General features: G+C 43.2%; 1 protein-coding gene and 2 pseudogenes across 1 annotated transcript; 1 reads left to right on the top strand and 2 right to left on the bottom strand.

The window, feature by feature from the left end:
* The first annotated feature begins 12,810 nt into the window (after window positions 1-12,810).
* Window positions 12,811-70,367, top strand: LOC107510538 (ubiquitin-like protein 7). Its single transcript, XM_016144170.2, has 8 exons — window positions 12,811-13,571; window positions 14,483-14,524; window positions 14,819-14,911; window positions 15,111-15,195; window positions 22,244-22,293; window positions 22,556-22,723; window positions 23,259-23,381; window positions 67,270-70,367. Exons 1-8 carry the CDS (start codon window positions 13,362-13,364, stop codon window positions 67,315-67,317), a joined length of 819 nt encoding a protein of 272 aa, XP_015999656.2. The 5' UTR covers window positions 12,811-13,361; the 3' UTR covers window positions 67,318-70,367.
* Window positions 26,139-27,189, bottom strand: LOC107510541 (annotated as a pseudogene).
* LOC118615067 lies at window positions 57,896-58,279 on the bottom strand (annotated as a pseudogene).
* Window positions 70,368-72,089: the final 1,722 nt, after the last annotated feature.

The following is a 72,089-nucleotide window of genomic DNA, read 5'->3' as shown; positions in this document are numbered from 1 at the left end:
AGATTATACATGTATGTGAAATAATGTGGTATTTGTCTTTATCTGATTTACTTCATTCAGCACAATACTTTCTACATCCCTCAAGACAATATCGTCCCCTTCCTTTTAGACTGTGTGTGTCTTTTAATCTGGAGTGAGTCTCTTGTAGGCAGCATATGTATGGGCCTTATTTTCTCATCCATTCAGCTACTCTTTCTTTTGGTTGGAACACTTAATTCTTTTCCATTAGAGGTACTTATTGATAGATATGTAGTTATTACCATCCTTTATTCATGTTTTGATACACGTTTCTTCTTAAGGAAGTCCCTCCAACATTTCCTATAATACTGGCTTAGTGCTGATGAATTCTTTTAGCATTTTTTTCTTTTTTGGTCTGGGAAGCTCTTTATCTGTCTTTTGATCAAATGATAGCTTCGCTAGATTAATTATTCTTGGCTGTGGATCCTGAGTTTTCATCATGTCGAATATTTTGTGCCAACCTCTCTGCCCTACAAAGTTTCTTTTGAATCAGCTGCCAGTCTTATGGGAGCTCTTTTATAGGTAACTAACTGCTTTTCTCTTGTTGCTTTTAAGATGTTCTCTTTGTATTTAAACTTTGGCATTTTAATTGTAATGTGTCTTGGTGTGGGCGTCTTTAGATTCCTTTTTCGTAGGACTCTCTGAGCTTCCTGGAGTTGTATGTCTATTTCCTTCACCAGGTTTGGAAAGTTTTCCGTTGTTATTTCTTCAAATAGGTTTTCAACTTCTCATTCTCCCTCTTCTCCTTCAGGTATGCCTATGACACAGATGTTTTTACATTTAATTTTGTCCCATAGGCTCCTTAAATTATTATTATAGTCTTGGCTTCTTTTTTCTTGCCATTCTGATTGGGTGTCCTTTGCTTTCCCATCTTCTACATCAGTGGTCAATTCCTCTTCTTCACCCACTCTATTGATTCCTTCTAATATACTCTTCATCTCAGATAATGTATTCTTTATTTCTGACTGGTTCCCTTTTATAATTTCCATTTCTATTTTCATGTTTTTTATGTCTTTGTTAAAGTTCTCACTGAATTCATCTACACTTCTCCTAAGTTCACTGAGGATCTCTATAACCAGTGTTTTGAACTCTGTATCTGTTAGATTGCTTGCTTGACTCCATTATTCCTGGATCTCTTTTCTGTTCTCTCATATAGTTTCTGTTTCTTTGTCTTCCCATTTTGGTTGCCTTTTGGTGGCTATTTCTATGTACAAAGCAAAGCTTCTAAGTCTCTTTTTCTTTTTAATGTGGCCTTGTGCAGTAGGTGTCTAGCAACACAATCTGGAGAGGGGTTCAGCTGCAGGCCAAATATAGCCCCAGCCTGTGTTCTTCTGGGGCCACCTGTTAAGATTCAGCAAGCAATCCACAGATGCTGTGCTTATAGTTTCCTCAAGAAGCCCTGCCAGAAACCAAGGTCAGTTGCCACCAGTGTGGATTTTGCAGCAACTCAGTATGTGGCCACACAACTGGATGTGGCTTGGGTAGGGCTGCAAGTTGGGGGAGGTGGAGTTTCAAGGAATCCTCTGGGTGGAGCAACCTCTATCATCCAGTCTGATGATGTCTCAGCTGTGGCAGCACTGTGTCCACACACTGGGATGGGGGAGGGCTCAACAGAGGAACAGTGAATACCTTTGGCACATCTGCCTGGGCAAAACCCTTACCTCCAGCCCTCGCTCCAACAAGCCATTGTCCCTCTGTAAGTCCCTGGTGTCCCCTGAACAGCTGACCAGGTGCTGGTGCTCAGAACAAGCAAGTCCATCACGATGAGAGTCCAGTCACAGACTCAGCCCCTTTAGGAGGCATCTGCAGCTGCCAGCTGCTGCTGCCACAGCTTCTGTCCCATTCAGCCATTGGGGACCGGGCAGCCTCACATCCTTGCCCTCTTTCACATTCCACCTTTGCAGGTTTGTTAATTAATTCTCTTCCTGTTGCAGAAATGTTGCAAAATCAGACCAGCGAGAAACCAAGCACCACTTGGAGAGTTGGAGAACTCAGGTTTATTATGCCGGCAGTCCCAGAAGAGCTAGCACTCTGAAGATCTGGGCCCTGAGCTTAGGGGCAATTTTGCTTTATATCCATGCTGTTACAGTTGGCATGGACTGATTGGTTGATTTGTCCTCAGACAGTTATAAACCAAGGAATTGCTACGGGTTACAGGCTCATGCAGGAGTTGCTATAGGCTACGGGCAGTTGTAGAATATGAGATTTTCAAACAGGAACTTAGGCAATACATCTGTTATTTAGACAGAACAATCTGTCTAAATCTGTCTAACAAACTGTGAGTCTTCAGTTGATTTCAAGATCACTTTGCCCTTCGGCCTATGCCAGAAGTGTGTCTACAGGAGCAGAACAAAGAGTTGATTACAAGGTTAGCCATTTGAGTGGAAAATGCCTCTTCATCTCTAGTTGTAGTGTTTCTGTCGTCTAGATCACAGGCAACTTTGCTTGCTGTTTGCTCCATGTTTCTGTCACAGGTTTGATTTGGTCACAAGAGGGATGAACAAAACCTCTATTATCCACACCATTTTTTCCCCTCTCACGTTATAAATTCTAGAATAGTTCCGTTTTCTTGCTTTGGTTTGCTTAACAATACTCTTGTCATCCACATGTTAGATGTTTGTTGTCTCTTGTTAATATTGGTCACTTTTCTCAAAACTTCTCTCTTCATTTCTTTTTTATCTTTAAGATGTCCCTCTTTTTCACCTTATATTTCTCTTATACCATTGTATTTATTCCTTCTTGTGTTCATTTTGGTTTAGACTTTATTTTCTGTTTATTTTTTTCTTTTATTTGTAATTTTCTTTCCTGAGTCCTGTTACCTATTTCTGAGTTTTACTACTTCTAATTGATGTTGTGCTTTCAAGTCTTACACCATTTTCTTTTAGTTCATTTTAAAATAGATGATTATATTTTTATCTCTTTCTCGCTCATGTCTTATTCTTATGCTTTCATTGTCTAAAGGAATGTAATCCTGATCCTTATTCTCTTTTTTCTTATAATAACATTATATGAGATTGAATACATTTCCTTTCTGTTGTTCATTTTTGTGTGAAATTACTTTTTCTGAGTTTTTAAAAGAAGATGTGGAGGATTCTGGGAAGATAGCAAAATAGGAAGCATCGGGAATCTGTCTCCCAACCTAGGCAATTGTACTGGCAGAATTTGCCTGATGTAACTAACCATTTTGAACTCTGAAGTGAAGGCTTGCCAATCCAAGGAGAAGAGCTGGGTGGTAAATTTCAGTTAATATCAGTGAATTCCAGGTCTCAGCACAGTAGCAGCTACCCATCTCTCACCCATGGCTCCTTGCCAGGAAGCTGTGCATGTATTTCAGGAGCAGCTTGAAAATGGCTTGCTGGAGTCAAAGTGGGCAAAAATGACACTATGCTCCAAATATTGGAGATCTGTGTTCTTATCACTGACTGCTTCTTCTGATTACATGAATTCAGACAAAGGAGAGGACAGCCATTGTATTGCACCACACCCATTGTTGCAAGTCCCTCAATTTCTGGCTGAAGTGACTTTCAGGGGAAAGTAATTAAAAAGCCAGCATCCTTTTCTTCCCTCCTCCATTTTGCTCTTTTCCCTCTTTCAGAAGCCAGACATTAAAGACTACAACATCCAAAAGCAACTGCATATAGAGAGATAAATAGAAAGTGACCATGCATGCCCAGGGAAAGGCACAGGCTCAGAAAAGGCATGAGAAGACAGTAAGCTTATACCTAAGGTTAAGCTTTGGCAAAGAGACAGCCTACAAGTATTAAAAAAATAGCAATAACAAAAAACAACAAATACTAGAGAAGAGGGAGAATCTGACTTGAAAGAGATATCACATTATTAGGTTCAAATGACCAATTTTCAACAACAAAATAATGAAATATACTAAAACAGGAAAGTATGGCCCATTCAAAGAAAAAAAAATCAACAGAAACTGCCTCTGAAAACGATATGATGGTAAATCTAGAAAAGACTTTTAAAACAATCATCTTAAAGATATTCAATGAACTAGAGGAATATGTAGAGAAAATCAATAAAATGATATATGATGAAAATAAAGGCGTCGATAAAGAGAAAACCTAAAAAGAAACCAAAGAGAAATTCTGAAGCTCAAAAATACAGTAACTGAAATAAAAATATCATTAGAGGAATTTAAAGGCAGATTTGAGGGTGCAAAAGAGAGAATCAACAGACTTGAAGATAGGACAGTAGAAATTATGAAATCCAAGGAACAAAAAGAAAAAAAAGATTAAAGAAAAGCAAACAGAGCCTAAAGGATCAATGGGACACCATCAAGAGGAACAACATACACACTGTGGAAGACCCAGAGAAGAGAGGAAGGAGTGGAGAGAATACTCAAAGAAGCAATAGCTGAAAACTTCCCAGATATGATGAGATAAATGAGTATAAACATCCAAGGAGCTCAACTAACTCCAAGTAAGATTACCTCAAAGAGACCCACTGATGAGGAAATTTCAGGAATTTCCATTAAAAGCTAATTAGCCTTTTGCTTTTGTAAATATGCTTGCTTTCTGCAGATAAGCTTGTTGCATACGAGGGGTTCTGCAAGAGTTCCCCTTTGCTCGATTATAAATATAAATGTTTGTACTCTAGAAGCTCTCACTTCCTGTAACAATTTATGTTTACTGGTTACCCATAGCAACTCCTGCCCTTCTCTATGTTACTACTTAAAATCTGCATAGCAACTCCTGTTGTATGTAAGGGTTTGTGTTCAAACTGATCAATCAGCTTGTGTAAAGTTTTTCCTATATAAAGGAATGTTTCCACAGAGTGCCTGCCCAGATCTTCAGAGCACTAGTTCCTCTGGGACTGCACATAATAAAACTGAGTTCTCTTTCACTCTGAGTTACCACTTGGCTTTTTGCTGGTCTGATTTTTGGAGCTTATTGGGATTTTTCCACAACACCACAAGGTGCATTATAAGCAAACTTTCAAAACCAAAAGATAAAGAAGGAATCTTAAAAACAGTAAGAGAGAAGCTACTTATCACATAATACAGATACTTGATAAGATTATCAGTAAATTTCTCATCAGAAACTTTGGAAGCCAGAAGGCAATGGGGGAGAGAGAAGGAGAAGCCTGAGTCTGTCCTTGGGGAACACACAGGTGCCTGCTGCCTGTGATGAGGGAAGGCACCTGGGGAGGTCAGAAAGGACCAGTAGGTACAGCCAAAGACCGTGGTGGAGTAAGAGCAAGAAAGGTCAGTTTGGGGTTGGATAACTAGGGAAGACTTCCTGGGGCTGGGGGAAGAGCCAAGATAGGGCCGGGGTCTAGAACATGGGTCGGGGTAGAGTTCGGCACTGAGTGCTGTGCATGTTGTTTGTCTGACACCGGGGTTTGCCTTACCCTAGTCCTGTCCCTTCCTACTGCCTCATCTGCCCCCACTTGTCTATCCCTGGCCTTGGCTTGGCCTGGGGACCATGAAGCGAGAGGGCGCCTGGCCTCACCTTCAGGAGTCCACACCAGACAGTGTAATCTGAGAGAAGATGTGTGCCAGATGGTGTATAGCACAAGGGCAGAGGGAGGACAGAGCAGTGAGGGTTGGAGCAGTCTGGAACACTTCCTGGAGCCAGGAGGATTGAGACTACATCTTCAAGGACAGGTAAGACCACGTGCACAGAAAGAAGGCAAAAGGACAATCAGGAGAAGGAAGAGCGAGAGCAAAGCTGTAGAGATGGGAAAGAGCCATGGCAGAGATGGGCAGAGGTGGGGCCTTAACTGCCAGCTGGAGGAGATGGGTCTTGCTGGGACAGGCGGTTGGGAGCTATGGTGGGCTCTTGAGCTGAGGAGCCAGAGGTGGAGGCGAGTGTTTATTTTTTTTAATTTTTCAATTACACTTGACAGTCAATGTTACATTCATTTCAGGTTTCAAGCAGAGCGGTTAGGCATTTATGTAATGTATGAAGTGATCCCCTTGATAAGTCTAGTACTCACCTGGCACTATCCATGGTTATTACAATATTATTGACTGTATTTCCCATGTTCTACTCCATATCTCCGTGACTGTTTTGTAACTGCCAATTTGTATTTCTTAATCCTTTCACCTTTTTCGTCTAGCCCCCAACCTCCCTCCGACCTGGCAACCATCAGTTTGTTCTCTATCTATACGTTTCTTTCTGTTTTGTTCATTTTGTTTTTTAGAGTCCATATATAATTAAGTGACAGCATATGGTAATTGTCTTGTTCTGTCAGCCTTATTTCACTTAGCCTAATATCCTCTAGGTCCATCCATGTTGTCACAAATGGTAAGAGTTCAATTTTTTTATGGCCGAGTAATATTCCATTGTACATATATATACTACCTCTCCTTTATCCGGTCGTCCACCAGTGGACACTTAGGTTGCTTCCGTCTCTTGACTATTGTAAATAATGCTGCAGTGAATACAGGGGTGCATATATCTTTTCGAATTAGTGCTTTTGATTCCTCGGGATAAATACCCAGAATTGGGACTGCTGGGTCATATGGCAGTTCTATTTTTAGTTTTTTGAGGAACCTCCATACCGTTTTCCAGAGTGACTGTACCAATTTGCAACCCCACCAACAATGTACAAGGGTTCCTTTTCTCCACAGGAGGCCAGTGTTTTTGGCCAGCGCTGGCTGGGTGGGAACCTTGCTGGGCAGATGGTAAAGAAGAGTTTACGAGCATAGCTTGTCCTTTGCTGTGGTCTGCCTTCTGTGCAGAGGTCCCAAGACTTCTCTTCCCCTTTAGTCATGCTGGTCGGCACTCAGTGCTATACTGCACTCCACATCCGGCCTGCACACCCACACTTACTTACACACCCTCTGCTTGGGACATCACAGATAGAGATCAAGCCTTCATTGGCCAAGTGACCTCTGACCAGCCTCTACCCTCGCTGGGCTTCAGTCTGTTCATTTGTATGGGAGGGGCTGGCCTGGAAGCTTCCAAGTGTCCACAGTGTTATAAGTACAGATCTCAGACTCAATCTGCCTGAGTATCAAGAAAGAGTCAATTTCTGATGATATCTAGTCTACCGCTTAATAGCTGTGCGATCCTGGGCAAATTACTCAGCTTCTCTGTGTCTCGCTGCCCTCATCTATAAAATGGGGATAATAAGAGAACTCACCTCATGAGAGCTCAGTGATGATTAAATGAGTTAATGTGTCAAAAAATCAGAATAATGCCCAGCACATAGTAAGCGCTATGGAATGATTAGTTGATAAGTAGAGGTATTGTTGTCATTGTCATCCTCCTCCTCGTTTGGTTTGGCAGCGTGGTTTTCTGATGATATGCAGCCTCAGCAGCCGGGCTTCCACCAGCTCTCTCTAGCTGGCTACACTCACTGGTTGCCCTTGCGCTGCTCTCCCCTCCCTCCCTGCTGGCTCAGGCTAAGGCTGAGCTGGGCGACCTTCTGTTTCTCAGCAGTCTTCCGTCCTGCCTTACTTGGGGTGGCCTAGCCATCTTCTGCCCTCTCCCCCACCTGGCTCTGGGCTCAAGGGCAGGCCCTGCACCTCCGCCTATCCTCTCCTTTGAAGGAGACACCAGCTCACTCTGGGACTTTGAGAACCTGCTGGGCTGAAGAATGGATAGAAGGTGGACTGGACATAGTGTGCATCCTGGGCTTCCTGCCTTCCCTGGGCTTGGAGGCTTTCTGCTCAGCTGGGTCTCAGTGCCAGCCTTCCCTCCCTGAGCCCCCGAATTGGGCTCAGCCCGGCCCCCCCACAGCTTGCTGTCCAACTGCCCCTTCCCCTCATTTGCTGTCCCCACCAGACAAGTATTCTGGTCCTTCAAGCATAGTGGCTCAGGGCAGAGAGCACACAGCCTTTGCTGTCTTGGAAGGGCCTTAGTTTTTCTGTCTATAAAATGGAGATGCAGACTCTTGTCACACCTTCTTTGCATGGTGGTTGGGGATTTGGTGGACTAGTCATTTGAGACAGATGAGGATTTGACGTGTGCTGCCTCCACCTCCAGAAAGCCGTCTCTGGCTTGGCCAGCAATCACAAACCTACGCTTCCCCAAATCGACCCAGGTTGTTTCGTAATTTGTTCCAAGAATGATGGTAGGTCATAAAACCTAGACCTTAACAAGTACCAGTTCTTCTGATCCACAGTGGAGGAAACTGAATTCAGGAAGGCTCTGCCCCTGATCATGGTCACAGCCCACCAGCCTTCCAGCTGCCAAAGGGAGCACAAGGCTTCTTGGAGCCAGGGCTGAGCCCACATGTGAGATATGCTCCCCACGTACCTGCTGCTGACCTTGAGGAGCTCCTCAGCCCAGCACACGGCTTCCTGACTGATAAAGAGGTGCTGACCTCTCACTCCCTGTGATCTAAGTACCATATCAAGGGCCTGCTACCTGTCCCGCACACGTCTCCACCCCTGCCGGGCAGCTGTCTAGAACCTTGTCCTGCTGAGTGTCACCGGTACCCCAACAGCAACCACAGCTTCTCCTTAGCATAGGCTAGTGCCACCCGGAAACTGGGCTTCTAGGTGCGAGGAGTGGCTTCTCATAACCTTGTCCCTGGCCATATCGGGAGAAACAAGATTAATGAAACATTTGTTCCTTTGCCTCCTCCACCCCAGTGGGAAGTTTTCCCTCCGTTGCTCTGATGCAGTGCTGAGTTCTGCCATTAGTTGCTCTTTTGAGTTTAAGGATTTGGTTGCTAAAGGCCCTTGGAGATCAGAGTCCCCCGCTGGCAAGGTAGGTAGGTAGGTGATTCCCATCAAGTTATCAGCTTAGTGATTTATCACCTAGTGGGGAGGGGGAGGGTGGAGAGCTAGAGATGACGTTGGGAAGTGGGGAAAATGTGATGTACAACTTTTGCAAATCCAGAGGCTCTCAAGGAAGGCTAGGATGTGGTCCTAAAGGGCTGGATCTGGCTGCTGGGTACCAGAGACCCTGAGCTGTGGCCTGGCCCTGCCCCTGCCTCCTTTGCTATGTGCCTTTGGCCAGTGGCACAGCCTCTCTGGCCTCCATGACCCCTCAGCATAGCGACTGTTCAGATCCCTTCCCTTCTACCTTGACCTATATGGTGTGAGTTCCAAGGAGTAGAGAGGCTGCAGGATAATTCCTGGGCCCCACGTCGGCCTTCCCTCTTGTCTCTGGCTGCTGCGTGGTAGGCAAGGGTGTGAGGTGGGCCCAGTGATGAAGGGTGGGGTGCAGTTGTGGGAGGAGGCGCCTGCCAGATGTAGGTTGGCTCCTGCCTCATGCCTGGGCCTCCCTAACTGCCTGACCCAGGAATTCCCTCAGGTGTTTACATTCCTGCCATTCTCAGAGCCTGGCTCAATGCCCACTTTCACAGGACTCCTTGAGGTTAGCATTCAAGACCTGTTGGGTCAGTGGGTCAAGTTGGAAGGCTGTCCTTGCCCAGACCAGACCATGGGGCCTACCCCTTTTTGCTCCCTTCAAGGACAACAACACCCACCACCATTCCAGCCCCCACTCAACCCTCCCCTTGGGGCGCCCTCTTTCACAAGCAATGAGGATATGGGGACAGCGATGACTAGATGCTAGGGACAGCACCCAGAGAGTATGAGAAAAGGAATGATGTTCTACTAGGCAGGCCTGCTTGAGGAGAACTCACCCTGTAGAAGTCCAGATGCTCCAATCTGTTGAAACCTGGGACAGTGGTGGGAGGGTGGGGGGCACAAGAGCAATCAGCTCTGATTTTTTCTAACAGGATCAGAGAGAGCCCCATGGATAGCCCGACTTGGGGGTTATGACTAGGGGAGATTGCACACCCTGCCGTCTCACACCCTGCCGTCTTCTTGACCCTTATCCTGGCAGGGCCTGGGCCAGGGCCTTGCTGGTCCTGACACTGTTAGGAGAGTGGGGACTCAGGGTCAAGAAGTCTGGCTGGGTATGGGGCAGCCTGAGTGTGCCGTTCCTTGGTCTAGAAGGAGCAAGGATTGGCTCAGAATTACATGGGGGTGGGGGGAAGGATCTCGTGCCAGGCTGCCTCTGGGGCCATGCCTGCCTGTGTGCCCTTAGCCCCCTCCCCTGCCTGAACCCTTGGTTATTCTGGGAGCTTTTAGCTACCACTTAGTCAGCCACTAATGCGTCAGGCTGGGGAGTGAGGGGGGAGACACGGTGCCAGACCGTGCTCCTTTTAGACATCCAGGATGGGAAACAGGGAGCTGGGCAGGCAGGGGAGTGGGGAGGTAGGGGTGCTGGAGGAAGGGAGGCTTTCCAGGTCCTGGCCCTGCTCCTAGGGAGGAGGGGCAGCGCTGGAGGCTGATGGGTAGTTGTCGAGGTATCCTTGGGCTGCACCAGCACCCTTCCTGCCTCATACACGGGCCTCAGCCCACCTTCGGGATCTTCTCTGGTCGGGTCTCAGTCAGCTTCCCCACCTTTACTTGGGCTGTTTCTCCTGCCTGAAATTTTCTTTCTGCCTGTTCCTGACCTATCTAGCTTTGCTCTGTCTCCTCCATCTCTTTGGACTCATAAGGAAGCAAACCGACACATTTAGGGATGTGGCACTTGCTCCCTTGGCAGGGCCTAGCTCTCTCCATGTTGGTGCCATGGATTCTGGCCCTGAAAGCGTGGTGGTGCTGCCTTCACTTCCAGGCAGCCCTCCTGCCCCTGAGCCCCCAGCCCCCGCTCCTGCTGACCTGAACAAAGCCTCCTTTCATGTATTCATCGAGCTGCTGCCGCTCAGACACTTCCCGCGGCACAATCAGGCTCTTTGAGGGCCTCCGGCCGATGCCCGATGCGGGAGCAGGGCTGGGGCTGGGGTAGAGAATGGGCAGAGGCCAGGTCCTGGGGCCGGGCTGGTGCCATCGCCCCCATGTACAATACCAGGCTCAGAGCCGTGCGGGGTGGGAGCCCGGGGGTCAAGGGAGGCAATGCTCCTGGGCTCCTGTTTGTTCTTCTGGGGCCAGCAGTCCCTGCCTCCCCCACAGCCAGATGCTGCAGCCGGGGTTTGAGGGGAATAGGGCTCAGGCTTACAGTTCTACGCAGGACTGTCTTGGCCTGGTGCTGCAGCCCCCCGCCGTGCTATACCCAGCGTGGCAGCCCTCACCTTCCCTCTGTGTCCTCAGAAGTTATGTGCGAGCAGCCCACGGGCTACACCAAGGCAGTTTTATTTGAGCATTGTGGAGGCTTGCTTCGGCATGGCTGTCTCTTCCCTCCAACTGGATCCTAGGCTAGGGCTGGTCTCCCCCTCAGACCTTGCTCTTCAGGGCCTCTCTCATCAGGCTTGACACCCCAGAGCAGGGTTCTGTCTTCCCCATTAGGCCAGACTCCCCAGAACAGGACTGCAACCCCCAGGCAAGGGCTCCATTTAGGGCCTCCTCCACAGCTCCTTTTCCGGGACTAGCGCTACACCGCTGGCTGTGGCCTCATTGCCTGTGCTGGCTGAGCTGACTGATGGAGGGTTGGGGCTCCTCCCCTTTGGTCTCTGGTGGTGGTGGAGCGGCTGGGGGCTGGGGAAAGGGGGCGGTGGGGATGGGCGGGGCGCGGGGGGGTGGGGCGGTCTTTGAGGTCTCCTGTCCTAGCCCAACATTTCTAGATGCAGACACACAGCTTTTCCTGGCCCTTGGCTGGCTAGGGAAGTGGGCGGGGAGCTCAGGTTGCTGACAGTCTGGAACGTGGGCTGGGCTCTGGGCTGTGGGATGGTGGCTGTGCTCAGGCTTGGGGTTAAAGGGGAGCTGTGGGAGCTGAGTGGAGAAAGCCTTGTGTGTTTAGGCCGCTGAACCCAGCACTCTAATTTTACCCCAGCTGGAAAGGATAGGGAGCCAGGGGTCCTGAGACCTGCCAGCCCTGCCCAAACCTTGGCCCAGCACCCCGACCACCACCTAGCACAGAGCTGGGTGCTGGGCCCCTGCCCTGTACAGCCGGTACTGATGGGGAGTGAGGTTCGGGGTACAGAGAGGCTGCTTGGGCTGTTTGTGGTGTGGCCGAGGAGAGCCAGGTAAACTGAGGGCAGTGAGCTCAGCACTTCTCTGTAGTCCACAGTGCTGGCATCTCCCTGAATGCTCCTGAGAACCCATACTCAGTCTGCATGAGCCAGTCTGTCCTCCATCCTAGTGTGACCTTGGCTGGTGTGTTTCCCAGGGGCCCTCAGTTTCTGCCTTTGCAGCGAACCAGGCCACAGCTGAGGTGCAGTGCAATACCCCATTTCTGGGGTGACTTGGCCATACAGGGATGTATATTACAGACAAGGAATAAGGATGTGGATTGCATGGCATGTCACATTCCTTGCCCCGTTGAATGCAGAATCAGCAGAATCAGGAATGGTTCAAATGGCAGCAAGAGGGCTGTGGAGCAGACTCAGGAAATGGCAGTTCTTTTCTGTCTGGGCTTCAGTGTGTCCTGCTTGGGTGTCACTGCTAAGCTATCTGCCCCTGGGTTTGCTACAGCTGAGTAAATAGTGGTCAGGCCGAGTTCCTGGGTGAGGCTCCAGGATGGTCGAGGCTCCAGGATGGTCAGAAGTGTGGGAAGATACGAGCTGTGGGTGATTGCTGGGGGCAAAGCCACAGGCTGTCCCGTCCCTATAATTTAGTACTGCAGCCAGGACAACCTCAGCAGTGTCACCAGAGATGAGACATCTTCTCCCTGGAGGCGGTAGCTGCGGACAGTTTCCTTTTTGGGCAAAATTGTGCTGGTCAGCCCTTCTGGTAAGGACCAGCATGTGCTCTGTGAAGGGCCCTCTGTCCCAGAGTTGCTGCGGAGGGAGGGTAGAACTTTACACCTGGGGCAAGCTGGCTCCTCCATGAAACCAGGCCACAGTGGTCCAGGCCACAGCCCAGCTGCAGGCAGGAGCTTAGGCTCAGGTTCAGGGTTTACTCCTGACCATTTGGCCCCGTGCTGCCCCCTCTCTGTACCTTTGCTTTCCCATCTGTGAAATCAGAGGGAATGGACATTTAGATTCCTTTTCAGCTCTGATCTAAGTTGACCTTCTGAGGGGCTCGGGTGGCGTCCACAGGAGGGGGTGGAGAGGGCTTCCTGAAGGAGGGAATAGTGTTCTGAGCAAAGCGACTCCTGGGAACCTGGACGCTAAGTGGGGTGCTTCGAGGCCCTGCTACCTGCAGGGGGTAGAGGTAGCTGCTTGCTCTGTCCTGGGCAACAAAGAGCCTCACAGAGCAAAGCCCAAAGGCCCTGGTCCCACCCAGCCCCTTAGGAACAGACAAGTGTGTGTGTGTTGAGGGGAGCTCTTCTCCCCAGAGGTCCCTAAATCCTGCTCCCTCCCTGAGTTCACGCATATTGTAGGGTAGGCGCCATGGCTTTCGGGTGAGGACAGCTGTTTGCTAGACCCCGCCAGGGGACCCCTTTCTTCTCCCACCTGTAACTCTGAGTCCTGGCACTGCCCTAGCCCAGACCCAAGCTCTAGTTACCAGGCGGGTGCACGTGTGCCTGAGGCGGGGGATGTGGTCTTCCTGCCCAGGGCCCAGCCTCAAGTTTCTGCCAATTGCCTCCTCCTTAGGCCGCACAGGGAAGGACCAGGTGGAATTTGGCTCAGCAGAGCCGCACACAGTGCTTTTTCACGAGCCAGGCAGCGATTCTGTGTGGGTGGGTGGACGCGGCAAGGTCTATCTCTTCAACTTCCCCGAGGGCAAGAACGCCTCTGTGCACACGGTGAGCCTGGGCCCCCCCCCTCCCGCTTGCCCCCATTTCTCTCCTTTCTTATTGAGAGCAATTTCAAGGCAGTATGAAACTTCCAGTAAAGCTGGGAGTTTTGCAGAGTTGGTAAGCTGTGCAGTCTGCTGGTTCGGGAGGAGGTGCACCTGGCTTGGGGGAGAGAAACTGAAGGTTCTTTGACCATGGGAAAGAGTATGTTAAGATAGCTAGAAGGTTTCCTGAGTAAATGGCAGCGATTGTTTGTATACTTAGAGGTTTTTGCTTCTTACGCACTCTGTAGGGTATAAATATGCTGTGCTAAATAAACTTGGGGGGCCACTAGTCTTGACTGGGAGTGCTACCGCATCTATCTCTTCTCTCTGTTTTTTTCTTAATCCTCACTCCCCTTCTCAGGTGCTGTTTGACTTTATTTAGCTGGCTGGCTCAGGCATTATCTCCCCCCTAGCCTTGGTGAGAGAACCTCAGGGAATCCAGGGGAGGGAGCTGGCATTTCTTCCTAAACTGGTCCATCCCCCATTATATCTTATAAATGGACCCTGGGGGAGGCTCCCTAAAGGTAGTCCAGATGGACATGGGTGTTGGGCAGTGTGGAGCAAAGCCTGGAACTTACTCGCCTGGCCGGGTGGGTAGCACTGATGGGGGAGGTCTGTGCAGGAAGCTGGGCTCTAGAACCCTGTGGCCCAGGTCTTCTGAGATCTCTGGGCTGGCCCCTGAGCTCTGGGCTTGGCTCCTGTTATCAGGCCGAGCAGCCTGTATCATCTCAGGTGAATCACTCACCACCTCAGAGCCCTAGTCACTTACCTATACTATAAAATGAGCTTGTTCTGAGGGTACATGGAAAGCAATTAGGGGACATCTGGCTCCTAGCAGAGTGAACTAATACTTTCCCGTCCCACCTTCCTCCATAGGTGAACATTGGTTCCACAAAGGGGTCCTGTACAGACAAGCGGGTGAGTGGGAAGAGGGAGTAGAGAGGGGAGGTTGGGCTCCATTGAAAAGGGATGGGAGTCTGAGAGTCCGAGGAAGGAGGCATGGCCCCACCTTAGGGTACCCAGTTCGAAGGGAGATACAGTCTCTCTGAGGCCCCTGTGCCCTTCCTCTGTTCTTGGGGGGTTATTCTGGGCCCTCCTTGGAGGCTGCCTCTTGTGTTTAGCCTTCTGAACCTTTCCCCAAGACTGACAGTTCTAGTGCTAGGCCTGCCAGGGCCTCCACCCAACCTCCGTTCTTCCTCTTCTCCTGGGCAGGACTGCGAGAACTACATCACGCTCCTGGAGAGACAAGGCGAGGGGCTGCTCGTGTGTGGCACCAACGCCCGGCGCCCCAGCTGCTGGAGCCTGGTGAGAAGGCCCCTCCCCATATGCTTGGTCAGCTCACTCTTGTCTGGGCTTCTGCTCCCCAAAGAAGGAGGTGGGGTAGACTGACCTCACCTGGTATAGAACGCCCGGGAGAATGGGGACCCTGGCTGGGAAGCTTGCCCCTATGGCAGGCAGCGATGATAAGATTACATGGCTGTCTGACCCCCTTGACCTCCCCCAGGTAAATGGCACTGTGGAGTCGCTTGGTGAGAGGAGAGGCTATGCTCCCTTCAGCCCGGATGAGAACTCCCTTGTTCTGTTTGATGGTAGGGCTGTGGCTGCCCTGGGCAGCGGGCGGGTGGTCAGCTCCGTGTCTGGTGGCCCAGGCCTGGGGAAGGGACTTCAGGTGTTGTCTGCCCTTACCCATGCCCCTTTCACCACACCCAGGGGACGAGGTATACTCCACAATCCGGAAACAAGAGTATAATGGAAATTATACTGAGGGAATTTGTTACCACTAGACCTGCCCTTCAAGAAATGCTAAAGGGCAGAATGAAGGGATACTAGACAGTAACATGAAGCCCTGTGAAGATATAAAATCTCAGTAAAGGTTAATATATGAGCAATTATAAAAGCCAGCATTATTGTAACATTAGTTTGTAATTCTACATGTTGTTTTCTATGTAATTTAAGAGACTAACACATTTAAAAAGAATTATTTTTGTTTTGAGGGACACAATGTATAAAGATGTAAATTTGTGATGTCAACAAAGGGGTGGGGAAGGCGCTATAAAGGAGCAAAGTTTTTGTATGTTATTAAAGTTAAGCTGCTATAAATTTAAGTTAGAGCATTATAATTTAAAATGTTAAACGTAATCCCTGTATTGACCACAAATAGCTATAGAATATTTTAAAAGAAAACGAGAAAAAATTTAAACATTTCACTACAAAAAAAACACCAACTAAACACAAAATAAAATAATAAAGCAGTAACTGAGGGACAAAAAAAGTTATAAAGCGTATAAAAAACAAATAGCAAAATGACAAGTCTCTCATCAGTAATTACGTGTAAATGGGTTAAACTCTCCAATCAAAGGACAGAGATTGGTAGAATGATTAAAAACATGATTCAATCATATGCCTTCTACAAGAGACCTGCTTTAGGTCCAAAGACACTAATAGGTTGCAAAGGAAAGAATGGGAAAACATTCCATGAAAATAGTAACCAAAAGGGAACAGAGGTGGCTATACTAATACCAGACAAAAGATTTTAAATCAAAAGGTTACAAGAGACAAAGAAGAACACCATGAATTAATAAAAAGGTCAAAACAACAAGAAGACATAATTACTGTTGTAAACATTTACATACCTCATAACAGACCATCAAAATACATGAAGCAAAAACTGACAAAATCAAAGGGAGAAATACCTCTACAATAATTTGAGATTTCAAGTCTACGGCCATACTGCCCCGAACAAGCCCAATCCCATGTAATCTCAGAAGCTAAGCAGGGTTAGGCCTGGTTAGTATTTGGATGGCAGACCACCTACGAAGACCAGATGCTGTAGGTGAAAAAAATTAAAAAAAATAAGGGATTATAAACTGACAAGGTCCTTGCAATCTGTAAGGTCAACCAAGAGTTGCCTTGTCTAAAAAAATGTAAAAGGTAATAATAATAATAATAATAATAAATTTGAGATTTTAGTACTTGACCTTCAATAATGGGTAGATATCCAGACAAAAGACAAGTGAGGAAATAGGGTACTTAACATAATAAACCAACAAATTTGGTTAATAAATACAAAAACAACACAATAAACCGAGTTATAAATCTAAAAGATATACAGAACACTCCACCCAATAAAAAGAGCATATAGATTTTGTGTAAATGAGGATGAGATATTTTCCAGGACAGACCATCTGATAGGCCACAAATTAAGTCTCGGTTGATATTTAAAAATGGATAACATGTAAAGTATCATCTCTGACCACAACAGGATGAAGTTAGAAATCAATACTAAAGAAAACTGGAAAATGCACAAAATTGTGGAAACTAAACTACACTTTTAAACAACAAGCAGATCAAAGAAAAACTCACAAGGGAAATTATAAAATACAGACAAAGGAAGCAAAAACAGAACATACTAAAACTTTTGGGACATAGCAAAAGTGATGCAAAGGGGGAAATTTATAGCTATAAATGCTTACATTAAAAAACAAATCTCCTTGGGCAGGAGCAACAAAAGCAAAAAAATAAGAATACAAACCAAAAAGTTTTATCACAGCAAAAGAAACCAACAAAATGAAAAGACAACCCAACTGAATGGGAGAAGATATCTGCAAGTGCTATATTGAATAAAGGGTTAATATCCAAAATATATAAAGAATTCATACAACAGAACATCAAAAAAAAAACAACCTAATTAAAACATGGGCAGAGGACCTAAACAGACATTTCACCAAAGAAGACATACGGATGGCCAATACAAACATGAAAAGATGCACAACATCACTAAACAGGGAAATACAAATCAAAACCACAATGAGGTATCACCTCACATCTGTCAGATGGCTATTATCAAATGACAACAAATAACAAGTGTTAACAGGTTATGGAGAAAAGGCAACCTTCATGCATTGTTGGTGGGATTGTAAATTGGTGCAATTGATATGGAATACAGTATAGAGGTTCCTCAAAAAATTAAAAATAGAACTACTATACAACCCAGAAATTCTACTTCTATTATCTGAAAAAAATGAAAACACTAATTCAAAGAAATATATGCACTCCTCCATTTATTGCAGCCAAGATATGGAATAGCCAAAATATGGAAGCAACCTAAGTGTCCACTGATAGTGGAATGAATAAAGAAGAATTGGTATATGCATATACAATGGAATATTACTTAGCCATAAGAAAGAAGGAAATTTTGCCATTTGCAACAGCATGGACGGATCTAGAGGGTACTATGCTGAGTGAAATAAGTCAGACAGAGAAAGACAAATACTGTATGATTTTACTTGTATTTGGAATCTAAAAAACAAAACAAACAACCAAAGCAGAAACAGACTCACAGACATAGTGAACAAATTGATGATTGCCAGAGGGGATGGGTGAAGAAAGGTAAAGGAGATTAAAAGGTATAACTTCTGGGTATAAAATAATTAAGTCACGAAGAGGTAATGTACAGCATAGGGAATATAGTCGATAATATAATAACTTTGTACAGTGATATATGGTTATTAGACTTATGGTGCTCATTTCGTAAGGTACATAATGTCAAATCACTATGTCTTACACCTGAAACTAATATAATATTGTATGTAAATTATACTTTAATTTTAAGAAAATCTTGGCTTTTTTTCCTTGTCTTGGTTTTTTTCTCTTTGCTTTCTCTAGTCTCTGCCTTTCCCCTTCTTTAATAAACTTTCCTTTTCACTCTACAAAAAAAGATTTCAAGTCAACAACCTAAGTAAATTTAACTAAGGAACTTAAGGAACTAGAATAAGAGGAACAAATTAAACCCAAGGTAGAAGAAGGGAGGAAATAATATAGATTACAGTAGAGATAAATAAAATAGAGAAGATAAAAACAGTAGAGAAAAGCAATAAACCCAAAAGTTGGTTCTTTGAAAAGATCAACAAAATTGACAAACTTTAGCTAGATGGACAAAAAAAAAAAGAGAGAAAACTCAACTTACTAAAATCGGAAATGAAAATGGGAACATTACTACCTTTTCTACAGATCTCAAAAAGATTCTGAGAGTACAATCAACAATTGTACTCCAACAAATTGGATAACCTAAACGAAATTGGCAAATTCCGAGAAACACAAAACCACCAAGACTAAAGCTCAGAGAAATAGATTTGAATAGACAGCTAACAAGTAAGGAGATTGCATTAGTAACCAAAAATCTACCAACAAAGAAATGCCCTGGACCTGATGGCTTTACTGGCGAATTCTACCAAATATGTACCAAAGAACTAATACCAGCCTTTTTCAAATTTTCCAAAAAATTAAAGAGGTGGAATACTTTCTAACTCATTTTACAAAGGCAGGATTACCATGATACTACAGCCAAAGACACTAAGGGAAAACTACAGACCAACATATTCCTTATGAACAATGATGCAAAAATTCTTAACAAAATACTAGCAAACAGAATTCAGCAATTTATTAAAAGGATTATACACAAGACCAAGTGGGATTTTATTTATGGAATGCATGTATGGTAAAACATGAAAATCAATCATTTAATACACTGTATTAACAAAATGAGGGGAATGAAAACACAAGGATCTCAGTGTAAAAAAGGCATTGATATAATTCGCACTACTTTCAAGTTAAAAAAATACTCAACAAACTAGAAGGAAATACCTCGACACAGTAAGAGGAGTCTTTGAAACTATATCCCCCTCCACTTAAAAATGAGTTTGGATTTTCTGAGCACACAGCAGCTAGCTCGGGGTAGGCAACTGGGGAAGGGGGAGAAGAGAGGAGGGTAGAGAGGGAGCCAGGCCAAGATCAAAAATGACCAGTGTTCTCACAACAGAACAACGATGGAGTGCTGAGTGCTCACCACAGTTCATCGACCTTCTGCGCCCTAGCCAACTTCCCTCGCGCACACACACCCCACGTCCACCGTAGGGAGACGCATCTTGGTCCTGCTTATAGGCTCTGAGCGGTGTCCATGCAGGCCAGCCTATCCTCTGAGAAGCACAGCCTTCAGGGGCCATACCACTGAACTGGCCATGAGCGAGGTTGCCTGGTGGTAGACTTGTCTGTACCCTCGGAGAGGTCCTCTCCGACTTCTAGGTCAACACTTTCACGGGCTGGGGGAGTGGATCCTAGGTGCTGAGAGGGGACCGGGACTGCTGCGGATCACAGAAGATCAGAAGTCTGCCTCGTTCCCGTCCGCCCGGGTTCTCCCGTGGAATTGCCGGGGAAGGGTTGGCGAACATTCCCCTGGCGGTGGACACTGCACCCACGTTGGGCAGCGCAGAAGCCAGAAAGGCTGCGCCGGGGCGGGGGAGGGGCGGGGTGGGGTCAGGCATTTGACTCCGCCCCTTCGTGCTGGGATCAGCCTGCTGTCGGGCGCTGCTGGCTCAGTCTGGGCTGCTCGCGGCTGTCGCTCCCCGGCTGAGGGATGTCACCGCCTCCACCCGAATGCGCCGCCCTCGGCGTCCGGGGCGCTCGCATTCCCGGCCGGGTGGTTGGGTCCGGGCTCCCGCTGCGGCTGTTACTGCTGCTGCTTTGGGCGGCCGCAGCTACCAAGGCCACCCGAGGAGCGGACCCCGCATCTCGGCTGTCTGGAAAGGTAGGTGGAGCCGCGCGTCCGGAGGGGCGCGGGAACCCACGCTGCGCGGGGCGGGTGCGGAGTGTGAGGCACAGGAGCGAATGCGTAAGCGTAGCTCTGCGGGTCCCGCGCGATCCTCACAGGGAGCGTGCGGGTCTGGATGAGTGTGAGTGCAGGCTGGCTCATCCAGACCGGAGCTGCTGAAATGCTGCGAGGAGCGAAGGGAGGTGCGGGAGCCCTGGCTAAGTAGCTCCAAGTCTGCCCGCAGCCGGGAGCCATAGCGCAGGGGCGCAGGGGAAGGGAGCCGGCCCCTCTCTCCGCCCAGGGCGCTCTTCGTCCACTAGCACCGGGGCCTCTGTGCAGGACCCTTACTCCCGCCGGGACCCCTTCCCACGTTCTCCTGCCTGAGCTGCGGGCTCTGCTGTCACACGGGGCGCAGGCTGGGCCGGAGAGGGAGGCGCGGACCCCTTGCCGCCGCCGCCGCCGCCGCCGCACTCTGGCTGCGGGAACAAAGACCCCGCTGCCTAACCCCCGCCCCCGCCTCGGCCCCGAGCGTGGGCCGGGTAAAGGGTTGGGTACCCTATGGAGAGCTGGGACTTAGTGCGGTGCGGAGGCTTGGGGCACCTGGGCGCTGCCTCTGCAGTGCCGGCACCAGCCGCTCCCCCCTTGTCCGCACGTGGCAGTTTTCACCAGGAATAGGTGCCAGCTTGGGGGACAGTGCCCGTTCGGTGGGGCGTGGCCATTAGGACCCCGCCCCCACCCCAGGCGGTAGATCTGGGACGGGGGTGCAGCTTTTAGGCCGCAGTGGTGTGTGAACCTGAAGGACCCGAGTTTTCCCCAGGGGCACCTCAGTTTCGACTCCTGTACAATGGATCAGAAAGCCGGCGAGGTGGGGTTTGAGGCTTTTTCCCTGGGGGACTGAGTTCCTCTATCCTGCATTGCACGCAAATGCTTACCGCCCCCAGGACGACTGGGTTCTCTCCCCAAATCTGCCAGGTTTGCAGCCCCCTGTGGTGGTGGTCGGACAGACTGTGGTGGTTGGGGGGACTTGTCAGGTCGGGCCCTGCCAGGTGCCCTTTGAAGCCTGAGGTGGTTTGCAGGGATTGCCAGAGCCTGAGCATTATCTGGGGCAGGTATTCTTAGCAGAGAGAGGGGGAGAAAACCCACACAAAACCAGTGGCCTGAACTGCAGCTGCAGCAGAGGGAATGTGACTCCTCCAAGGTCACTGGGCAACGTGTGAGCCTACGGTCGAGTGCTGCTGGCTCAGTCTGGGCTGCTCGCGGCTGCCGCTCCCCGGCTACGATGTCACTCCCTCCACCCGAATGCGCCTCTCTCCGCGTCCGGGGCACTGGCCTTTCTGGCAGGCTGGTTTGGTCTGGGCTTCCGCTGCGGCTGCTTTGAGCGGCCGCAGCTACCCAAGGCCACCCGAGCAGCGGACCCCGCATCTCTGCTGTCTGGAAGGGTAGGTGGCGCTGCGCTGCTCTCGGGGTACCCGGCTGTCTTCGCGGGGATGCGGGTCTCATTGGGTGTGAGTGTAACAGCTTTGAGTAGAGCCCTAAAAGCCTTTGTCCGGAAGCCTGGCAAAGACTCCCAGAGCCTCTGCTGCTGCTTCAAGACTGAATCTCTGGATTATATGTGTCCATTTCTGTGATTCCTCAGGGGGCTTCATGGTACTGGCTGGGCCTTAGCGTCTCTCTGGGGAAGACCTCTTCAAGGTGTTTTTCTCCTAGATAGGAGGCGCCACGTCATTTTTATTTCTCTCAGCCTCCTCCTAAAGATCTCGCTCTGCCCCAGTTGGTGTAGTCATAGGGAAGGGGTGACAGAAATGTACCTCCCTTCAAGCCCCCATAAGACCCTGCAGTGGCCCAGGAAATGCTTTACTCAGCAGCTATGTATAGCGCTGGCAGAGGGTGTTCCTCGGGAACTCTCGGTTTGAGTCAGGGAATGCATCTGTCCTGTAATTTTCCAAGGGGAGAGATGAAAATATGAATTTGGAAAGTATCTGAGCTGAGATTCTGGAGCTATGCCTGTGCCTTCCTGTTCTTCCTCCTGAAATCTGTTCTCCCTCCTCCAGGTGGCTTCCTGTTTGAAGGGCTCTCTGATGATGAGGATGACTTTCACCCAGTAAGTGGCCTGGCTGCCTACTGGCCTCTGCACCATTTGGGGAACGTGGTGCCAGGGAGGTGCCCCTCCCTGGGACCTGGCGTGTCCAAGCTGGGAGGTGGTCACAGGCCCTTTGGTGGCCAAGTCTGCGTCATAAGTATTGCTTTCTGAACCTGGCAGCTTGGGGAGTCTCCCCAAGAACTGTACCTGGAGCAGCAGGGGTGGTGTTCTCTGGAACCATCACAGGGCCACTCCCCTGATTCCAGGTGCCTCCCTTCTCCAGAGCGCCAGGTCCACACCCTCTAGCAGCACACCCAGCTCCCGTCCAGCCTCCCTGGGGTACAGTGGAGCTGCCGGACCTCGGCCCATCACCCAGAGCGAGCTGGCCACTGCCCTGGCCTTGGCCAGCACTCCGGAGAGCAGCTCTCACACACCGACTCCTGGCACCCAGGTATGGACAGAGGGCGGAAGAGGCTCCCCAGCGGTAGAATGGGTTTGCCCCTGCTGACCCTGCTGCTGAGTCTTGTTTGAGCTGAACTCTGCCTGGTTCCTGGCGAGTTCCTTTCTGCGCCTGCGGCTGGGCTGGGGCGACTTCCCCCTCACTTGCCTTTAGGGCTCAGAAGTCTGGAGTGCCGCACAGTCCTGATCGATTCCTCCTCCTGGTAGTTCAGGAGAACCTTCCCTCACATAAAGTGCGCTTCCTCATCCCTGACAGGGCCCGGGCCTCACAGGCTTAAGAACTCCCAGTGATGGTCGCTGCAACTCCCAAGGCCGTCACTTCCAGTGCTGGGGTCCTAGGCTAGGTCGGGGTCTGATTCCATTTCCCTGGAGCGGAAGAGAATGGAGCCGTTGTCTCATGCAGGCCCCTGTTGGGACACAGTCGTTGGGCGCCCCAGGGACACAGTGGGGGTGATGTGACGGCAGCGGGTGTGTGCTGGGAGGTTGAGATGACTCTGAGAGCAGCCCTGACCACTGTTTGTCTCTAGGGCCATTCCTCGGGGACCTCCCCAATGTCCTCCGGTGTCCAGTCAGGGACGCCCATCACCAATGATCTCTTCAGCCAAGCCCTACAGCATGCCCTGCAGGCCTCTGGGCAACCCAGCCTTCAGGTCAGTCTTCCCTACTCCTGGTGTTTATGCGGCTTTCCCAGTTAGGTTAGCTTGGATAGCGAGCTCTTTTCCTGCTCTCTGGAGGGCCTTTCCACTGGGAATGCTGGGTCATGGCAGTAGAACAGGAGGACGCTCCCAGCAAGGGCAGTTGTCCCTTCCACTTCTGTATCCAGTGACCATGGCCTGACCCCACTGACCTCCCGGCTTGGATACCTGTGGCAGTTTTGGTCAATTCATGCATTCCATGTCCATTGCCTGAGCACTGACCATCTATATACTAGGCCTGGGTCCAGGTCCTGGGGTAGAGACAAGCCATCCTCATCTCTGCCACAGGGGGGCTCAGGCAGTTACTGCACTGGAGGAGCAACAGGGTGAGAAGCCCTGCCCAGGCTTGACATGAGGGCCTAGGTCGGGCAAAACTTTTCTGAGGAAGGATTGTTTAAGCTGATTGTCAAAAGAATTAGTTAGAGGTTATTCAGGCAGGGAAGGGGGCGTTTGGGGTGGAGGGATGGTATCCAGGCAGAGGCAACTACCCGCTTGAGCGAGTGTGTGGAGGTACATGTGACATACTCAGAACTACAAGGCCCGAAGGCGGCGTCCTCGTGGATAAGATCCCGAGATGGAGCCAAGACTACAAGAGAGGCTGAGGGTTTAGAGAACAAATTTTGAAAGTTCATTTAATAATAAAAAAAAAAAAAATGGAAAATTTTAGTGTAAGGTCAAAAGAAAAGGCACAAATTACTCGATGTCTAAAGTTCAAAAGACTACTTTCTCCTGCTATACGTATAGACACACACACACGTACACACATGTACACACGTGTACGAACAGGCCTTAAGCAGAGGCCTGAGTGTGGGGGCCTGGAGTACCTGGGTAAAGAGATTAGACTTGATCCAGCAGTCATAGGGAGCCATGGAAGGTTTTAAGCAGGGAGCGACACCATCTGGTCACCTTAGCAGCTAAGTGGAAGACCCAAGGGATCAGGTTTTATTGCAGGACTCTGTGTGCAGCTGTCTGCTTCACTGTTTCCTTTGCTCCACAGTAAACCTGGGGATGAGCGTCATGTCTGGAACCTGCTCAGGGTCAATAAGCCAGGAAGTGGTAGAGACAGGGCTGAAGCCTGTGTGATTTTGTCTATGCCGTGTGGCCCAGGTGGGCAGTGTGGAACGGGAGCAGGATCTGTGGACAGCTTTTTTTTTTTTCCGTTCCTTTATCTTCCCCAGCTAGAAACCTATTCACCCTCCTCTCCAGCTCTGGAGCTTTCACTGGCCTCGTCTGGCCTGTAAACTGAGCCTGAGTTGGTTTGTGTGGGTTTTTAAAGCCTTTCACATTCTCACTCTTACCTGCCTGCCTCCCTGAATTTGTGTTTCTTCTCCACTGCCTTCTCTTTTCAACATAATGAGGCGCTACCCTAGAAGGAAGCACTGCAGGTCAGTTTTCTACTGACCAGTCTGTCACATCCCTTCAGACTCAGAGCTGTCCTTTTTCACTTAGCCACTATTGGAATGGGCAGAACACCTCCCCTTTCGCACTGCTGTTTTCGAAATGGTCAAGCTTTTCAGTGACTCCCTGATGAGTATTTACAGGAATTTCTATTCTCATATCTGTTAAATGCCTCATTACTTACCTCTGCTTCTTTCTACATGATGCTGATACCATGAAAACTTTGTTCTGTGAGTAGTTGGTCCTCACCGCCTTGTATTCTGGAGTTCATGGGAAGTTCACCAACTATAATATTCTGCTCATGTTGCTGAAAACAAAACAAAACCAAAAAAAAAAAAAACCCAAAAATTAGAAAGAAAAATGCCAAGGAGTAAATGGGTTAAATAACAGAAATTTATTTCTCACAATCCTAGAGACTGGAAAGTCTAAGATCAAGATCCAACAGAGTTTAGTTTCTGTTGAGGACTCAATTCCCGATTTGCAGATGGCTGCCTTCTCACTGGATTCCCACCTAGCCTTTCCTTGGTACGTGTTTTTGAAGAAAGCAAGAGAGATCTCTTTCTCTTTTTTCTATAAGCACCCTTGTCCTATTGTATAGGGGACCCACCCTCGTGCCTTCATTTAACCTAAATTTTATCCTAAAAGCTATATCTCCAAACACTAATTTTGAAGTTTAGTACTCAACTTATGAATTTGGGAGGCATAATTCAGTTCATAACACCCAGTTTCATTGTAAACGTTATCCCTGGGTTTTTGGTTTTGTTCCCCATTTCGTTGTTGTTTTCTTCAAGGTGTGCACTTTATTAAACTGGTCTCAACTCAGTGTACAGGTAAGCCCAGGCTCAATGTATGTAAGCCTCCATACATCTCAAGTTGGAGGGGAAAAAGTGTGCCATGCTGGTTGACCATTCAAAATAAAAAAAGATAAGTATTAAGATAAAGATTTTTTTAAATGTGGATTACATATTTTATACAAAAGCAACACTATCGCCATCCCCTGTGTGAACCTGAGTGAGGACTAGCCTTTCTTAGGAAAAAGTAGGGTGGCTTTTAGGCAGGCAAAGGACTTCATGTAACAATACATGTCATGATATTTGGAATGACTATTTTACAAAAAGAATAATGTACAATTAAAGTCTTCAGCCACATTGTAGAATTTTGGGGATGCTCACTCAACCTACTGTTGTCACTTTCACTGTTTCCATTTTTAAATCTTGAGTCAAGCACCATATAAAGCCATGCCAAGCTCATCTTGTTTTATTTGCAAGTTAGATTCTATCAAGAAAGGGTGTAACCAACTGAGTAACAATCCACCTAGAAACATTTTCAGTAGACAGTGGAGTGGCCGGACTCACATTCCTGCTTGCTGATCACATCTGCTGGAAGGTAGACTCAAGACCAGAATGGAGCTGCCAACTCACAGAGAGTACTTGCACTCAGAGAGCACAATGTTCTCCATTGTGCTGGAAGCCAAGGCAGTCATCTCCTGCACCCTGTCGGCAATGCCTGGATACATGTTGGTCCCACTAGACAGCCCCATGTTGGCATAGAGGTCCTTGTGGATGTCAACATCACACTTTATGATGGACTTGAAGGTAATTTTATGGATGCTATAGGATTCCATGCCCAAATAGGAAGGCTAGAAGAGGTCCTTGGGGTTGCAGAACCACTCATTACCAATGGTGATTACCTGATTGTCAGGCAGCTCATAGCTCTTCTCCAGGGAGGAGCTGGAGGCCACTGCTTAAAGTTCAGGGTGACCTAGCACAGCTTCTCCTTGATGTCACATACAATTTCCCACTCAGCTGTGGTGGTGAAGCTGTAAGTAACCATGTTCCTTAAGGATCTTCATGAGGTAGTTCCATCAGGTTCTGGCCAGCCAGGTCCAGATGCAGGATGACGTGGCACAGTGTGAGTGATCCCATTACCGAAGTCTATCACGATGCCAGTGGTATGGCCAAGGTGTATAGGGACAACATGGCCTGGATGGCCGCAAACATGGCTGGGGCGTTGAAGGTCTCAAACATGATCTGCATCATCTTCTCACGGTAGGCCTTGGGGTTTAGGAAGACCTTGGTCAGCAACACGGAGCACTCCTCAGGGGCTACAAGCAGTTCATTGTCGAAAGTGTGGCACCAGATCTTCTTCATGTCATGCCAGTTGGTGACGATGCCATGCTCAATGGGGTACTTCAGGATCAGGATGCCCCTCTCGGTCTGGGCCTCATTGCCCACATAGGAATCCTTCTGGCCCATGCCCATCATCACACCCTAGTGCCAGGGAAGACGGCCTGGGTGGCATACTTGCCCATGAAGCCAGCCTTGCATATGCCAGAGCCACCTACCATGAGCACAGTGATATCGTCATCTATGGTGGTATAGAGTGGCAGTGACAGTGGAGCAATAAAAACGAGAGGCCTGTGCTGGCTGGTGGACACAGTCTCAACAGTCTGCTCTATCTGTTTTTAAGTGGGAATCCAGAGAGATTAAAAAATACTTCGTCTCTCATTATGCTGAGTGAAGTAAGCCAGTCATACCAAAAATATATATTATAGGATTTCATTGGCACAGAATACTTAGATAAAATCATAGAGACAGAAAGTGTAATGGCAGTTGCCAAAGGTTGAGGGGATGGTAGAATGGAGAGTTATTGTTTAATGAGCAAAGAGTTTTGCAACATGAAAAGAACCTGGAGATGGATGGTAGCGATGATTGCACAATTATGTGAACGTACTTAATACCATTGAACTGTACGGTTAAAAATGCTTACGATTTTTATATTATTTATGTGACATAAATTTTATATTATGTGTAAGTTATCACAAAAAGAAAAATTTGGGAAAGGTAATTATACTATAAGTCTTAACTATTTTGTTCTGATGTGGCTATGATTCATCTCATTTTCAAATTGAGTGTTGAAGCACTTTCCACTTCAGAATTCTATACCTGAGTAAAATTTGCTTTCTACATAAAAGAAACACATCACTTCACAATAGCACAAAGGTGAAAGCAACCAAAGTGTCTATCGACAGATGACTGAATAAACAAAATGTGATATATAGATACAATGGAATATTATTCAACCTTAAAAAGGAAAGAAATTCTGACATAGGCTATAACATGGATGAAACTTGAGGACATTATGCTAAATGAACTAAACCAGTCACAAAAAGATAAGTACCATGTAATTCCACCTATATGAGATAGCTGGAGTAGTCAGATTCATAGAGACAGAAGGTGGAATGGTGGCTGTCGGGGACTGGAGGAACAGGGAAGTGGGGAGCTACTGATTAGTGGGGACAGAATTTCAGTTTGGGATGATGATAATAAACATCTAAAGAAGGATGGTGGTGATGGTTGCATGATAATATTAATGTATTTAATGCCGCTAAACTGTATACTTAAAAATGATTAAAATGGTAAATGTCAAGTTATGTATATTTTACCACAATGAAAGGAAAAACATAGACGACTCCCCCTCCCTCCACCGCCAAAAAGAGGACATATCAAAATCTGAATGATCCCACGGATTCAACACTGTGCTGGAACTCCTCCAACCCTTCACTTGACTGAGGGCTATTCCATAAATGGAGATTATAAGTTCACTGAAATGATTATTAAATATATAGATACGTATTGCTGCATATGTGGGTCTCTTCCTCCTCCTGAACCCTGAAATAATAATGGACAGAGGAGATTACTACCCCTATGGCTGGACACTTGCTTCACAAATGTTCAAGTGTCTACTTTACGCAAGGCATTATGCCAGGAGCTGTGGAAAATATGAAAATGAAGCATATACAAGAAGTTCATAGTCTGGAAGAGGGTATATCCATGCATACATTTTTCCATGAATAATATTAATACTAGATAAAATGTGAAATGTACCCTTTTCTGTGCCCTCAAAGCTCTCTGTACTTTCAATTGTATATGTTTCACAGTGTTGTCATTAACTTCATTTTTCTTTCTCTTACACTGTGGTAACTTGTGTTGATGACTCAATTCATCACTCTCCCTGTGTCTATGCCCTTAGCCATGCCACTGTGCAGTGCCGTCTCACCATGAGTGGAGTAACTTGTCCACCTCTTGAGGCTATCTTCCACCATGTGACTTGCTTTGACCAATGGAATGTTAACATATATGATGGAAGTAGAGGCTTGAAATGGACTTGAACATTGGAGCTGTCTTTTTGCACCTCTGCCATCACTGTGAGAACATTCCTGGGCTAGCCTGCTGGAGGACAGCAGACACATGTTGTAGAGCTGGATCCCCTGAAACACCCCAGCAGAGGCCAGCCTCAGTTAGCTGTCAGATGACCTATAGACATGGGAGTGGGCCCAGCCAAGAAAAATGTGCAAATTATAATTGTACAACCTGATGAATTTTCACAAAGTGAACACATCTATATAATTACCACCCAGATCAAAAATTAGAATATTAATAACATCTCTGTAGCACCTTGCATGCTCCGTCACAGTTATTGCCCATCTCCTCCTCCCAAAGTAACCATTATGTTGACTTCTAACACCATGGATTAGTTTTGTCTGCTCTTGAACTTCTTCTAAATGGAATCAAACCATACGCAGTCTTTTGTGTCTGGCTTTTTCCACTCAATATTATATTAATGAGATTCTTCCAAGTTGTAAATAGCAGTAGTTCCTACATTTTCATTTCTGTATAGTCTGGCATGGTATAGATATAACACAATGGATTTATTTGTTCTTTGTTGATGTACATTTGGTTTATATTTCAGTTTGAACTATTAAGAATAATGCTGCAATAAATATTCTTACATTTGATAAACATATGTATACTTTCTGCCTTATACATAGATAGAAGTAGAACTGTCAGAATATAGGCTAAGTATATATTCAGCTTAATACATATTGCCTAACAGACTTCCCAAGTAGTTGTACCAATTAATACAATTTATAGAAGTGTATGAGAGTCTTACTTTATCCACATCGTTGTCAACACTTGGTATTTTCAGTCTCTTTTAGTCATTCTGATAGGTATATAGTAGTATCTCATTTTGGTTTTAATTTACATATTCCTTATGACTAATGAGCATAAGTACATTTTCATTTGGATATCTTCTTTTGTGAAATATCTTCTTATGTAAGAAAAACTCAAATTGTGTTCCGCAGACTCTTCTATTGTAGGATCAGAATGGCAGCTAGGCAGGTCATGAGGCTCACAATAAGAGATCCTGAAGATAAAATAAAAATGTGCATCAGCTCAAACCTGGCCTTATCAACATCAGGAAGGATATAGTGGAGTTCTAGCATAAGACACTGAACTTTATAAAGGTCAAATCAATACCCCAGAAGTAGGTAATGGTTTGGACACATGGCATCAAAGGAAACCCATTGTCTGGTTGCTCATAGACTTGCAAGTTGTCAGATATACTGGAAACACCAGGATTTCAGGATCTGGTTCTCAGTCACATGGGCTCAGAAAAGAGCTTTTGCAGAGAATATGAGTCACAAATGTAAAAATCAGAATGCTGTTATAGCCGTACTATAAACCAAGCAAGTCTCTGATTAAGTCACCCTCCCTATAAGAAAACAACTTAGGAAGTCAAATATAATCAGAAGTCTACATGGTAAGCTAGAATAAGAGCATGAGAATGGGAGAAAGGGGCTTGGAAAAACAAGAGTGTTTCCAAGACCCTCACAGTAAAAATGGATCTTCACTGGAACTGGACAGGATATGACCTTGGGCCAGGCCTCCCTCTGCTCTAGCAGTGCTCAGATGAACACTGCCAGTGTCATTTCAGAGACTATCTTTTTCAGTGTTTCCAGTGCTAACTAATCCCTCTTCTGATCAACTTCTTCAGCTATTCTAGAGGACGTTTATTGGTTGTATTCCTATAATCCATTTCCCCCACCTTACTTTCCAGAGGTCCCTTGGCCCCTTTTCAACAGACTGTACTTTCTATTTGGGGATCTGATTCACGTAGTACCTGGGATGGTTCTATCTTAGATCTAGGTTTGGAGCTCACAACCTGGACCAAGCCAATCAGCACATTTAATGCTCTGAGCCTAGTGTTGGACTGAACATGCTAATTGGAAATGCTGGGATCCTGATACTTTGTATTTCCTATTCAGAGTGAATAAGAAAACATATAGCCCCAGGAACCATCTGAGAACCACGACGAGATCAGCCTCAGATTAGTTTGACGTGGGGGGAAGGCAGAATGGAGAGCTGAAGAAAAACTGGATACTTGAGGATTTCATTGAGCCGTTGGATCAACCTCTGGACTTTTGTTACTTGAGCGGAGAAATTTCTTTTCTTATATTAGACTGCATTGGTCTGATAGACCAATTAACTATCCAATATCTATTCTCCTCTTTTTCATTACTTGCAAAACCCCAATTTTATTCATAGTTTAAAAATATTCATGTCCCCATACTCCCCTGGAGCTAAGGATGGCAACATGACCAATAAAGTCACTGGGTGGTGCTTCTGAAAAAGTGATTGGTTTCATGATTTAAAAAAAGAGAGAGAGAGAGAAGACTCAATTGGCACATGCATTCTGCCTTCCCCCATCTTTTCCTCCCGCCTACAAAGCCTGCACAATATCCAGAAGAGTTAAGCCAAGTCGTGATCGTGAAGACAAACGACACACTAAGGATGGCAGAAGAAGCTAGGAGCCTGATTTCTTGAGCAGCTGCACCAGTCCTAGACTGCCTATCCCAGACTCCTCCTAACATGTGAAAAGTAAATCCCTTATTGGCTTAGCCACTTTGTTGTGTTTCCATTAAATGCAGCCAAATCCAATCTTATGAGATAAAGAATTCAGTACACAGAAGGATACTGCAAGTAGTATTATCTGCAATATGGACTTTTTTAAGTGGTAGAGATGGAGTTTGGGGTCATGAGGGTCTAAACATTACATACTTGAATGCTGAGAACCTCATTATGCTGTGGTGAAACATTTAGTCAATCTGCTCTTCTATGGGAGACACTCCACAGGCCTATCAAGTCTGTAGTGTTAGGAAAAATAGCTCGAATAATTCAGTATGTTGACACATGCTGGTGCTTCTTGCCACTTGCAACAAAATCCTGAAAGAGACCAATGAACTAGAGTTATCCAGGCTGAAGAAAAAAGGGAAGGAGGTACCACTGCACGAAGGAAAACACCTTCTGCCTACAGCTTGAAAATCTACTTTAAATGAGGATCTCATAATTTGGAGATTGGCAGTGCTAGAGAAGATAATTGCTTCCGCTCTCCAAATAGGAGTGGTGGCTGCCAAGCAGAACCTGAGAAGATAAGACTGAAGTCCTGAGCCTTTCCTAAGATCCTTTCTTTAGAAATTACCACTCAACACAGGAAGTGAGGTCTGCGAAGTGTTCTCTCCCCACTAGAACCTTTTGTTCCCAATTGTCTCAAGTCAGAAACATTAAGCTGAAGACTAGAGAAATAAGAGGACAGAGGCCAAAGGTCATAGAGGAGAATTTTCAGGTTCAAAGACTATGGATGAATGGATGGGTGGATGGATGGATAGGTAGATAGATAGATGTAGATGTAGATGTAGATATATAGGTGGAGATAGATAGATAGATAGATAGATAGATAGATAGATAGATAGATAGATAGATAGATAGATAGAGACAGATATGCTTTGGCTGTGGTTACTCAGACACAGGAAAGTTATCTAAAAAAAAAAGGTGGAACCTGGACTGCAGCACCATTGAAAAAGGAGTTCGTCCCAGAGAGTGAGCTGACTGAATAAGGGAATTGCTAACTGTCACGGAGGGATCCTGGCCTCTCCTATCTGGCAGAATCTGGAATTTCTTGTGGATCTGATATTTGCAATAGCTTTGATGTGCTTCCCATTCTTCTCTTTCCTATATGGAAGTTTTGTTTTGCACCTTCAGTGCTATTGTATATGGGATATGTTGGGGAAGGACAACTTGCTTTTTAGTTAGTAGGTTACTGGACTGTGAGGATTCATCTTATAGGGTGAATGGAACTGCATATTGGCTAGAGGTTCTGGCTTTTGAGATGGATGCAGTATCCACATGAGACTTCGGAACTGTCCCCATTAGGGGGAGAATAGATTTCATACATGGCAGATGGATAGCCAAGAGGGTGGATTGTGGTGGTCACTGCCTTCTTTCTACCTAATAACCATTATCCTTTCCTGCTTTACTAGCAGAACCTTGAATTTGTTGGGGAAAAATTTTTCTGGCCAGTGAAACATAAGCAAAACTGTAAAAATATCTGGAAAAGCTTTGCTTTCTGGTTACGGGTGTCACTCCTCTGTCTTTTTTAGTTATTTATTCTTTTCTTACCTGGAACTAGTTGGAAACTTGGATATTCAGGAAAGAATGGAGAGCATTGAAAATGGTAAATATATGAATAATTGTTAAAGGCTAATTTTTCCTCTTGTTTTCCTTAGAATGTACGTGGTTTTTAAAAATTATGTGGGTTTTTCCCTCTTCCATACTCTGGAATATTCTAAGGTTTAAAGGTTTGATAGTTTCTCTTGTGAATCCATCTGGACCTTGTGATGTTCTAGCACCTGGTGAAATCTCATGCCATCCCACTTTTTCCCATTCAGGACGTCAATCATACCTTTGTCCAGTGTCTCTACACTATATATCCTCACCTGTTAGTCACTTAGTAGCCATTTTGGTTATCAATCAATTATCAGAGAAAGACTACATTTACATACCTATTATCACAGTATATTGTTATAATTCTTCTATTTTATTATTAGTTATTGTAATCTCTTACCATATCTAATTTTTAAATTGTACTTTATCGTAAGTATGTATGTATAGGAAAAGCATAGTAAATATAGGATTCAGTATGATCCACAGTTTCAGGAATTCCCTAGGGGTCTTGGAAAGTATTCCCCATGGATAAGGGGGGACTACTGTATTGAGAACAGATTGCTGAGGGCGAGCCTGTTAGGAGATGACTGCAATAATCCATGTGAGAGATGTTGATGGCTGGCCTAAGACAGGGCAGTGGGAGGTGATGAGAAGAGGTGAATTCTGAGTGTATTTTGGAAGTTGAGCTGACAGAATATGCTTACTGACCAATGAGGTGTGAGGAAAAGCAAGAGAACAGGATGACACCCAAAATGTTAGCCTGAGCAAATGGAAGAATAGAGTTGCCCTTAACTTCCCGTTGACCAGAATTTAGTCACATGGTATAGTAGGCCAAATTCTAAGGATGCCCCCAATGTCCCTTGCTCTTGTACAATTCCTTCACCTCTGACATGGGTATGATCTCACTCCTCTGTTCACATTATATGGCAAAAGGAAGGCTATCCAGGTGGGCCAAATTTAATCACAAGCCCTGTAAAAGCACTTTTTTCTTGACTGGTGGGCAGAAAGTGAAGTCACAGAGACTCAAAGCATGAGAAGTACCTGCTGTACTGGTGCTGCTTTAAAGATGGAGGGGCCTGCAGGAGAAGGAGTCCGGAAAGCCTCTAGAAGCAGAGAGCAGTCCCCAGCTCACAGAAAGGAAATGGGACCTCAGATTCATAGTCACGAAGAACTGGATTCTGCCAGCAATTGAGTGAGTTTAGGAGCAGTTTCTTCCCTAGAGCTGCCAGACAAGAGCCCAGCCCAGTGAACACCTTGATTTCAGCCTTGTATGACCTTGAGCAGGATACCAAGCCAAACCCAGGCTTCCGATCTATGGAATTCGGAGATAGTAAATTCTGAGATTGTTTTCAACTCTTAAGTTTGTGGTAGGTGGTTAGACTGCAATTGAAAAGGATACACGTGGCTACACATAACTCTTAGGGAGGTTCGAAAATGGTGTCTTCGGCTGGGCTTTCATGTGCATTGTTAAATATGGGGAAGTCTATCAAGAAAGAAAGGGAAGAATGAGTACTGGGATGGATGATAAGATGCTCTTCCTCACTCTGTAAACCTTCATTATCCAATACTATGGACACTAGCCACATGTGGGTATTGAGCACTTGAAATGTGGCCAGTCCAAATTGAGATGACTTGTAAATGTAAAACACCCACTAAATTTTGAAGACTTAGTATGAAAAAAGGGAATTTAAAGTATCTCACTAAGTATACTTTATATTGATTACATTTTGAAATAATATTTTTGATATATTGGATTAAATAAAATGTTATTAGCCTAAATTTCAACTTGTTACTTTTTACCTTAAAAAAAAATTGGTTATATTTGTAACTTAAAATTTAAAATTACATATGTGGCTCATAGTATAGTTTTATTGGACAGTGCTGCTGTGGACTTGTTTTGGAAAAGCTCCAAAATCAGACCAGAGAGAAAACAAGCAGTAACTCAGAGAGTTGGAGAATTCAGGTTTATTATACCCGATCCCAGAAAGCTAATGCTCTGAAGATCTGGGAGTGAGCTCAGTTGCAACATTCCTTATATACAGGCTTTTTACACAAGCTGATTGGTTGATCTGAATTCAGACCATTACAAACAGGAGTTTTTATGGTTGCACGTATTAACATTGGTAACATTGTGTGGAGAAGGGCAGAGTTGCTATGGGTTATGGGTAGCTGCAAAGTGTTGCAGAGTGTGGGAGCTGCTAAGGGGTACAAAACAGCTACATTTGTTGAGTAAAGACAAGTGAGCCTTTACAGAAAGCATATTTACAGAAGCAGAACAAAAGCTGATTAGCTTTTAATGAAAATTCCTCTTCATTCCCCCTTTTGATGCCCATTTAAATTTTCATAGAGTATCAAACTCATGGTTTCCTTCTTGACTTCCCTGGACTAGGGACTGATAATTTCACTGCATAAGGATCTTTGCTGCAGTCTTTCTCTCCACTACAGCTTCTATGAGGGAGGTAATCGACCAGACAAGAGGCAACAGGCATGGCAGAAGGAGGCAGGCGGTGAGAAGGAGGAGTACTACTCCATCTAAGGTCTTAAAGCCCCTGAGGGTAGAAAACCAACCTCCAAAGAGGATATCAGGGTCCCATCTGTGTGATACTTGCACGGGCACATGTGCCAGTTTTGTCATTTGTTTGACAAGGTCCTCAACTGCCTGTCCCTGGTCATTTATTTGTATACAACAGTTGATGAGATTCAATTTCTCACATACATCTCCTTCTGCTGCTAATAGGTAATCTAGTGCCAACCTGTTCTGGTAGATGGTATTTCTCATCTGAGTCTGTTGATGGGCAAGAAGGGTCAGGGCTCTCCCAGTCTTGTTAGTAATGATCTCTAAAACTGCTTACAGTCGGATAATTCGGTTTAACATGTAAATGGGGGTATGGTATTCCCCAAATCCACCTTTTGCCCAAGTGGTGGGTCCATAGTATGGGATTATTCATTCTGGGGGCCACACTCATCAGCCTTCCAGTCTCCTATTTGAAGTTCTCTTTTTACCTGTTGTAAGGGTAGTAGGACCAGGTGACCAAGCAGTTCCTCTGTTTTAAGAGAAAAGAGGAAAAAGGAGGGTTTTATCATGCCAATTATACAGCTCCCCTCCCAATTTTTGGGGAGGCGGATACAGACCTTGTTTCCACAAATCCAGTAAAGCCCACGTGGGGCTATTCAGTTTGGGGCCCTGCCTGGGTTATGCCAGGCTCTACTCAGCTCTAGGAATCTGTCCAATGGATTTCTCTCTTTCCTGCCCCCCTACCGCATGCTTCATTTTGAGGTGGCATTATAATATCATCGGCCTAAGCAAATCAAGTTTCCAAGTGACTTTATGAGATTTCCTCCACTTCTGGCCAGGCAGTATTGTCCTACAATAGTGTGTTTTAAAATCCATTGACCATCATTTGAAGTATGTGGGGTCGTTATAGCTGGCATTGCGTGGGTGAGAACTAATTCAGTAGCTTCCCATGCCACCTATCCCCCTCTAGAGTTCCCCTACATACATAGCAGGAAGTGACATTTAGGGAGTGAGCCATTCCTTCAGCCATTCTGAAAAATATGTTTTTGATTGATTGTGGTGGTGGGGATTAGGGCTCAGTTACTTCCTTGTAGAAGGACTTATAAACCTGATAGGCTTGAGCTAGATAGTCTAGTACTTGGCCTCTAATATGAATTGGAACATAAGGATTTAGCTCCATTCCATCGATGTCAAGTGTTAATACTTCTCCAGAATTCCAATGGGGATTCAAGGGGTTGGTCGTGATTAATTCTAATGGATTACACATATGTGTGGTGCAGTTTGATAAAGCTATCCCTTTTCTTAAATACATCTCTTTCTCACTTGTGGTGTCTTCTTCCCAAGTAGCCCATTGGACACATGACCAATAGACACAACTAGTACCACATGAGGAACTGTGGGGACATATATACTTTTCTTCTGTCCTGTAGTTTTCTTCCCAGCTGAGAGATCTGCAGGATCTGCCTTCTTCCCATTGGCCCTGACTCATAGCAGCACAAGCATCAAACCTTAAGGTTATCCGACTTGTATTTTCCTTTATTCTAGTCTGGGCCAACATGGGTCCATCTGTCCATCCTCCCGTGTAGTCCCTCAAAGCTACCCGTATTTCAAAAATTGTTTCAGTGGGAGGGTCATTTGGGTTGCAAAATACATAAGGTTGATTACTTCTTGGGTTTCATATTGAATATCGAGTCTGGTTATAGGTACAGGTCCCTTTCTGAGTTCCCTGGCATTCATAGTAGCTATAGAAAATTAAAGTAGTAGAAATTCTTTGATCTCCTTTGGTGACATGAATACATAGCTCACAGTCCTCTGCCCTAATTTCCCTCCCTCTCCAGTGTCCAATTATAAGGAGCCCCTTGATGAAATTCCTCAGGCTTCGGCCGTGCGTGGACCTGCCAGCTTCTGGTTGGTGGGCTGGAGCAGAGCATGTTATCTTTCTCAGGGTCAACTTACAAGGGTTGGTGGGATCCATCTACGCCATCCACAACGGAGTTTCTGCAGGAGCTGGTGGTTGATCTTCGAGCTTCTGCTGTGCGTAGACTGGCCAGCTTCTAGTGTGGCCAGATCAGGGCCGATGATCTCAGGTGGATTTCTGCTGCCTCCGGAACATGATTCAGCGTGGCTGATCAGGAAGAGGTTCCACAGCCCAAGTCTTCTATTCTTCTGGAGACGCTGTCCTCTTCACTCAAGTGTGAAGAAAGCAACTTTAATGGCAGCAGGAGTTGCTAATATAACAATGTAAGAAAGAACCTGTCCAACTTGGCTGGAGCGGCTCCTTCTTCCGATCTTTAACCCATACTTCATCTCTTGGCTGAAAGGGATGGACTCAGTTCCCAAAAGGAATAGGGGCTCTTTCTAAAATTCCCTGGGTGATGTGGCAGAAGATCCTTCCTAAGGTCTGAAGGTGTTGGGACATCTCTAAGTCTATTATTAACCTAGGGTCTCCTTCTAACTTCCTTATCAGTGGAGGAGGTCTAGAGGATAGTAGTCACAGGCCTTGGGGTGCATACAAAACTTAACTAGTGTGGTTATGAGGGTCTGGCTCATGCATTCAACTTTCCCTGATAGTGAGTTATTCTGGTGTTGGTCAGCCATTTATGTTCCTGATCATTCACTACTTGGGGAACCTTTACGTTTATATTTTATCCCAGGGTAAGGTTACCCACTTCTCTGAGCAGGATTTCCATAGAGGCCTAGGCCCAGGGGCATGGCAGTCATCCCAGAGCCACCAAATCTGGCCATTTGGATAAATATGCAATTGGGTGTTTCCTTGGCCCAACTGTTGGTGTGTGTGTAGACCCCCAAAAAGGTTTCAGTCCCATGTCACGTCCAGTAGTCCTAATGCTGGGGTGTTGGTTAGAGTCTCTTTATGTCTCCGAATGCTTTTTCTTGTCTGGAATCCCAAACACACGGTGGCTTGGTAATCTCAGAGAAACTGGGTATCCAGATTCAACAGAATCTGGCTGCCCTTAAGAACTCACTGACTTCTTTCTTGATGTATTTATTGAGTGTTCACTATAAAAGTTATTGATTGCCCCCCTACTCTTATTGTGACCGTAGGCTCCTGGGGGCCTAGGATCAGGGAGCCTGGTCATTCCTAGTCTGATTGTTCCTTGGCCCGGCTGATGAGCTCTTGGATGACTGGCTCATGTTGGTATCTTAAATTCTTTGGTGTTCCCCTATGATAAGAGCACTCGTTCTTCCAGTGGCTAGCCTCTTTGCAGTAGGTACATTGGTTATAGCAAAGTAGGGGTCTCCTTCTGGTTTCTTTCTTCCATGGGTGAACAGCAGTCAGTTGTACTGGACCTGGGTTCCCCAAGTGCAGCTGCCGACAGGGATATCTTCTGTTTCATCTGTCTGTCAGTTACCTTTTGGGCCCCCTGGCTGCAGCTTACAAACACCTCGTTCACGACCTCTAATAGCTGTGAGCTATTCATCCCAGCAAAGCCCTCTAATTTTTGAAGCTTGCCACAAATGTCAGTGAAGGACTAGGTCACAAATGCCGCGTTGACCATGTGCTGGTTCTCTTGCGCTTTGGGGTCTAAAGGAATATACACCCAGAACGCCTCACATAGTCTCTTATAGATAGAACTCTGTGGGCAACTCCTCTGGCCACTGGAGTATCTCTCATTTTTGAAATATTTGTTGAGTTCCTCACCTCAGCCTTTACTTTTAATTTGGACTTTTCATGTTTTCCATGTGGTGAGGATCTCACAAGCTTTTTAACAAATGGGATGGGAATCAGCCCAACGTGGCCTTCCTTGTTCCGGGCACTCCACTGCTGTTCTTTGGGCTTCTCGATTATCACTAGGATCTCACCCTTCTTAAAGGGCAGGTCTTCAGCATTATTTCCAGGAAAGTCAGAGAGAGTCCGTACATATTCCGACGTACTTAGATACCTGGGCACAGGCTCCATCAGGGTGGTGGTGTTTAGGTAGTGAGTCTTGCAGGGACGGCAAGTGGCCAAATTCCAGCTTCCCAATCTTAAAGCAATTGTTGGATAGCGAGTTGATGATGTAATGGGAGACTCGCGAATTATTGGACATGGACAACACATAGTTCCTGGGGCAGTGGAGGAGTCACGGACTAGGGACATACTGTAGAGCTGGCCCTGAAGCCAGGTCTGCATCTCCTTGTGAGACATTGGCCAGGTAGAGACGCAGGTGGAGTGGTTTGAGGAGTCAAATTTGAACCTGACAGAGGGCATGGTGCCGGACCTGGGCTTGGGGATGGGTCAGGGTGGTGAAAACACTGATGGCGGAGGTCTGTCCGGCATTGCAGGCCCAGTAGCTACACGGGGACTGACAGTGCTGCTGAGATGTATGGTGGTGGGAAGAAATAAGTTCTTTCTCAGGTTCCCTTGGTGGATTAATTTTGCTGGCACCTTCTTGTTTTTTTCTTGCCTTACTCTGTCCCTGCCTATTCATGCCAAACCAGACCCAAGGGAGCACTACAGTAGTGGTCTGAAGCCATGTGTCTACGTACAGAAAATAGTCTGCATATCCAGGAGTCCCTGTCACTACCTGATATACTGCCCTCACTGTGGAGAGGTCTAGGGTTCCTTCCGAGGGCCAACTTACCCTGAAGGCAGGCCATTCAAGCTCATGAAGAGTACGAAGCTTTCTTAGGATCAGCTTGACCCCATAATTCTCTGAGAAACCTTTCTTAAAAGTTTCCATAAACAATCTAAGACAATTGGCTTAGCAGAACCTCCCCTGCCCCGATATTTGCAGGGAGCTTGCTTTGAAAATTGGGCACAGAGGCCGGTGTTTGTATATTCTCTAAAGTCCCATAAACCTGGTTAAGGCAGCATAAAACACTGAAATTATTTTCAATGAAGTGCAGAATCCTTGTTTTCTACTCAGAAAACCTTTTCATAACATTAGTATCAGACCAATAGTCTAAGAAACATAAAACACAATTCTAATTTTTTGTATCAGCTTACTTTTGGCACTTAAATTTCCAACTTTATTCCACATAAAATTTCGTCTCAGGATTTCCCTTCACAAACCTTCTCTCACACTTTATTCCCTCAGTTTGCCTCTTTTCACTCATTCGGCAATAACTAACTTTAAGGCAAACAACTTTCCTTCCATTTCCTTCAAAATAAGTCTCCAAACCTTACACTTTCTGTCTCCAAAAACACTTTCCTTTCCACCATATAGATCAGAGATACCTCTTGTGCCTCCCACGACAGATAACAATCATGCCACATGAAGGGGTGGAGGATAGGGTCGAGGAAAATTTGGAGGGGACGCTACTCGCTTCCTCTGTCTCAGCAGCTACCCTTGCGGAGATTTCAGGAGCCTCTTAGCATTGGTAGGTTGGTATAAACCCCCAACCCGGATCACAGGAGTAGACTCCTCTCAGAGATCAGTGAGGCCACCATAAACCGTATGAGGTTCACCACGGAACCGCGGATTGGGGCTCAACTCATGCTTCTTGGAAAGGCCATGTCTCAGTCATTCGGTACTCACTCTCTTTCATACAACCTCCCACCATTCCTTAACCCGTCCACTGGAGAGCAAGTAGTCGCTCTGTCTAACTTGTGGAGGGCGCTTGGTTGCCCTCCGGAGGGTGATTGAGCTGCCCACCTTACTTAGTGTTGACCAAACCCACTCCACTTTGTGACGGTGACGCAAGGTGACGCAAAGTAAAACAAGGGTGGGTGCCCCCTCCAAAGAGACCATTCAGATGCTCATCTGGCCATGTCCCAAAGGAACTTAGGTGACGCTTAGCTATAGCAGACTCAGCTTTGTGACTTACGATCGGACGCTAGTCTGAACCCACCCTGGACCGTATGCCATTCACCACGGAAATGAAGAATGAGCCCACATAAACTCCGTAGCCTTTGTGGACCTTAAAGGGTGCCCAGCCATGGAGTTACAAACTCGTACCTGACTGATCAAGTCAACCAAGCCACTCATTCATTCATTCATTCATTCATACATCAGGCTAGAACTGTGCTTACCCCCTTTATGTAAGGCCTCTGGCTCTAACCTGATGCTTTCCCCACTGGGGAGACTCTGATGTCTCCACTCCCACTTTTGGAGACTTTGATGTCTTCCACCACCAGGAAGACCCTAACCCATGTCTTTTTACTGAAGACTAGGAGGCGATCAAACTCCTCTTCCATCCAACAGACAGAACCTGAATGGGGGCTGATCCTGGGATCGATCTTACCTTGGTACCTTTCCCTGTTGTTTTTTCTGGTAAGTTGGTCCGTCCCTCCTATGAGTTCGGTTTGGGGCTCAGCAGTCCCAGGAGTCAGGGCACTGATCTGAAAGAGAACCCAAAATACTCAGGTATGCCTCCTGAGTCATCTTTGATCCCCTCCACCTCGCTTTGGCCAACCCACTGGTCCGGCAGCTCAAGGGGAAGGCGTGTTTGGAATCTCGCTGAGGTCTCCAAAAATGTTGCGGAAAGGCTCCAAAATCAGACCAGTGAAAAAACAAGCAGTAAGTTGGAAAGTTGGAGAATTCAGGTTTATTATGAGCAGTCCCGGAGGAGCTAGTGCTCTGAAGATCTGCCCCCCCCCCCAGCTTAGTTGCAACATTCCTTATATATAAACTTTTTACACAAGCTGATTGGTTGATTTGAACTCGGACCGTTACCAACAGCAGGAGTTGCTATTGTTGCAAGTAGTAACATTGGTGACATTATGTGGAGAAGGGTGGGAGCTGCTAAGGGGTACAAAACAGTTACATTTGTAGAGCAAAGGTAAATGAGCCTTTAAGGCAAGCATATTTACAGAAGCAGAACAAAAGCTGATTAGCTTTAATGAAAATTCCTCTTCAGACTCTTGTATGTCTCAAAATTTTTTACATGTAATGAATTGAATTTTTAAAAATGTTTATTTTCATTCAACGCTAGGGATGTAAAAGGCACTGTTCCCATAAGAAATAATGGCAAAGAAGGAAGTTCCTAGTCATACTTAACAAACCTGTTTTCCCAGACTACCTTAATACATTAGTCGATGTATGCACGTGTATAGGAGGAGAGGCTGATGGAGAGATTGGAGGGTCTAGGAAGGAAAGGAAGGTTATGACATTAGAAGACTGACATCATGGGGATAGAGATGGTGTTTATACCTTCATGATTCATCCTTTGAGGCTAGGTGCACCACGGTCCAAAATAAAACCTAAGTTCTAGTAGCAAAGAGGGAGTGATGGCTATAATGTAGGTAGATTTCAAAATCTACCGTTATGGATAGATAAAGAAAATACCGTCTGTCACAGCGCAGCCTCACCAGGACCTATATCTACTTCCCTCTAGTGGTCAATAGTGGCACTTCAGCTAGGTCGATCAAAGTGCTCTACTTGTCCCACCTCCACCATCCTGATCCAAACCATCATCTCAGGCAAAAACTATCCTAAGAGATTCCTAATTGGTCTCCCCTCTTCCACTCCTGTCCACCAGAATGATATTTTAAAACCTTCATCATATCAAATTACTCCTCTGCTCAAAACTTGGGAGTAACTTTCCTTATTACTCAGAGTTAAAGCTAAAGTCCTCACTACCCCCACACCGTGACTCATCTACCCTTTACTCACTCCATTGTAGCCACACTGGGCTGCTTGCTCTTCCTCTGTAAGTGTAACACAGCAAGCATGCTCACCCCTTGCATTTGTTCTCTCTTCTACCCGGAACACATGGGTTGCTCCTTCACAGCTATGCTCAAATGTCTTATTACCTCGTCACTCTAAATAAAAAATACAGCCTCCTTTCCACCATACCACATCCCTCTTGACTGGATTAATTTTTTTCCATAGCATTTAACACCATCTGACATATTGCATTGCCTATTTACTTGTTTTATGTATATTATATATTTATTACCTGTGTCCCCCTACTAAAACATAGACTTTAAAATGACAAAAACCTTGTCTGTTTTGTTCACAGCTGTGTCCCAAGCATCTCGAATAGTGCTTAGTATGTAGTAGGTGCTCAAAAATATTTCTTGGGTAAATAAAGCAAGATCTGAACAATGAACAGGCTTTCTATGGCCTTCGTTGTTTCACTCTTGTATATCAAAATTCGATGTCACAAAAAGATCAACTCCACAAATTTGTATAAAATTAATCCCCACAGATTCCATATTAATTGGATTAAACTGTTCCTTTGAAAAAAATACAAGTACCTGTGGATTCACGTGACTCACCAGATATCGTATGACACTATAAAGCTACCATAATAAAATCCATGTTATTGGCATAGGAATAGATGAATGAACCAGTGTGACAGACTAGAAAATCTAGGACTAGCTATCCCTTTAAAAGAATATAACACATGAAAGGTGAAATTTTAATTCAGTGGGAAAAGGATGATTATATAATAAATGGTATTGGTATTAATTACCAGGAAAAAAATTGGGCCCCCATTTTATACCACTTATAAAAAAATAAGTGCCGGGTAGATTAAATGCTGAAATGTAGTTGGTACTTTTAGAACCCTAAAAAAATTTCAAATATTGTTAATTTTGTCCTCGTGCCTCTAGGAAGGCATATGACTGATTTCATCAAGTCAGAATTTATAGTGCACATTCTGAATTCCTTTCCTTTAAAATATCCCATTTCATGGCTGAGCCCAGGCAGACTGAGGAGAGAGTCCATGCGGGAAGAGGGGAATTGGTAGTGGTTGAGAGTGAGGTGTGGGAGCCCAAGCACAAGGTGGGTTTCCACAAGGGAATGGGGACGCGGCAGTAGCTGCTCAGCAGGAAACGTCAGAGTCCAAGCCAGATGAAGAGGCAGGCACAGGACGGTGGCAACACAGAAGATACAAAGGGATTGATCAAATAAGTAAATGCAGTATTTTGAGGACAACGAGATAATGGGAGCCAGGTTTCTCAGTATCAGAATAAAAGGACAAATATAGTAATGGAGAAATTAGGAAAACCCTGTGATGTTGCATTGGAGTAGGAATGGTTTTCATTCAATATAAGTAGGTAATGATGTATGTGTAAGTGTATGTGTGTATGTGTGTATAAAACATATATTCTCTAGATCTGTCTTCCAAGTGACTGGAAGCAGTGACACCCTAAAGCAAGGAGCCCACTTAGCACCAAGATCTTAGATTCTGAGTGTTAAGAAGACTGGACTGGCAGAGAGCATCTAAATCAAATAAACAAGTAATCAAAGTTAACATCACAAGTAATGCAACAAGTTGAAATTGTGGCCCACCTGATAAGTTACGAGTGGAAGAACACATAACACAGAATCACATGCCAAAGTGCATTACTTGGAATCTGGACATGAGGATACAGTAGGCAGCCCAGATCGAGGGACTTCTGGAAAACAACTAGCTTGTCATTAAAAGCGGTCATGAAGGTCAAACAAAGATGGAGGATATGCTCCAGACTAAAGAAACTAAAGAGGGATGAAAACCAAAAGTAAGGTGTGATCCCGGGTTGGATTCTTTTGCAAGAACATCGTTGGGATAGTTGGTGAAACTTGAATGGGGTCTGTGGATTAGGTTGAAGTATAATTGACAGTGTCCTGGTTTTAATGGCTGTGTTGTACTTAGGTAAGAGAATGTTGTTGTTTGTAGAAAATATACACAGAAAAGTGATTGACAGGGCAACATACTCTTGCTGGCAACATACTCTTAAATGGCTCAGGACAAAAATGTTCTTTGCACTAGTCTTACAATTTTTTGTAAGTTTAGAATTATTTCAAAATAAAAAGAAAGGGAGAAAATCTTTTTTTAACCCCTAATACAATGGCGGGGGGGAACATAAAACAAAATTGCACAGGTACAATTCAAATTTACATTTTTGTGTACATGTATACATACTGTAATACAAAATAATTGTCAGCTTATAGAAAGAACGATTTTTGTATTTCTAAAAAAAAAAGGAGTATTGGGCATGGAAAGCCAATTTTTTTTATCACCCATACCAGTAGTCTATATTATCCATTCCAGCATATGTGTATTCTGTGTCCTGGAGAACAGCACTCCATCCTTGTGGAGTATTGCCTCTATTCAGCTGTGCTATTAGCAGACTGCTCCAACATGCTGCCAGGCCAGCATCTTCTTGCATCAGGTACAACATAGGATATGACCTTTAATACCATGGTCATGGGCCTACTCCCGCAATTCCTGTGTTGTAATGTGGGCCCTGGTCTGCTACAGTTATGTGGGATCCTATGACAGTGTATCAAATACTCCATAAGCCCTCAGTGAATGGTACTGGCTGAGACCCCATGAGCAGGAAAGGCAACCCATACCTGGAATATGTCTTTTCATGTGAGTGAACCGTTGGCCCTTTTAGGATGGAAGAGATGCAGTGTGCTCTGGACCTGCATTAGGCCTCAGTAAAACCCATCAGCCTTTGATGCCATAGACTGGAGCAGTCTCCTTAGGTGTGTCATATGCTGACTCTAGAACCTGAAGAGGCCCACTAGATGATGTGCTGCTTTCTTTGTGGTAGAAGTAAGATGACAATAATTTGTTCTTAATTTGGAGGGGAGTTGTTATACCCCTGACAGCTGGACTCCTAAAAATTTTATGCATGTCAAAGATCTTGCATCTTCACAGAGCTCTCTCTGGAGCACATGCATCTTACCAAGGCCACCAGAGTACTACCCACTCTTGTTCACTTGGCCCATTAATGTAGTGCCATCAATGCGATAGATCAATGCGATACACTGCAGTGTGTCCAGACAGTCAAAAAGTATTCAGGCTATATTATGACATAGGGTAGGAGAAATAGCTCTGAGGAGAACTGTAAATATATATCATTGTCCATTCCATGTAAATGCAAATTTTTTCTGACCCCTTTTTTCTGATTGGAATAGAAAAGAACACATTTTCCAAATCAGTGGTTGTATAGCGCATACCTGAAACCAAAGTGACCTCTCTGGCAAAGATACCACATCTGGCACAACTGCTGTGACCAGGGCGATAGTACCTGGTTGAGCTTGTGGTAGGCTATAGTCACCCCCCAGGATCCATGTGAGCTCTGCAAGGGTGAGAATGGTGAATTAAATGAGGACAATGAAAACTGCCATCCTGCATCTTCTAGATCCTTAAGGATGAAACTATTCTCTGTTACCCTACTCCCAGTACTTTTCTATGTTGACCCCCAGGGGAAAGCCAATCCCAATTACACGTACTCAGGGATTGGGAAATGACTACCAAGTGGGTCTAAGGACCCAGCGGACCAAAATAAGCCAAATCTAAGACTGGATTCCATTTATTACCTGGCTCCCATGTGCCTTCAGTTCCAATGGAAGGGGGCAGATGACACTTCAAGTCTCCAGTATAAATGTCAACGCGGATCCTGTGTCTAAAGACCTTAATATTCCCAGGTAGTCCCCTTTTCCCAGTGTAGTTACCCAAATAAATGGCCATAGGTCTCTTTGGGAAAGGGCTAGGGGAATCATTGCCATGTATTTTTGCTATAGTGCTGAGTGTCCTTCCTCCTAGGGACCTGGCCACCTCATCAGTCATGGGATTCCAGGTCTAAAAACTGACTCAAGTAGGGGCATTGAGCAAGGGATTATGACTTTTATTGGGGCTATTGCCTTTAGTCTTCCAGTTACTTATCCTTAATTTCTTCTGAAGTAGTACCTTGACAATTGTCCATCTATTTTGCCTCTAGGGATGTTTTGCTCTATTAACCATCTCCATAACTTTCTATGGGCCAGGTCCTCCTGGCTGCCACTCCAGCCTTACCAGCCATTATGATAATTAACATTCCTTACCTTCTGGGAGTTAAGCATGACCACTTGACCTTTATTGTTTCAGGGTCCGATTATCCCCATTGCTATCAGTAAACCAATTTCAGTAACAGTCTCTCTTTTATCATCAGCCTTGGTCTACGGAAGAGAGTTACCACTTAACTCTTTAGCGATTCTGGCAGGCCTCATACCAGCAAATTCTTTATGGTCTTGGTAAATAAGCTATGGTCTTCTGGGCCTTTCCATAACAATCTTACCTGGCAGGTCTTCTGGTTATCCATAATGCATTCCAGTACTATGGATACTGCAGAGTATCACATTGACCCACTTCCCCGAGTCTTTTAATCCCACCTCCATATTAGAGATCCACACCTGTGAAAGAAGGATGCAAAAGCAGGACTATGCAGAAGGAAAGTCAACCTGTGCCAAGGACTCAACCAAGTCTCAGCCCATCAGCAGGTCACTCTGGAGTGAGAAGTCCCATTACAGTTGTCCAACATCAAGTCTACAGGGCTGGTCCTTATCTCTCAACTTTGGTCAGTCACCAGATGCAAACTACCCCTGGAAGGGCATGACCTCAAGCAGAATAGCCTTCTGAGTATTCCATTGTATGATCGCATCCCAATTTGTTTATCTGTTGTAACACTAATAGACACTTAAAAGTTGTTTACAGGTTTTAGCTATTATGAATAGGGCTACTATGATTATTTTTGTTTGTGTCTTGTGGTATTCTCAGGTCTGCATTTCTGAGGATATATACCCAGGAGTTAAATTGCTGAGTTATGTATATTTAGTTTTACTAGGAACTGCCACAAATTGGTTGTACCAATTTAACTTCTCAGGAGCATTGAATGAGTGTTCCAGTTTTTTTACGTCCTCAACAACAAGATATCATCAGCCATTTTAATTTTTGATATTGTGGTTTTAATTTTTCTTTCCTTGATGACTAAGGTTGAAAACTATTCATGTTTATCAGTCAGTTGCATATTCTCTTTTGTGAAGTGCTTGTTTATGTGTTTTGCCCTTTTCTTAATTGAGTAGTCTGGTTTTTTTCTTATTGAATTTTAATATTATAGTATGTATATATATTTTTCAAAGGGTGTTTAATTCTGTACTGCAGATAGCCTGGGTTTGTGCCAGAACCCAAAGGACCCTTCTATGACTTGCCACAAATTACATATACAACATTTTCTCCTATCTCTCATACACAAACACTTGTGCGTATATGTGTATTCTTGATAATTGTCCATCGTCGAATATATGTATTGCAAATATAAATTCTGTTTATATAATGTATAATATATAATATAAATACATAATTATTTCCTGAACCATTTAAGAGTAAACTGCAAATATTATACCCTTTTAGTCCTAAATATTAGAGTATGTGTTTCCTAAAACAAGAACATTCTCTTTCATAAAAATACCACAATAGGGTTAGGTATGTGCATACTTCTACTCTGGAATAAGATTTATAAACTTTCCCCTTGGGTTTGTATCAATTCCAAAGGAGTACTGTTGCATTGGCTTTTACCTGAAATAGAGAGGGAAAAGCCATGTGGTTCAGCAGATGCTTCGAAAGGGATAGGGATGGGAGAATGATGACAGACACTTGCTGGGGCAGGGATAGAAGATAGCCATGATGAATGCTATTTTCCTTATGTTTGTCACAAACCAATCTTGGGGTTCTCCATACATTGATTTTATCTGACCCTCTTGTTATTTCTCTTGAAGGTTTGGTTAAGTTCAACTGTATTTTGTCAACTGTTCTAGTTTCAGTGGAATCTTGTATTTCTGGTTTATTATAACAAGAAATCATTCTTTTGAATCCAAAACATAACACGATTATAAAATCCAAAAAAAATAGCATTGATACAATAATACTATCTAATCTAAAACCCTTATTCAGATATCATACACTGTCTCAATAATGTTCTTTAAAACAAAGAACAAACATATTTTTTTTTCAGTTCAGGATCACATATTGCATTTAATTGACAAGTCTTGAGTTTCCTTGAATCTGGAATAATACCTTAGTCTTTCTTTGCCTACCTTTACCTTGTTGCTTGAAGAGTACAAGCCAGATATTTTGTACTGTCAATTTAGGTTTATCGGTTTTTTTCCTCATGATTAAATTTTTGTGGCAGGGATGTCACAAATATAATGTTCTGTTCTTCTCAGTTCATTAAATCAGGAGGCACATGGTATCGATTCGTCTCATTACTGGTGATGTTAACTCTGATCCCTAGGTTAAGGTGGTATCCGCCAGCTTTTCCATTATAAAGTTATTCTTTAAAAAGTAAATGAAGTTATTCTTTGTCCATTTGTAATTAATAAGTATCATGTGGGGAGATATTTTTACACTGTATCTTATTCCTCAGTGGTTTTTAAAAATCAAAACAACATAGCGAATATAATAAACAGTGTCTTTTGAGATCAGATCCTTAGACTCCTTCCTTCTGTTACCTTTTTTTTGTGTGTCCTTGTAGCACAGACTGTGGCACATGATACCTAAAACCTATTTCACATTCTTATTCCTGGATCTGAAGGATGACAATATTTCCTACCCTGCCTTGCAGTGAAGCTGGACCTGTGAATATAGTTATGGCTTAAGGGCTATGAACAGAAGTGATATGTGCCTTCCTGGGCCAAAGCATTTAGTGCTAGGGTACAACTCCCTAACTCTCTCTTGCCTTGCTGTAGCAATTGTGAAGGTGATGGCTTTAGATGGTGGAGGGAGCCGTGAGGTGGGAACAGCCTGGATTCCTAAGTCACCACATGAAGAAGAGCAGCTCTGAAGGGTAGCCCATCTCACATTGGACATGCATATACACAAGAAATATCAGCCTTGGCTGTGGTAAGTGACAGATAGTTCAAGTTCAATGTGTTACTTCAGCATGTTTTAGCCGACCCTGATAAAGTTTCCTGGAAATGTTCCTCACATATTAAAAATATGCATAACTTCATTGTATGTATATAGACATATTATGCAGTATTCTGTAACTTCCTTTTCTTACCTAACATCTTTGAGATTTTTCTACACCAGAATATAAAGCTCATTTTTCTTAATATTTAGAAAGTGGTCTATTATATAGTGGACGTTAATACATTTAGAAGGTATGTTTTTTTTAATTTAAATTTCTTGAATAGGTGCTACATACATACAGTTCAAAATGAAAACAGTTCAAAAAAGTGTATGTGAAAACTTTTCCCTCCCACAGCTTCCCCGAGCCAACACACTTCCCACCAAAGGTAATCAATATTACCTGTTCTATACATATACTTCCAGAGATATGTTATACACAGGATGTTTAAATGAACCTCAGTTAGTCTCAGTGTGGCTGAGACTCCAAAACAATAAAGTCATATTCAGAGTTAGATATAAATCCACTAATACAGGATTTGCAGCCAGAGATTGTAGAGAAACAATTTTTTACCCTTAGTTTACTACCCATCTCTGGCCTACAAAGTGTTGGAGACACCAAAAAAGAAAGAAGGTCAAAGGTTTTTAGAGAAAGCTATTGGTGTCCTGAATCATTGCCACCATCCCTAACCTCACCATAAGGGGTGTCTGTTCTCACCTTACACTGATATAAGGAGCTTTACTGGAATCCCACAGCACCACATAATATGTGTGTTCCTTCCAATTTGAGAGACACAGTGACCAATGTCTGAGTTATGCCTGGGACATGGTGAAGGGTGAAGAGCTGGCTCTGGCATCCTGTGGGGTAGAGATAGGGCTATGATTGGGATGTAGCAGTACTCCCAACAATGGGTCAAACGAGCATATTTCCTCTGGTCTAAATATGGTACATCCATAAAAGAGCCCTGGAGAAAGTACCGTCTTGGATCCTGTTCAAGAAAGCTGCCTAGAGAAGTGAATGGACTTCATTTTCAGTAGAGGAAGGTGGAGGCATATCACCAGATGCCCAGAGAAAGAATTGTAAACAAACAACTGTAAAAGCAATGCACTCATTTATGTGAAAGTAAGTGCAGAGATGACATCCCTAGCAATGGGAGGAGGAAGCTTTAAAGAACAGGAATACAACTCTCACTTCACCCCCAAAAAAGAGTAAGCCTTAAACATCTACAAACCCCAGAGAATGCGGGTGCCCCTTAAGACAGTACTAGTCAAGCGCAAACTTTACTGTCACCCTTATTACTTCTTCCATATGTTCCAAACTTAATGGGCCTTATGATTGCGTGAGTTCACTCACCGAAAAGGGTGCCTGGCTACAGGTGCAAATGGGAGCTGAAATCCAGCTGGCTTTCCATTTTCCAAAACATTTGCCCTGGCAGGGAGTTGTGCCTGCTGGAGGAAGAGTTGCCTTTTTCTACTTGACAAAGAGGTGCAATTCTCTCGCCATGGGATTGCATCCACCCAAAAGGGAAACCTTTCTCTAATCTACACAAAGACACCAGATGGACTGGCAGCTCCTCAGCTTAGAGGGATCAGAGACAGTAGTTAGCAAGATGAGGAAGGAGTGGAAGCACTGAATGAGAAAGTTGTGGAACTGGTCATCACTCCTTTTCCACAGGTGACCCACCTCATAGAGGTCTAAGCCAGGAGGGAGGGAGAAGCCTCAGTTTTACATAAATTTTAAAGTGATGACTATTAGAGATGGCTGGGCATTTTGGTTACGTAACTGATGCTGTTTGGGAGAATATCATGATGGGAGGACTTTTTATATATGAGTAATCAACAAAATTGAGGTTTTATCTAAGGGGGCAAGGAAAAACTAGCACCAGAAAATGAATTAATGGGCCAATGGAAGAAAAAAATTAAGACACTTTCTGATTTATACCCAGCTCCCTATTAATATACCTTCTCTCCTTTAGGCACAAAGCTAGGCTATATTTCCGTGCCCTGTGCAATTTGATATAACCTTTAGATTAAATTCTCTCCTATGGAATGTGAAATGGATTGGGTTTAATCTGATGGATACCACTTCCAGCACTGGCTTATTACACATCCCCAGGCCTTTTGAGCCATATTTGTCTTACTTAGGCCCACTTCCACGCCTGGAAGTGGACTTTCCTTTCTAATAAAACTTTTCTTTTCTACTGTAAAAAATTAATTAATTAATTAATTAATCAATTAATAAAAATAAACCCCACCACCACCCCTGCCATAAAACTCTCTTCTTTCCTCTTCTGCCAGCCGGATGCAGATGGTGACAAGGGCACAAAAGATGACAGACAAAAAGAACCTGGGCCCATGAATGACGGCAAGAATGAAAGCTGCCCCACTAAGTTAACACCTGTCCAAGACTACTATGTGAGCAGGAAAAAAACCTCTATCTTATTAAATCATTATATTTTAAGTTTGCTTGTATCAAAGGAATCATAATTCTTTCAAACCTAAAAAAAAATAAAAATAAAGGTAGAAATTATTTCTTGCCAAGCAAGAGAGAACCACAAGGAGACAAAGTAGAAGATAGAGTTTCTGTAGGGCTTGGAGAAAATGTGGGCTATGTGTTAAATATAAGTGATTGCCTTTGATTGGCTCAAAGTTAAGTAGGGGTTAGACTGTGATTAATGAGTTCAAGAACTGACCTATTGAAGCAGGGTTTGGTGTCTGTGGGTGATTCAGCCCAAGACTGATCCTGACTGGTCTTAAAATTTCCTGTTTAAGTACCTGAAAGCAAGTAAGGTCCTTCAGGCAGGAGTAGAATTTTCCATTCCCATCTCCCTTTTGGTCCTCTTTGACAAGTCATGGGAGAGAGGGAGGCTAAACAGGGATGGGCTTTTTTTTTTTTTCTGTAAAGGGCTAGCAAGTAAATGTTTTAGGCTTTGCAAACCATATTAGCTCTGTTGTAATTACTCAGATCTGCTGTAGCAGCACAGAAGCAGCATAGAAAATATGTAAATGAATAAACATAGCTATATTCCAATAAAACTATTTATAAAAACAAGTGGCAGGCCAGATTTGACCCATAGGTCACAGTTTGCAACCTCTGGTCTGGAACTCTAGATCTAGTCTATCTAGACTAGATATAGTTATGGTATTCCTTCTGGGGTGAAATTGTGGTGGTGGTGATTATCACGATTTCATTTTGTTTTTGATTCAGGATCATCTGTTGCGTGATCTGATGAGACAGCTACCACACAGTAGAGTTTGAAATTCTGGACACCAGGTAGGCAGTATATGACTGCAACATAAACAAATATGTACCCAGTAGAATAAATACACTAGGATCATGATCCAAATTTTCAGTTTAAGCCCCCAGAGAAGACCCTTTTCTTGACTCGAATTATAGAATAAGACAAAGGAGTATTGACCAGGTTGTTAAATCTTTTAAAGATTTTTGCAGTTTTATAACTTTTTGATAATGTTGAAGATCCCTCTGAGAGATCTTTGGGGATATAATGGCAATATTTTCCCTTAATGTAGTACAAGTTCCTTTTTGTGAGATAAAGAGGATATCTAAGGTCACACGCTTCTGGCTTACTACCTGTCCTATTTTAGTGACTTCTTGCTATAACAAGTGTAAAGATTAAGACTTTGTTAAGCTTTCAGTCATTTGCATAGCCATAAACCTAAAGAGCTCTCCCAAACTTGTGTGTCCCCTGCAAAGCATGGTGTGAAGTTGCCTGGGGGCAGAAAAATACTTTCCAAATTCTCTTTCAGAGATCTGTGTTCTCCAAGTTAAATTCATACCTATATCCATAACCATTATGGCAATGTTTGCTCAAATACATTGGGAATGAAAGAATTTTACTTTGTGTAATGTTGACAAAAAGGGTCTGAGTGAGGTCCTGAATTATTCTAAATGGAGGCATTAGCTTCAACCTCAGCTGGGAACATGTGCACTGGCTGACTCAGATTTTTCACTACTTAGAGCATACACATAACTTGTCTATGAATGACCGTGAAAACACCCCAAATATTGATTTTAGGGTTACAAATAAATTTTAGCGAGTAGATGAATTCGCAAATATAGAATCCATGAACAATGATGATCAATTGTATCACTCTCTTGAAAGATATAGTTTCGCATCAGTTTCTATAATGAATTAAGCTGCTATGAACATTCTAAAGAAAAAAATGGAAGAATGAATGAATCGATAAGACCACAGTCACGGTAAGTAGAAACTTAGTCCCAGTTTGTAGAGAGTAATCAGGAGACCTTTATTCCACAAATCCAGTACCACTCATTAGGAGCTACCTATGAACTGAGTTCAGGCCTGGGGAGTCCAGAATTCTCACTATGGATCCTGGTAAAGTTAGTGGATGTTAGACTACTTCTTTTTTTTTCATTCCTTCTTTTATTTATTTATTTATTTATTTATTTATTTATTTATTTATTTATTTATTTATTTATTTTTATGGTGACGTTGGTTAACACAATCCAGCAAGTTTCAGGTGTACAATTTAAAAGTAAGGCATATATACATATTGCATCATGTGTTCACCGCCCATAGTGAGATTTCTTTCTGTCAACACATATTTGACCCCTTTCACCCCCAACTACCTCCCACCTCGACCCTGTGGTAACCACTAGTCTATTGTCCATGTCCATGAGTCTCTGTGTGTTTGTCCTGTTTGTTTGTTGCTTTTAGGTTTATATCCCACATATAAGTGATATCATATGGTTTTCAACTTTTTCTTTCTGGCTTATTTCGCTTAGCATTATCTCGAGGTCCCTCCAGGTTGTTGCAAATGGCAGCATTTCATCTCTTCTTGTGGGCGAGTAATATTCCATTGTATGTATGTACCACAGCTTCTTTAGCCAGTCATCTGTTGTAGGACACTTTGGTTGCTTCCATGTCCTGGCCACCACAAATGATGCTCCTATGAACATCAGTGTGCAAATATCTTTTCGGATATGGGTTTTCAAGTCTCTGGGGTAAATATCCAGTAGAGGGATTACTGGATCACATGGTAGATCAATTCTTAGATTTTTGAGGAACCATATTGTTTTCCATAGTGGCTGTACCAATTTGCAGTCCCAACTGCAGTGTATGAGGGTTCCTTTTTCTCCGCATCCTCTCCAACATTGATAACAGCTATTCTAACAGGTGTGAGATGATATCTCACTGTGATTCCTTAATAGCTAGCGATGTTGAGCAACTTTTCATTTGTTTGTTGGCCATTTGTATGTCTTCTTGGGAGAAGTGTCTGTTCAGGTCCTCTGACCATTTTTTGCTTGAGTTGTTTGTTTTTTTGTTGTTATTGAGTTGTATGACTTCTTTGTGTATTTTGAATATTAGGCCCTTATCGGAGGCGTTGCTTGCAAATATATTTTCCCATTCAGATGGTTGTCCCTTTACCTTGTCGACGGTTTCTCTCTCTGTGCAGAAGCGTTTTAGTTTGATGTAGCCCCATTCATTTATTTTTACTTTTACTTCCTTCGCTTTGAGGTTAAATTCATAAAACCCTCTTTAAGTCCAAAGTCCATACTTCCTATGTTTTCTTCTATGCATTTTATTGTTTCAGAGCTTATATTAAAGCCCTTAATCCATTTTGAGTTAATTTCGGTGAGTGGTGATAGACAACAGGTTAGTTTCATTCTTTTGCAGGTGGCTTTCCAGTTTTCCCAGTGCTTGAAGAGGTTTTCCTTTCTTCATTGTCTGTTTTGGCTTTTTGTTGAAAATTATTTGCCCATATAAATATGGGTTTATTTCTGGACTCTCGAATCTGTTCCACTGGTCCATGTGTCTGTTTTACTGCCAATACCATGCTGTTTTGATTACTATTGCTTTGTAGTATAATTTGAAGTCGGGCAGAGTGATGCCTCCAGCCTCGTACTGTTTTTCTCAGGCTGGCTTTGGCAATTCAGAGTCTTTTGTGTTTCCATACAAATCAGATGAATTTTTGTTCCATTTCTTTAAAAAATGCCAATGGGATTTTGATGGGGATTGCATTAAATTTGTATAATGCTTTAGGTAATACGATCATTTTTTTTTTTTTTTACAAACACCTCTTTATTATTGCAGACACTTCAGGCACACGTACATGGAAGATGCTGTATTGCAATTTTATGCAAGGTAGTTTAAGAGACAACAGGCATCTACCTCTCTCCTGCACTCCCACCCCCAAATACACAGTAGCCTAGAAGTCAGTCCCACTGAAATCTCCTGAGTATGCTGTCCTCTCAAACAGTACATCATCCGGCCCTGTGCCTAGTACAGACAGAAAACCTCTAGGGATATGAGGAAGTCTTTGGCCTCCATCCATAGTACAGGAGGGAAGGAGTGGTACAGGTCAGGCATAGCTATGGTGCCTTCATTAATCCTAAAACCTCTAACAGGGCACCAGCCCAAGTCCTGGGTTTGGTTCTAGCCTGTGGTTGCTACCTTATCACAAGGTCTCAGGGCAAGGCCTCTGTCCCCAAAATTGAGGAGCATAAACTGCACCAATAGCTAAGACTTATTGGAATTTGAAGAAGATGCATGGCAAGGGAGGGAATAGAAGGCCTAAAGATACCTTGAGGAAAGGTATGAGGAGTGAGAAATCCTAAAATACAAATCCTTCCAAACTCAGATGGCTTTCTGTCATAGCTCTAAATCTATATTTCGATCCAACCAGGCCTGAATCTGGCTGGCTGTTCTGGACACTTGCCTTTGAGTAATGATATCTAAAGCAGTGGTGCAGGATCTGAGCTCCCCTCTTCTGGGATTGGGGTTCGTGAGGCACCCTGAATATGATCTTGACCTTTCTGGAGATAGAACAGGCCCCTCTTCCTCAAAGCTCTGCTCATCCTTGGTTTCACTGGGTCCTCAGTACAGAGGGCCTAAACCTAATGTGCCATTTTTGCCAAGGCCTCTCCATCTTTGGCGGGATTCTGGGTCATCTCTCCCATTTTTAGAGCCCTGATCCTACCCACTGTAGAGGTCACAGGTGTCAGAACTAACTGCAGAGGCTTCAGTGCAAGGGAAGCTTCAGGCCAGACCTGAGCTCTCCCTGTCTTCAGCTTACTTTCTCAAGACCACATGGGCTGAGGAGGGGAATACTACCCTATGTGGCTTCTGAGAGAAGCTAGATGGGAGCTCTGCTTTGGCAGTTTTCTCCTTGCAATAGGTATTGCTGAGTTGGGATAGGTGTGGGAGCGTGAGACATGAGAGAGCCAATGGGGCAGGGTTGTTATTGATGCCCAGCCAACTATTAAACTAATTAAAAGTTTTCTGTTAAGAAAACTTTTGTGGTTTTATTGTATCATGAGGCATTAAAACATTCAAACAAATCAATATCTGGGTGATGAGGCAGCTGCTTTCTCCTTCGTTTCTTTGGGTTACTAGAGCAACTTGTCAGTAGATTAAAAAAAAAAAAAGACAACCTTTTGCATGACTTAAGTCTTTCCAAGGCATGCGCTGATACAACAGAAACTTCTCCTGTCAGATGCAACTAGTCTAGCATTCAAACATCATGCACAATACCTCAGTAGCAGCAGCGCACCGCACCGCACCCACTAACACCACGTTCCTGCTCATTCGTGTATAATATTTGGAGCATCTGGAGGAGTATGAATAGTATTGGGAAGAGGAGAGAAGAGAAAATAGCATGAGTGCCTAGCTGAGAGGAGGTCAGCCGAAGTTATGCAGGGTAAGCCTGAACACACATCATTGGTGCAAACCAAGCATCACTGATGTTCTTTGATAGGAACATCTGGTGTAACCCCATGGTGGGGTCTTCATCAGCCTTTAGCTGGTCCACAACCATACTGATGATGCAGCTATCCGGCGAGGGCTGATGGTCCTGTGCTGTGATGCTTGCTGTATTTTCTGGAACAGAAGGCTAGACAACTTCTCCACAATGGCAGCTTTCCCCTGGAATTGCTCTCCTTCCCATGTAAAGCATGATGCCTCAATGTAAATTGCTCCTAGTTGGGTTCTGTCATTATCAAATAACTAGTAGTAATGTTGAATGAAACTGGATCCAATCTGCTCCCAAATTGGCTTGTCTCCCATTCTGAAGCATCACCAAGCCTCGTTGAGACCTGAGGGGCTGGCAGGATGGTGACAGCGGTGACCTCAAACCAGCAGGATCTGCCAGTAACATGGTCATTTTAACTATGTTGATTCTTCCAAGAACATGGAATATCTTCCCATTTCTTTGTATCTTCTTCAATTTCTTTTAATAGGGCCTTGTAGTTTTCATTATATAGGTCCTTCATATGTTTCTTTAAATTTATTCCTAGGTATTTTATTCTTTTTGTTGCAATTGCGAAGGAATTATCTTTTCCACTTCTTTTTCTGACAATTCATTATTAAAGTATAGGAATGCTATGGATTTTTGAACGTTATTTTGTATACAGAGACTTTACCGTATTTGCTTATTGTTTCTAGTAGTGTTCTTGTGGAGTCTTTAGGGTTATCTATATATATGGAATCATGCCATCTGCAAATAGTGACAGTTTGACTTTGTTTCCTATTTGGATGCCTTTTATATCTTTCTCTTGCCTGACTGCACTCGCTAGGACCTCCAATGTTATATTGAATAACAGTGGCAGTAGTGGACAGCCTCGCTTTGTTGCTGATCTTAGAGGGAAGATTTTGAGTTTTCACCATTAAGTGTAATGTTTGCTGAGGTTTTGTCATAGATGGCCTTTATTATGTTAAGGTGCTTTCCTTCCATTCTGATTTTATTAAATATTTTGATCATAAATGGATGCTGTATCTTGTCAAAGGCTTTTTCTGCATCTATTGATATGATCATATGATTCTTATTTTTTAATTTGTTTATGTAGTGTATTATATTAACCAATTTGCATATGTTGAACCATCCCTGTGCCCCTGGATGAAGCCCACTTGATTGTGGCCTATAATCTTTTTAATATGTTGCTGTATTCGTTTCACTAGTATCTTCTTTAGGATTTTTGCATCTGTGTTCATGAGAGATGTTGTTCTGTAGTTTTCTTTGTTTGTGTTATTTTTACCAGGTTTTGGTATCAGAGTGATGTTGGCCCCATAAAATGAGTTGGGAAGTATTGCCTCCTCTTTGGTTTTTTGGAAGAGTTTGAGGAGAATAGGTATTAAATCTTCTTTGAATGTTCGGTAGAATTCACTGGTGAATCCATCTGGTCCTGGACTTTTACTTTTTGGTAGGTTTTTGATGCTCATTTCAATTTCCATGCTGCTGATTGGTCTATGAAGATTTTCCAGTTCTTCTCAAATCAGTCTAGGAAGGTTGTATCTTTCTAAGTACTGGTCCATTTCTTCTAGGTTATTAAATTTGGTGTTATATACTTTTTCATAGAATTCTTTTTATGCTCTTTTGTATTTCTGCGATGTCAGTTATAATTTCCCCTCTTTCATCCCTGATTTTGTTTATTTATGTCCTTTCTCTTTTTTCTGTAGTGAGTCTAGCCAGGGGTTTGTCAATTTTATTAATCTTCTCAAAGAACTAGCTCTTTGTTACATTTATTTTTTCTATTTCTTTGTTTTCAATTTCATTTATTTTTGCTTTTATTTTGATTATTTCTTTCCTTCTGCTGACTTTAGGCTTCATTTGTTCTTCCTTTTCTGGTTTTTTAAGATGAAACGTTAGGTTGTTTACCTGGGCTTGTTCTTGTTTTCAGAGATAGGCCTGTAATGATATGAACTTTCCTCTTATGACCCCTTTTGCTGTGATATGTTGTACTATCATTGTCATTCGTTTCTATGTATCTCTTAATCTCTTTTTTTAATTTCTTCTCTGACCCAGTCATTCTTTAGTAGCATGTTGTTTAATCTCCATGTATTTGTGGTTCTTCCAGTTTCCTTTTTTACAGTTGATCTCCAGCTTCAAAGCATAATGATCAGAGAATACAATTGGTGTGATGTCACCCTCATATATGTTGAGGCTATCTCTTTGTCCCAGTATGTGGTCAATTTTTGAGAATATTCCATGTGCATTAAAGAAGAATGTAAAAGAGTCATTTTGGGATGAAAGGCTCTGTAAATATCCGTTATGTCCCGTTGGTCTAATGTGTCATTTAAGGATGTTATTTCCTTATTGCTTTTCTGCTTGGATGATCTGTCCATATCTGAAGTGGTGTATTTAGGTCCCCTACTATGATAGTGTTTTGGTCTGTTTCTCCCCTTAGTTCTGTTAGTAATTGCTTAAATATCTTGGGGCTCCTTGATTGGGAGCATAGCTATTAATAAGTGTTATGTCTTCTTAGTGTCTGATTCTCTTTATTATTATGAAGTGTCCCTCAGTATCTTTCTTTACCTTTATTATTTTGAAGTCTATTTCATCCGATATTAGTACCACTACTCCCATTTTTCTGTGAATGCCATTTGCTTGAAATATAATCCACCCTTTTACTTTGAGTTTATATTTGTCTTTGGAGCTAAGATGTGTCTCCTGGAGGCAGCACATGGTTGTTTTTTGATCCATTCTGCAATTCTGTGCCTTTTTTATTGGTGATTTCAGTTCATTTACATTTAGGGTGATTATTAAAGTATGAGGTTTTCTTATAGCTATTTTATCTTTTGCATTCTGGTAGCTCGGTGTTTCCATTGCTTCCTTGTCCGTGTGTGTGTGTGTGTGTGTGTGTGTGTGTGTGTGGTGCGCATTTTTTTTTTTTTGGGTTGAGTTTTGTGGATTTTCCCTCTTGTCTTTCTTGTTTTATGTTATATACTTCAGTTCTGAATCTTTGGCTTGTGATTACCATTATGAATATGTAGAGGATAGTTATGTATATATAAGTCCATTTTCTTCTGCATGTACCTTACCGCCATTTCTCTTTGAGAATTTGGATCTTTGAATCCTCCCCTCTTCTGTTGTTATTGTGTCATTTTGTCCCTATATATGCTGAACGTTCATGACTATCTTGCAATAGCAAATCTCTTCTTATTGTTTAAACTTATAAAGTTCCATTCTTAATAAGGGTTGCACTCCTCTGCTTCTATCTGATTGTTAGTTGCCTTACTCATAGTTATGTATTTTTTTGTCATTTTGTTTTGGGTGAGCTGACCCCTTTCAGTATTTCCTGTAATGCAGGCCTCATAGTAGAGAATTCGCTCAATTTTTGTATGTCTGGAAAGGTCTTAATTTCTCCTTCATTTCTAAAGGAGAGCTTTGCTGGATACCTTATTCTTTGCTGGTAGGTTCTTTCATTTAATAGTTTAGATATTTGATTCCACTCCTTTCTGGCTTGTAAGTTTTGCGATGAGAAGTTCAACAATAATCTAATGGGTTTTCCTTTATAGCTTACCATCTCCTTTTCCCTGGCTGCCCTGAGAATTATTTCTTTGTCACTGATTTTTGATAATTTTAATACAATGTATCTTGGAGAAGGCCTTTTTGGGTTGAGATAATTGAGTGTTCTGTTGACTTTTTGAATTCCAAGTTCCAGCTCATTCCTTAGATTTAGGCAATCTCATCTACTATTTGTCTGAAAATACTTTCTAGTCCCTGCTCCTTTTCCTCCCCTTCAATAATGCCCATTTTTCTTATGTTTCCTCTCCTGATGGTATTAGCTAGTTCTTGTATTTCTCTTTCACTATTTTTCATTCTTTACTTTCTCTCTTCTTACTCTGATTTATTTCTAGATTTCTGTCTTCAATATCACCGATCCTTTCCTCCATTTGGTCGACTCTATTTCCCAAGCCTGCTATTTCATTTTTCATCTATTTCAGTGTGTTCTTCATCATCCAGAAGTTCTATTTGGTTCTTTCTGAGGATTTCAATTTCCTGGCTAAAGAACTCATTCTGTTCATCTAGTTGTTTTCTCAATTCCTGCTCTTATGTGCAGATCTCATGCTCATATGTAGCTGGCATATAGGTTGGGAGTTTTGTGTTGAGTATTAGGTGTTTGGTTTATTGTTGCTTCAAGGGGAGAGTCTGGGGACATCTCTCACTCTGCCATGTTTCTGATGTCACTCCTTGCTTCTATTTGAAACTAATTTAAATGTCTGAAAGAATGCTTTGGGATGCCATTATGTTAAGAACATAGATTCAGAATTTTCTCAGATGAAACATACCAGTGATTCTTCCACTGGGCTGCCATTTATGTAAAAGTTTGATCACACAAAGTGGTCCCCCTGCCTTCGACCCTTTAGTTTGATTTTTGTATAAACAAAAATATCCCACTATAGGCATGACAATAAATAGTACTTGCAGTTTGGCTTTATTAGGTTTGTGGTGGTGGGTTCCAATTATTAAGAGTATTGCTAATGAAGTCGTTGATATTATTTAAGGGAATTATATGACCCAAAGTAAAAGGAATGCAACCCAGCAACTCAATCTGGCTAGACTATGGGCTAATTATGGACAAGTATTTGTTTTATATAGAGTTCACTAAAGGCAAGAGTGTCAACAACAGAAACAGAAAAGGCCTATGTTGAAAAGAGCCTTAGCATATTAAAAGTGCATGATCTTATAGGATGCTACCTTCTGGGTAAGAAAAAAATAAGGGGATAAAATATATAGGTATATGTATGTACTCATTTGTACACTAGAAATACAAGATAAATAAACTAGAAATTAATGAGATTGGTTGCCTACAAGATGTGATAATGGGATGGAGAGAAAGAGAGACAGAAACAGATTGGAAGGGATAGAGAGAGGGTCACTTCTCCAAATATACCTTTTTGTAGAGTTCAGACTTTTAGAACTATGTAAGTGGCTCAAATACTAAAAAAAGGCATATCAATAGGCTGAGGGTAGGACTTTCAAATGGAATATAACTAGAAGCATGTAACTCATCTGCATTTTCATAAACAAAATAAATAACTACACTGAAGGGGAAGGGGTAACTAACCCAGGTAATATTTGAACACAGTATGTTGACTATACACCCTGAGGCTAAAAAATCCCCCCAAAATCACACACACACAAAAAAACTGGAAACAAATATTGAACTCCAGTGACTGTTTTTCACAGTGGTAGAGGTTACAATTCTGAAGTTACTTTATGTGTATTTTAGAACTGATGAAATAAATAAATATATTGTAGAGAATGAGAGCCAGGTTTCTCACTATTCAAAAGAGTTACAAATATGGGAAAATGGAAGATGGGAGTAAACCCTGCGGTGTTGAACTGAGAATTAGAGATATTTATTCACAAGGAAAGTAAAAACAAAAATAAATGACTACGGCTACATCAAACTAAAACGCTTCTGCACAGCAAGAGAAACTGTCAACAAGGTAAAGGGACAACCATCTGAATGGGAAAATATATTTGCAAGCAACGCCTCCGATAAGGGCCTAATATTCAAAATACACAAAGAAGTCATACAACTCAATAACAACAAAAAAACAAACAACTCAAGCAAAAAATGGTCAGAGGACCTGAACAGACACTTCTCCCAAGAAGACATACAAATGGCCAACAAACAAATGAAAAGTTGCTCAACATCGCTAGCTATTAAGGAATCACAGTGAGATATCATCTCACACCTGTTAGAATAGCTGTTATCAATGTTGGAGAGGATGCGGAGAAAAAGGAACCCTCATACACTGCAGTTGGGACTGCAAATTGGTACAGCCACTATGGAAAACAATATGGTTCCTCAAAAATCTAAGAATTGATCTACCATGTGATCCAGTAATCCCTCTACTGGATATTTACCCCAGAGACTTGAAAACCCATATCCGAAAAGATATTTGCACACTGATGTTCATAGGAGCATCATTTGTGGTGGCCAGGACATGGAAGCAACCAAAGTGTCCTACAACAGATGACTGGCTAAAGAAGCTGTGGTACATACATACAATGGAATATTACTCGCCCACAAGAAGAGATGAAATGCTGCCATTTGCAACAACCTGGAGGGACCTCGAGATAATGCTAAGCGAAATAAGCCAGAAAGAAAAAGTTGAAAACCATATGATATCACTTATATGTGGGATATAAACCTAAAAGCAACAAACAAACAGGACAAACACACAGAGACTCATGGACATGGACAATAGACTAGTGGTTACCACAGGGTCGAGGTGGGAGGTAGTTGGGGGTGAAAGGGGTCAAATATGTGTTGACAGAAAGAAATCTCACTATGGGCGGTGAACACATGATGCAATATGTATATATGCCTTACTTTTAAATTGTACACCTGAAACTTGCTGGATTTTGTTAACCAACTTCACCATAAGAAAGGAAGAAAGGAAGAAAGGAGGAAAGGAAGAAAGAAAAGAAAGAAAAGAAAAGAAAAGAAAAGAAAAGAAAAGAAAAGAAAAGAAAGAGAAAAAGAAAGGAGGGAAGGAGGGAGATGAGGGAGGGAGGGACGGAGTTTGATTTAAGTTTCTCTGATATTTCCAAAATACCCAATCACCTGATGTAAAGTCATTTAGAAGACAGTTAGTTGGGGCTGGCAGTGGAATGTGGCTTGTGCCTGTTGGTGACAAGATTGAGTATACTGGATTAATCCTTTACAACATTTAGCCAGCTCTGCCTATGAGGTTAGAAGCAAATATAAGTAGAGATTTCTACTCATATGGGCCTGAGTGCCAGTGACCATTTCATAGGGAGACAATTTATGAGTTCTCGAATAGAAAGAACAGTTTTAAGAGCCAAGGATAGTACTTAAGGCCATGAAAACTCAAATGTGTCTGATAATTAGCTAATTTAAGTTTTAATATTCCTTTTTGTCTCTCTACTTTTCTAAGTGATTGAGAAGGTTAAGGACATTAAGACTACTACATGAGAGGCAATACTTACATAGCTTAAGAATAATTGCCTCAGTTAAATATGTTTCTCTATTATTAGACAACTAAGTTGGAATATCCTGCAGAGAGAATACAAAGTCCACTGTGAGTTTCTTAGTCACTGTGAGTGCAATTGCTTTTTGACAGGAGGATGCTTCAACTCATCTAGAAAAGAAACACACAATTGCCAATAAATATTCTTAACTCATAAAGGGAGGTAATTGTGTAAAGTCTCTTTGGAGATGTTCCAAGCAATCCTTCAGACATATTTCCAATCTCTGTCCCACCTTTGTAAGTTTCCCAGGGAAAGTACACATGTCCTCTGCTGTTTCCTCACTAGTGTTTAATATCACGGCCAGTTTGTTCCCTTTGTGGTATAGTAAGTCTCCATTTGAAGTTTTCTGGTCTATTGGAGACTGTCATCATACATTTTACAACCAATCTTGTGCATATATGATGGAATTCTTGAACTTCTCCATAGGCTCATCAACATGTTTTTAAAAGAAGTCACTATTAAAGATTTTGGACTGTAGCTTGTTAGCTGAATGATCTGCTAAAGCATTTCCTCTATTTTTTTTTATTATGACCTCTACTTAATGGCAGCAATTTCCAAGACATAAAGAAACTCATTTATTTGGTGTCCATTTGATGCAGGATGAAGCAAATCCCCCTGAGCAGGGACTCAAGTCCTGCACTGTGAGAGGGAGGGTCCTGACTGTGCTCAGGAAAGAATTCGAGTTAGATACCAAAGGAAAGTTTATTAGAGAAGGAATAATGCTCCATAGGCAGAATATGGTCTCCTCTCAGAGACAGAAAAATAAGAGAGACGGCCCCTGAGTGTTTGAGGAATTCAGTTTATAGGTCATTCTTAGTTTCCATGAATTACAGTTTAAACACTTAACTTCCCTATTTTCTTTTGATGGTATGGGCATGCAGTCTGAAAGGTGCGCTAGCAATTCCAGCCCTTTGTTCTATAGGTTCTCTAAGGTCTGGCCTTAGGGAATAAATAATTGGATTTATTTTGTGTAGGGTGCAATTTAAAGACTCTGTTTTCCTGTTTTCCTTTCATGGTGTGGGTAAACAGATTGTTAGTAATCCCAGCAGGAGTCTTCCTTTGTTCTGTATGTGTCCTGTGGTCTGGCAGCAATAAGTCATAGGCTCTGGTTTAACATTTAGTCAATTTATGTAGTTTTCATGCCTCTTCCCTAAATCACATTTCTAATAGAGATACTTGAGGAGGAAAAAATAGATAGATAGATAGATAGATAGATAGATAGATAGATAGATAGATAGATACTTACATATATTATGTTTATATATTTTATATATATTTATTACATATATGTGTGTGTGTGTGTATATATCTTTCCATGGTATTCTGAAGTGATGGACCATGAGTCAGAATGTGAGATTGTGTTAGTTGTTTCTTGCTGTGTTTAACAAAATATTGTAAGAGATAGGCTCAGGCAAGAACATATTGGTTTGCAAGTAGAAATGAAAAGGAATAGAGGGAGTCTAGAAGTGGAGCCTTAAAGGGGTGGAGAAACCACTGAATTCCAAGAGCAAGAAAAAAGACTAAAAAGGCTTGATAAACAAAGATCCACTAAGATATTTCAGTTAGACAGAGGAATTCAACACGGTTACAGAGAACAGTTTAAAAGAAAGGCTTTCCTTCCAGTGAAGCCTCTTATTTTATATGGCCTCACTGTAATTGCCATTAAGTTGGAAGAGGGAAGCATGGAGTAAAGAAATAAATAAATGAAAGTTGATATTTCTGTCTTCGAAAAAATATTTGGGCATGATTTCTGCCACAAGAAGCTACTTAGAAGCAATTAGATCCAAAGTTTCTAAGGGAATCATATTGCCAAAAATCCCACAAATCTGACTCAAAAAATAAGTAAAGCCATAAAACAACACTAGATCTCCAAACTTGCACCATTAGGAAGCAGGCTGTTGAAACTGAGCCATCCCAAGGAGGGCACGCTCCCCATTTCACTGCAGTCAGGGGGAACAATGGCTGAGGGAGGACTTGCCAGAGGGTAAAACCAGGGAATAAGGAAAACAAAGACAAGAATTTTTCCTGAAGAGCAAAACTCAGTCTAATCTAGGAACTTGCTTCACTGCGAGGAAAGGGAGTCCTCATAATGTGCAGCTAGCAGGATTCTGTAATCGCTTTGGACAAGACCGGTTCATATTCCCCTTTCTTCCTTTTCCAAAGTTTTCTATTGCAGTTTTCCTGCCCCTGCTCTATTATTATATATTGGTTGGGTGGGTTCATCGAAGTAGTGATGAAGTACCAACAACTTGGCTTTTCAAGTTTACAGGTTGCTAGACCATGGAGAAATTCACCATTGGAAATTAAAGAAGACTGAAATCCAGATTTTAACATGAATGCCATAATTGAATGGACTTTTTGTCATCTCCCATTGGGGAAGGGTGAGTAGAGACTGACTGGAACAGAGACCTCTTGCTGTCTACCAAAGCCATTATTCTCTTTGGGCATATAACTAGACCCTTTCCCATTTTTCCTGTGAATTTAGGTGTGGTCACATGATAAAGTTTTCTCCAGTGTAATGTGAGTGGAAGCAATGTGGAACCAGTTTGTGACCTAACGGGTGGGAGAGCACAAGATGAAGGAGCCTAGGGCCCTAAAGGATAGCAATGCAGGAGAGCCACCTCCCTAACCCGAGTATCTTGTCCGAGACTGTTTGGTAAGCAAGAAATAAACGATTTTGCCAAGTTGTCTTTTGGATCTATTTGTTGCAATAGTTTAGTCCACAATGCTGATACAAACCCCGTGAGTCATGCGTCTTCAACATAGTGATTATATACGTACATCCTTTTTAAATATAATTATTAATGGTAACATACTAAACACCCTGTAATGAACATTGCTTTTCATTTTATGTCCTGGAAAATGTTCCACGTCAGTACATTAAAAATTTGCCCATTTTTTTCTTTTTTGCTTTTTGATAGCTTAAGTACCACGTGTCATTGAACCAGTTCCCAACTGATGGACATTTAGGCTGTCTCTAAACTTCTGTTAATGTTTTATGTTCCATCCAGTTCTTTCAGCTGGTACTCTGCAAATACAAGGCACAGGTCAGCTTCATGTCCAGCAAGGTTTGGTTTTACTCTCTGATTTAGGGCTTCAGGTAGCATCTTTTAGCCAAATTACAAAACCGATATGCAACATATTGATTTTCTGTGGCCCACTACTGTAAAATATATAATGAAAAATAAAATATGGTTATAAGTCTAATATTTACACTGATGGCATGCAGTTAACAGCACAAATTGCAGACAATCCTGGATTGAAATCTCGGCTCTGCTCCTATAACATGTAACTTAATCTTGGCCAAGTTACTTAACTTAACTCCTGTATTAGTTTTCTCACCTGTAAAATGGGGGTTATTGTGAGGAATAATTGATAATGTAAGTGAAGTGCTTAGTGCATGATAACTATCAGTTAATAATACTGTAGATTTTTCCTTAATATATAATTTTTTCTAATTATCAGAGAAAGCAAAAATTAAACTTGAGTCTAAGGTTAGGACATGTATCATAACTATCTTTATTGTTAGGATGGGAAATTGTTTTTTCAAAAGATTAAATCATCATTCTACTTTTTTTTAAAAAATGATTTTATTTTATATTCTTTCCTGTAACTTGCTAATTTCTCTGTAATTCCTATCACTGACATCTTCCTACATACATTTCTAGTATTTTCATTCTTTTTAATGGCTATAACCACTTTTCTTTGGGAAACTATTTTTAATAAGAAGAGAGGCATCAAATCTCGTGACTAATTCATTCTAATTTTGTATCAAACTATTAAGGTTAGATTATACTGGATCAGGGCTGATCCTATATTGTAGGTACAGGAAATTCAGTCATTGTGCATACCATAATTAATGTTAAAGCAAACAACACAGAGGCTTCAAGGCTTTCAGCAGTGAAAAGAGTAGTTGTAGAAAACATATACAAATATAAATGCCATTTTCCTAGCACTTGAATTCCAGAAGTGAAACTGCAGGGCTGAACTGTCCATATTAGGAAATGACTGGTTGCTTGATGACCACAGTGTTAAGCTAGTATTTTGCCCTTTTTCTTAGCAGGGATAGTGGGTGGGAGTCATGAAAGGGAATTGGTCAGGAGATAGTTATTAGATCCATTAGCTTTATAACTATTATCTTCTACCATAATCTTGGGGCAGTTATAAGCATTATAAAATCAAACTTGCACTTTGATTGGAGTGACTGAAAACCCAACTCAGTTTTTAATGATGAAGTGTCTGAATCAGATTCCCAAATGAGGGTATGTGTTATTCCCTGGAATTTCGGCAGGGTTAGAAACCTGTGTCAAGATAGGTTTGACTCCATCAAAGGATTCAACGTGTATTCTTGCTATAAAGCGGTAACGGAAAGCCTGACGTATAGACAACTTTTTCATCCTCTCTTACACTGAATATATTTCACCTTAATAAAATATCAGGAACTCCCACTATATAGTTTTCTTTAGCTAAGAATCAGAGATAAAATAGCATTAAGCTTGTAACAGGACATAGCTGTGTGGGAGCAATAAAGACACAATGAGCCAGGGGCCTAAACCGAAAAGAAGCAAGTGCTCCCAACTCTGAATTTGGGAAAATTCTTTTGCAGTTAAGTTCCCCCAGTATACTTTGCATTCTCTGAGCTCATGTTTCTAAAACACTTGCCTGGTGTCCTCCATAATGTCTCTATACTTTTCTCCTGAAATAGACAGATTTTTTTAAATTCAAGTAACCTTAACAATAGAAAATGGATATTATTGTCCTTGATACCTCAACATTCAGTGCTGGTGCTTGGAAATAAAAGATTTTTGATTTTTGGGTATGTGATAGGCATCTATGGACGCATTTACTGCAATTGGTTGTGTTATAGTAATCTGAGTGGCAAACATAATATGATTTCTTGTGTGTGTGCGTGATATAAGAATTTAAAAGTCGTATTTCTCCCTGTTGCTACTGTTGCAGTGGTCTGTGTGTGTAACCCAGATAATGCAACCCCCCCACCCCCCCGCAAATGTCTTAGCTACCCGAAGTGTGTAAGATAAACAGACACCTGTGCGGCTGGCTGATAAGACACCAAAGACGTCATCATAGAGTATAAAGCAAAAGGGACTCTAATGCAGACTTAGAGAGCGTGGTTCCTATCCTCCCGGGACTACGTTCCTCCATCTCTTGGTTCCTGACTGTCTGCTTTGAAGAAGACGCCTCTGCTGATCGACCATCGCAGTTCGACAGCATCCAAGCCAGCATCGACCAGTCACCGCTTGATACGTGTCTTGTCTTCCGCGAGCACCGCCGGGTGGTCTATAAGGACTGAAATCCATCAGGATCTGGTATGATTAAACTTGTGTGATGCTCTGGCAACTATTTGTGTATGTGTTGTCCTTGCTTAGTTGGTTCCTCGCTGGGCTCCTTATATATACGTGTCTTAGACGAAGTGCTCTCCGACGCTCGTACAGGCTTGGCTTTAGGGAGCAAGTTGAACCACCTGTGCACACGTCCATGGAGAAGTTGGACAGATTGCCCCCACGATTCTTCAAATAAACCAACCTCACAGCCAACCAGACTTCAGCTCAAGCACCCTCTCCTCTTAGTCTCACCAGTACTTGTTTTAAGTCTGACTTATAACAGCTCTGTCAAATGAGGGGCCAGATGGCTCCCAAAGCCTCCTGCTCCCTTTTGCTCTGGCAGTCTGTGGGCAGCTGAGTGCTGGGGCCACCAGAAATCTGGATGAGCTTTCAATAAAGTATCAAGGAGAGTGAATCAATCTGATGTTTTCAGAGGTGAGTCACTTTAGGATTGGCCTTTTTACTTGCCTTAGAGGTCTGACTTTTTCTATTCCCAGCTGAGGGAAAGGGTAATATAGTCAAAGCAATTCCTCAGAATGTTAGTAAGTCCCAGAGTCACAGGATTGGAAAGAATCTTTGTAGTGAGAGTAGCTACCTGCAGGGGAATGCTGGCTGTCCATTGCCAGGAGCCCTCATTACTTAGATGTTCTCAAAGTTCAGCTTTGAGCCTCACTAATTAGGTGCTGGCAGTTCCCCAGGGTTGACTGGATTGTGGAGGCTGACATTTTATACATATAGCTTAAGACATCAGATACCAAATGGCAATTGTCTGATTCAAAATACCAACAGTTTTGTGAAAGGACCCAGAAGTCAGCCTGATGGGCATCTCTCCACCCTCCTCCCCACTCCAGCCCTGGAAAATACACTAGACACTGAAAGCCCAATCAGGCTGCGGGTTAACATTAATGGTGCCTCCACCTCCACCATAAAGAATTCCCCTTCAGGAATGTGTGGACTTGGTACACCCCTCCCCCCACCCTCACCCCCCAAAGTCTTTCACATTCTTTCTTTACACATGTTAATGCCATTTATTCAGTAGAGGCTTTGTTTGCTAACAGAGGCTCCCTGAGGCTATAACCTAGATCTCAAGACCTGAAGAAACCATAATAATCATCAAGTCATATTTTAATTTTCCATTAAAATGCAACTGTACAGTAGAAGGTATAAGAACTGTAGGACAGTCTTCTGCCTTATTAGGGTAATCAATCCCAAAAAACCTCTTGTGGGACCAATGCATGTTGAAAATGTAATCATTAATTTCAACAGCGAAACATTTTATGTTCCGAGTCCCAAAACTGACACCCACTCATCTGAAAACACTGTATCTCATTCAGATGGACACAATTACATCAATAACTGACATTGGCTATCATAAACAAACTACAGGTACTTTCCTTTCATTAGTTATGACTATTTATGTTATTAATCTACAATATCGCCATTTGCTTGTTGTTTCTTAGCTTTTATGCTCTGTACATTTAAGATTAAATTTATAACAACACACATACAAATGATACCCAATATTTATACCTTTATTTTTAAAAAGTAAGAAAATCAATGAAAACCATACAAATGATATTAGTTTTACTGAACAAGTTGAAATACAACAGACATCATGGGTAAGATTATCCCTGCTATGAATAAGCAAAACTATTAAGAAATCTGGTGGGAGATCTGAAAATAACATAGGCCAACTTGGTGAGTACAATGCCTGGTGGCTCCAAGAAGTGCACCCAACCAAATACAG

Source organism: Rousettus aegyptiacus, unplaced genomic scaffold, assembly GCF_014176215.1.
Source record: "Rousettus aegyptiacus isolate mRouAeg1 unplaced genomic scaffold, mRouAeg1.p scaffold_m13_p_3, whole genome shotgun sequence".
In the NCBI taxonomy this organism is placed as follows: domain Eukaryota; kingdom Metazoa; phylum Chordata; class Mammalia; order Chiroptera; family Pteropodidae; genus Rousettus; species Rousettus aegyptiacus.
The sequence above is the reverse complement of the archived record's forward strand: the minus strand, read 5'-3'. Positions and strand labels throughout refer to the sequence as shown.

Coding starts and splice junctions, on each gene's coding strand:
- LOC107510538 (XM_016144170.2), top strand. CDS start 13,362: ATGTGGTCTTCCTGCCCAGGGCCCAGCCTCAAGTTTCTGCCAATTGCC. Junction 13,572..14,482: donor AGAACGCCTCTGTGCACACG/GTGAGCCTGGGC, acceptor CTTCCTCCATAG/GTGAACATTGGTTCCACAAA. Junction 14,912..15,110: donor GCCCCAGCTGCTGGAGCCTG/GTGAGAAGGCCC, acceptor GACCTCCCCCAG/GTAAATGGCACTGTGGAGTC.